The sequence below is a fragment of the Rhopalosiphum padi genome, chromosome 2 (genome assembly GCF_020882245.1).
Source record: "Rhopalosiphum padi isolate XX-2018 chromosome 2, ASM2088224v1, whole genome shotgun sequence".
In the NCBI taxonomy this organism is placed as follows: Eukaryota; Metazoa; Arthropoda; class Insecta; order Hemiptera; family Aphididae; genus Rhopalosiphum; species Rhopalosiphum padi.
This window is the reverse complement of record NC_083598.1, coordinates 47,546,102-47,618,190: the sequence shown is the minus strand read 5'-3', so window position 1 is coordinate 47,618,190 and position 72,089 is coordinate 47,546,102. Positions and strand designations below refer to the sequence as shown.

The following is a 72,089-nucleotide window of genomic DNA, read 5'->3' as shown; positions in this document are numbered from 1 at the left end:
ACGAGAGAGGAGAGAACGCGAGAAATAATAATAATAAAAAAAAAAAATCGCGCTGGTGATGAGAAAAGTGCATTTCCCGCTCGCTGTGACGGCTATATTATTATATCGTCGCCGCACAAAAGGAGCCGCGAGTTGAGTACCGATCGAAATCACTTATCTACTATATGTGTGTAGGACTGCGGTATATACGATACGACAATATAATAATAATAATATAATGTACATTCAAAAACGTCCAAATCGAGTTTTACGGAGCGCACAATGGCTCTTCGACACTTTACGCGTGTATATTATATTATATATACAGTATATATACGAGTACAGATCGTCTCTCTCTCTGTCTCTCTGTCTCTTTCTCTCTCATCGGCGTTGTCACGTCGTCACCCCGTCGAAATCTCGCCCTCGCCCCCCTAACCGCGGTGGTTCTCCGGTTCAGACCGAAAAGCGCGTCGCACACGTATACACACACACACACACACACACACACACCATCACAATATAGTATAATACACAGTCGTCGTTTCCCTTCGACGTTTGTTCGGTTGTACGCTCGCCGTACATAATAATCATAATAATAATATGAACTTTAATGCGATGCGGCGCACACTCCAGCGAGCACGACGACGATACGCACTACGGGCGCGTATTATATTAATGTACGTACATAATAGGTGTGCGCGGCGACAATGGCGTTGGAGATGGTTGCGGGACGGCGAGAGATAATGATATAATATGTATATATATATATTGTACGCTACAAAAGGTATATAATATGTAAGCGACGACTCGACCAGGCGGCCTACATGTAGATGTTCGTTCTAAGGATTTTTACCAAAACGTGTATATACGTATATAATATATATAGGTGTATAGGTATATATATATATATATGCGTATTTCGCCGCTACACCCCAATACGCTTATGTGACGGGACGCCGTAGATGCAGATACAATCCGTGACATAATCTGACGGGCGAGGAGGGGACAGTATTTATTTTATTTTTCAACCGACAAAAAATACAATGTCTAACACGATGGTCGTCCGATTTTCCGTTTGTACGACTTAAACGTCATCGCGCGTTTACTTCAAACCACTCTTTTGAACTCTATGCGATACATATCACTTATCACTGTAATCCGATCGACTTTGACGACTCGTATATTATTATAACGATAGGAGAATGACGAGCAGTAGACGTGTCCGTATAATAGACGAGTGTATAAAGAGCTAATTATCACAGAGATTCAATAATCGTTTTAAATAATAAACCAAATCGTTTTCAAGAATAAAAGTTGTAGTATTCTCGCATTGAAATAAAAACATGTCGATCAATACGTGCAATATGCGTTATCACAGTCTACACCAACGCCTATATACATTTATAATCGGTAAATTTTCTCTACTATTAAAACCGTAATAAAAATATATGACGTAAATAATTTAGAAGGTACTCATATATTGCGTGGGTAAAATCATAAAGAGAAAACAATACGTTCTTCCACTTCAAATTTAGAACGGCGCTGTTGGAGTATAATAGTCTTCTGCAATAAATTTTCAGATGCAACAGGTATAATACACATAACAGCTTTGCCACTTCAGTACGCTAATCCGGACTACATTACAATAGGATTAAAATTTAAAACAATTTTTATTTAATCAGTTCAACTAAATTTTTAGACTAGCGATGTCTGAATTAGCGAGGCCCTACTATAAAACAAAATAATTAACATCGCTATTCGTCGTTTAAATTCATAATTCGCATACAAATTTAAACTTCAAACAACTATCGAAAATAATTGTGTTTATAAATATATATTTTTAGTGTCAATAATAATTACTTGAAAGAAATCTTGTAATCAATTTTCAAATAAAAGATGTGAAAAAATTATTTTTTCTTGAAATTCAAACTTCAAAATATTTTGCATATTTTCGTGATTTTAACGAATTTCATAAAAGTTCTAAACTTAAATACTTATTAAAAAAAATTGAGCCTAGATAATTTAAATATATTTGTATAGATAAGAGATTACCTATTTGTATTATTTAAAAAAAAAAATTCAAACATTTTAATTGCTTAGAAATAACTTAAAAAGATTCAAAATGTTTTGAAAACGATATCATGTATACAAAAAATAATAATATAAACATTTGGTGAAAATGTTGACAGTTAGTTGTTTATTAATTAGGTAGGTAAAACAAAATATCAAACACCGGTTTTTTAATAAACTTAAGTTGAAAAACTTTTAAAGAACCTTAAATTAATTTTTCAAGTCATAGTTCTGAATAGTAAAAATGTTATGAATTTTGGATTGCAAGATAATTTCTTGATTTCTACGATTTTTGAATTGCTTGTGAATTTACGTTAGTAAAAAATTGATTCACTTGCACAGTTCATCTATTCAGTTAAATTATAAAATTTACATCAAACTGTATTAAAAGAATGTTTTAATTTTGAATTTCTAATATATATATGTATATAATATAATATACATACCATTTACCGAGAAAACTAAAAAATGTACTGTAAAATGAATATCTGGTTATGTATTTGCGATAGTCCTCGCACATCAGGTAGACATCCACAGCAGCCATTATTATATCACGTGCAATATTTAAAATTGTTCTCGTCGATAACAATAATAAATATCACAAGAGCAAGGGTGGTGGCAGTATAGTCGACCTGTATTGTGGGCGGCGGCTTTTACAGCGCGCGGTACGCCGGCGTTCCGGGCGTTTCGGGCGTGACCTTTGGCGTGACCCGCCACTAACGCACCACTCCTCTATCGCGACCTTTTGCCCGTCTCCGGCGCGATTGCTCCACGTCATTGGCTTTTCGCTTTGGCGTTTTTTTCCCTTCGATTTTTTCCACTTTTCCTGCAACCATCACTTCCGCGGGCGCACACTGGCTCCGCCGGAATCCGCCCAAATAACACCTCACCTGTGTAATAATATATGTAAACTGTATTAGCTGTGTTGTCGTCCAATTGTTTGATATTTTAATATATTGTATACAATATCTTCTGTTGTGGTTTATTTGTATAAATACAGAAAGCATCTTTTGGACTGTGGTTATTAAATAGGTTCGACGCGAAGCTATCTTTTAGAAAAGCTTTTGAGGCAGTGTGACGTCGAGTCGTCTAAAACTCTACTGAGTCTATAGTGTACAGTTGGCACGTGCAATATTAGTACGAAAAATATACAATTTATTTTATTATATATCTCATTCGTTGGTTAAGCATTTATATGTGAGAATAATTTATCTCTTTATATCATCATAATGTCGTTATAATAGGTATATAAGGTTTTTCTCTACCTAGGTAGTATACCTACTCTATTGTAGTGACGAGGTGACTTTTGTCAAACATTGGGTTTGTCTGTTAACGAAGAGCACTAAATTGTTTAAATATGGATATACCATATCATAACGATCAAAAAATGATTTGTTAAATCAGTCGTTTTAGATACTTGTTACGAACGACAACACGAAAATAAAAATAGTTTTTAGTAGTATTGCCTATGAGTAATTTTTTACTTTAAGTACTTAAGAAAAACTATAGGTTTTACCGTTTTACGTAAATATAGTTTCTTTAATCGCAAATACGATCTGAATATATTATAGAAAAAATTTACGCGAATGATGTTATAATTAAACATAATGCATAATATGACGTATATAATATATCTGTGTCAATATAGTGTATTTAATTACAACTTCGGCCAAATTGCTTCGTTGTAGTAATTAATAGTATAAGCTATTAGACTATAATAATTATAGTGGTGTTTAACACTATAAAATACAGATTATCTTTGCCTAAATAGTTATTAGTATACATAGAGAGTACAATAAACATATAATAAATTATTCCTAAAAGTGCGTTTTAGAGTGATAATAGAATATACTAAAGCCACCGTAGACTATTTTGTTTCGTATGTCCTATATTTAATCTATATTGGTGAGACAAGTTAAAAAATATTGGAAACTCATTAGCAACAACTCTACAAGTAGAATATATTCAACTCCACGCGACACGGTTTAGTATAGGAACTCATCGTGTGCATAAACATAATATATTTAGACAATATTATTAGTCGCGTTTCTGTGCAAATTATCTGTAAGAATATATACTTGTAATTTTACATAACATACCGGCCTGGTAATTTTTTTCAAACTATATACGACCACTTTAAAGCTCCAACCTCCGAGGCGTCTGCAGTAGTGCACGAATACAGCGCATCTCAGATAACATCACGTTCTTATATGATAAATATAAAATAATACAATGAAATATCGTATATATATATATATATTATATAATTGTTATATATGTATATAAGACGATACAACTATTATAATATATTTCACGTGCTTTTGTATGACAAAAGGGTACTTGATTTTTGTTTTTTTGATTTTTATCATTATTATGTTTTCTCTTTCATGCACTATACTATTATAATAGGTATATAATATGTATATGACATCGTTACGTATAAAGACATTTCTACGGTCAGATTTTACATTTCGGATGCATTTACGCCACGATAATTATCATTGTTACGACGAATCGACTGCGTACAACATTATATTATATTATTATAACCACCTGACGAACAATGAAAACTCCGCGTACCTACACGAATGCCCGTGATAAAGGTGTAATAATATCGTATAATAAATAATAATGTTATCGACTATATACATAATATTATAGTTGTAAGAAACGATATATTTATGGTATCTATACCGTACAACATAATAGAGTCGTATACGAAATTGATTTTTTATTATGAATAGATTTTTACAATAATATTATTACTATCGTTTGTACCTACTATACAATACGATGTGGTGACGTGCGTTATAATATTTAAAAAAAAACCGAACACACACGTCGTGTTTTATACATACAAATGGTATATAAACACGTAGGTATACCTAAAAATGAATGTCGTTAACAAGTGATCAAAGCCGCGTTATAAATATTAATCGATGAGTCGTTGAAAACGAACAGATTTCACGCTCGTCCGAAGAAGTAATAATTTCGATTCCGATGGGGTTAATATTTAAAACAGTGGTCACCTATAGTCGAGTAGGAATAATATACACTGCACGTTCGATTTCTGGTCCATGACAATAAAGTATAATCACATAACAATTATTGTGAATTTATAACGGAAGAACATCTAATTGGTTTAAATGTTCTGCGTTCATTATAATATATAGGTTAATAATTTAATCGTTTTTAATAAAAAAATGTTGAATAAAAATGTGGATAAAATAGTGTTCAAAAAATTGAATTTGGAATTCCACAGGTCAAAAGTCACCCATATCATCTGTTATTTTCTTGTATCCAAAAATTTTAATATTCCCGGATAAATCGATGTTTTACATAAAAATGTGAATGCAAAAGAAACGACAACCTAGCTACATAGAAACTACCAGAATTATTAGTGTTTCTGCAATAGTTCAGAAAATAGCTCAAAAAAATCAATATCTATCAAAAAAGTAGTAATTATTATATTTGGCCATAACCCATCAAGAATTCCGAAAATTCAAATTTATAGTAGATTACATTTGGCGCATTTGGGTAGTCAAACCAAATAAAATACTTAGATATTGTACAATTTTCCGAGGACCAAATATACCAATCATGCGACTCCATATTATTAAAAACACTATTCAAAAAGAGTCATGTAAGTACAAGCGACCAATAGACATCATCAGCATTCTGTCACTATATTACCATTATATAGATTTATATCTATTGATTAAATTAATTAAAATAAAATTTGGACGAAATTATAAATTTAAACTTTGAATAATGTTATTTATTATTTTGTTACTATGACATGACAGTTTTACGTATATTAATGTATTTTATAAATGATATTTTCAAATGCAGTGTTTTGTGCAAAAATAATTTCAACTAACTATATTACTAATAATAAAATAAAATACTTTATCTAATAGCAATTATATAATAATAAAATATAAACAAAATAATATACACACTATTACACTAAGTATAGTCATGTTTTGTATTCTATAATTTATCATTAAACTTTTCTCGACGACGAGATACGTTCTCTTTACCTATATGTTGTACAGAACAACGACGGTTACCCCTTTCCCCCTTTTTTTATTGATTGAATAATTAATTTCAAATAAAAAAGATTCTAGGTATATGGTATAATATACTGATAGATTATTTTGAGAATGTTTTTTATATTCTAATATCTCGACAAAAATTATTCGACTACATTTTTCAGTCTTAATAAAACAAGACGAACGAACAGTGGCAATGGATATAATAATTCTATGCAAACATGATTTTATAACGTGCATATAGGTATTAGTTACACTACACAGTCAACACTACGATATTGTAATTACAGTATCCTTCGTAGATAAATAAAATAAAATAATATTATATCAGTCACTGCGATTGCGTTCGAGACATTTTTCTCGTCGATGTGTACGTATAATGCATTACTGCGTCACTTCGTATATATAGGATTTAAAAAAAGATAGAGAACGTTAAATTATTATGTCTGCGGTATAATGTATCGCATTACTTATATACAACGATACTCGGTCCACAGCATATTATGATTATGTATAGCTGCCGCCGTTATTATGTTCAACAGTCCGGCTCGAATGACGGTCGTCGTCGTCGACGGGGAAAAATAAAAAATAATCGAACCTAAAGACGGCGAAGGGCGATCTGCGGATGTGACGAGGGGGTGGGGAGGCGCTTATACGCGCACTTATATACGACGCGCGCTATATATACATCGGAAAATAAACGGACCGACTTTTGCTGCGACCGCAGCACTCTCGGGGGACCGATAACGGGCGTAAAAAATAAAACACCGAGTGGAGAAAAAAAAAATACCGAAACGAAAAAAAACCGCTACCGCAGCGAGGACCAGTCTATATATATATATATATATATTACGTACAACAAACCGGGACAGAGTAAAAAAAAAAAAAAACGGTAAACCTCAGAGGAGTCTATAAACTCTGATATGTGTGTGTGTGTGCGTGGGATGTTATGACAGTTGACGAATGTTCGCTTCATCAGCGGTAATCGTTCGTGCGGATCTGCGCTGTCCCGGCGACGAGTCGCGACCGCGTACCCCTCGAGCGGCGTGATGTATCGGCGGCGGCAGGACGAAAATATCGTTTTATTATACCCACGCCACCACCCTCGTCAAGCGATCCTGCCGCCGTTATCATCTGCAGAGCGCGCCGCGATTCACTTCTCGACGCTGACGGGCCAAGGTCGGTTTTTCGCAGTAACCGTAACATAATATTATATCGAGTACTTGTACGTTCTTTCACGTCCGGTGTCGGGGGGGGGGGGGGTTTGTTCGCCTCTTTTCCGGCCAGCAAATCTTCCGACGGCTATCGATTCGCGGTTTATCCAACCCTATCCCCCACCTCTTCACCAAAAACACATACAACTACTAATAGACATAGGACGAGACTCGCTATACCCGCAAAAGTGACCGTTTTCGGCTATGCGTCGAACGCCTATTCGCACGAAAACCAAAACCAATATAAAATCGTCAAAAAAGTCCTATAGTATCATCTGCGTTTAACAGAATTTGTTTGATTGTCAGCAGTGTCCAAGAAATCATCGCTGCTTTAGTTTTTGAACATGGTCCGCAAGTCAACCATTACATTATTATAATTATTGTAAAAACCTATGATGTGATGTATACGTGTATTTACACAATAATAATATAAGTCTGCGTTATACATACATAAATATACATGTATGAGTATATGGATGTAAATACATAATATATCGGTACCACATATTGGATCGACGTAATAAAATTATTAAATTTATTATATATATACAGCGATATCACCATGGGATTCAACCTATAATATATATAATATATGCCAAAACAACTGCGATGAAGATAGTTGAACCATATAATATATTTATGACCGGGTATGAATTAATTAATTAAAAACCTTTTCCGAAAATAACACTCGACACGAATATCGCGATACATATTATGCGCATCTCGCGTGATTAAAAACAAACACGCGTCATGCATAATAATACATGCAGGTAGGATATCGTATAATATTATATAGCATTTTATTATTATAATTACGGTGATGAACAATATACCGGTAAACGTCCCTCATCTCTACACGCTCGAATCGGTTTTGCCCATCGATAGAAGAATATTAACTACTGTGTTGGTGATAAAATGATTTGTTCACTGTGAGAGTACAGTGCACAACAACGTATAGAATAAACACGACTACACGAGCAATAAAATATAATAGAATACAGCGTAGGCACGTAGCAGACGGGCATGTGGTCCCTCGTCGTCGTGACGGCTCTTTCTCCTCGGAGACCGCGCGCGAGACCTCTCCCTCTGGACTTCAAAACTAATTAATTTAACATTTGTTTGTCCGTCGGTGTACGCGACGCTCTTTATTATGATGACCGTGTGCTTTTACCGGACGAATTTAAATCGCAACGATACACGAAGACACATACGACTATTATACGGATATACACAATAATATTGCAGCAGTATTATACTATCGGTGGACCCGCCAAAGTTCATAATAATATATATGATGACGATGTATATTACCCGATCACGCACGCCAAGTGTCCAGAAAACAACGATTAATACGTATAATACTAGTGTGTATATTATACGCGTAATGACGTAACTGATGATAATATATAGTGAACACGTTTATAAGTTATAATACCCAGAGAAACATTAATTATATAATTGATAGGTTATTATGGACGAGATAGAGAAGAACAAAATAAGTTTCGGAATTTTCGCGTCATGATATATATATAAATAGTCACTTCAATAATATCAGATATTATAAACTGAATATACATAACAATATTATATATGATATAGAACTAGATGTTGAGTTGCAGACAATAATTTATTTCCTGTTTCATTATTTTTATTTTTTTTCTTCGATTATTGCATCCGAATTAGGTAACTCTAGTTCGTCGACTGCGATTAAATAAGTTACCTAAATGCAAGACTATTTGATTTACTTATTGATGACCAGCCATATTTTTCACATAGATTTTCCTGGTAGTTCACCGAGTCGATTCGGTAGGACAATCGTTCGTTCCACCGACTTGTTTCGGAACATAATATGTTCTATATTATAGAGACGTGTCAGTCAGACTTTTAAATTTAAGTCTAGCTGATGATCAATCGTTGAAACGTATTCTGTAGGACTTTGAAGCTTTCATGTTTTTTATCCCCCTGGCGCTATACGTTATAGTAATTTTTTGATAGAAAATATTTTTTTCCTCATTTTACACATATATGGTAATAATTAAATAAGTAAGACAGAAACTAAGCATGTGTTACACTTTTGTATATTATGACGTATATTTATTCACTATTTTATATTTAATATTTTTGCAATTTGAAGGTATAAGGTACTCATCAAAATTAGTATCAACATTATGAATTTATTAAAATATATTATTTTGCTATTATTCAAGTGAGAAAATTCATTTACAAGAGACAAATACAAATCGATCATATTTCAATGACTCGATAATGTAAAATAGTAAGGGGCAAAAGTACAATAATTAGGACTTAGCCATCGACTCAGGACTATAATACAACAATAGTCAAGCTTTAAATAATAATAAATATTTAGCTATTTATGAAAACTTTGTTGTTTAAGTAATGCAATAATAGTATCTGTTATATATAATAATAGTCTAATGTTAACCCAACGTGCAGCGGGACTCATACAATCGAAGTGCGGAAATTAATTTTGCTTTGTTACACGTGAAATAGATTCTAATTAAAGCGACGCACAAATCGAGAATTCACGATCGTACAACCGTCAACTCTTTATGGATCGGTCATCGGCTCAAAATAGCGACATTATAATATCAACGCGTCTAAAAGCGCAACCATTCGAAGTCCCGGTCACGTGCTCAAACACATTTCGAGAGCGCTCGCGCGCGCGTAATACCACAAATCGGATTGCGTCCGTCTCGCGTCCACTATGTGGTACACCTAATGTTAATCACACGAAAATATATGTGCTCTGTCCTTCCGTATTAATATATGAGTAATAGTACAATGTACCTATATGTGCTCGTGCACCGGAAGTCACGATAAAAGAACATTCGTCCCCGTCGGTCTGCCGAGAGGGCGATTGTCGTGCGACGGACGTACCGGAATTAATTCCGTCTGCAGGTGGCGTTTGTTACGGCGGCGACGGTGCAGACATTGTGCTCCGCTTTGTCACCCCCGCGCCGAGATTCTGCAACACGGTCTCTCGCCTCCACCGCGCCGCAATAATAACCCTTCATCTGCTACTTCCGGGCCGCAAGGCGACGAATCCGGTATCGGACCGGAACAAAACGGCGCGGTCTCGCGTAATACTTACAATAATAATATACTACAGGCGTGTTACATGCACTTCAACTCCTCCGCGCCGCGGCGTTATTCGGATTCATGTCCTTTTTTTTATCCACTTCCCGAAAGAGCATAACACACACACACACACACACACACATACACATATATGTGTATTAATATTATATAATTCTCGTTTGGCCAGTCGCTTCACAGCGCTTGTGGGTCGGTACGATCGATATAGTATTGTTTTGTATGCGTAACAACGATATGTTTTTATTGTTGTATAATATATTCTTCGCAATCGATTTCATCCGATTATAATATTATATAATATAATATAATACCACGACGAGACACGCACCGCGCGCGGTAGCCACCGTTTAGCATACGATCGACTCGTTTTCAATTCAAACATATATACGTATTATCATACTACTGCGATATTGTGTATAATAATATATTGTAATGCGCGAGGTGTTAAAGCGAGCGAACACGCGCGTTTAAGCCGCGTACACACTCGCCGCGCGTGTATAATGTAATATAATATTATGCGTGTGTATTGTCGGGGCGCGATGAGGGGTTTTCACGCGCCGAAGGGTTTATCCGGTCCGCAACAGCAGCTCCGAATCATACGATATTGTGTACAAAAATATAATATATATATACATAATAATATTATACATCACTTCGTCGCGGCAGACGGTCTTTTTTTCGGTCTACTCTCGCCCACGCCAACGCCGCGAGATTACGACAGCGGCGAGTACCTCTTCTCTCGCACTTGCGTCGCACCGTATAATAATACCGTAACACGACTACGCGTATACAATATACATATATACCTCATATCATTACACAATATAATATTATTACGGTATACAATATTTTGATAGTCTTATATGCAAAACGTATATTTACAGAGACTTTCGGATGTGTATAGTATATATATCTACTACGCGCATATTGCACCGCGTGTACATTATTATTATGTATAGGTACTGTAACCGTGATCGACATCGTGTACATCATAGTCGGGTACCTAACCTAACCTAACCTAACCTGTCATTTTTTTTTCTGCAAAGTCCATTCATCGATCATCGCTTTTGAGTTCAAACAACAATGATTTATTCATCTAAAATTACACATTTTCTTCGGAATTAAAAGTGAAATCAACATAATTCGAAGGTTAATAAAAATAAAAAGCCCTTCAATGTATTGCTAATGATTCGCAAAAACTGTTAATAATACTTACATATGATTGAATATTTTATTATATAATAATAATATAGTATTGTTTATATGCAATGTCATCGCTATATAATAAACACAATACGCGATAGAGATAAAAATAATACCCGAATCGTGTATAATGTATATATATATATATACGACCAATTAGGTATATCAAACTGATTTCACGATATTATTTACATAAACCGTACAGACAAATACACATCGCCGTTTGGTAAATACGATGTATAATATATACGCACGAGATGTTTGTCTTGCCAAATACCTATATGACGCAGGACAAAGAAGATTTACGGAGAAACGTCAAAATCAGATGATTTTTTTTATTGTGGGGGGGGGGGGGTAAATATGTTCAGCTATCCGGCCGTATAGCATTAAATAACGACGTGTTGAGTATAAAATGTCGTGTTTTTTCCTAGTCCGGCCGGTCGGATCGAACGGCCAAGGAAAATCGATGTACCGATATACAGCACGGCACACCCGAGTCCCGCGACAGCTTCCCGCCGCAGTCGCTTTTATATTGTCCGCATAGTCGACCGCGAGGTCAATCATTAATCTCAGTCCGAAATCCCTATTATTTTGGTTCTTCTTTGCGCCCCTCCGCGGCACCCCGTCCCTTCCGCACGACCGCACTGACCGTCGTACACCGCCGCCACCTCACTCCACACAACTACGGTCTCGAGCGATTCGGGCTGGACCATTTATCAATCTCACGAAAGAGTATCGGCGGCGCGGAGGCCGGTGGTAGCAGAGTCAACATCAATTTGTCTCCTTTTAAACCTATACGTATACATATATCAGGCCAAACGCTCCTATTTATACGATATATGTTGTGCCTAATGTGTGCGTACGTTTTTTTCCTACCGTACAATGCAAGGGTGGTTTTTGCATTTGTGCCGGACCATAAATTCGCAGAAATCGCCGGAAATACATGTGTACTTACCCTCGACGTCCGGCGGTTTTCTCGAAACACGCGAAATAAATTTCAATTCGAGACTTTTTAATTAGACGAGGGCACGGACTTGGCTGCTTAAAGCTACTATATACAATATAATATATGTATATAATATGTATGTATTATGTATAGAGTGTGCTTTTATCGATAAATCTCACGGAGTAAACGATAATAATAATCAGCGTCAATCGTTATTATATCCGTCTGATCGTTAAATTATTATTAGATCTCGAGGCAGGCCCGTAACAAGGAAGAACTGATCATCATGTATAATAAATATATCATTTCTATAGTAAACATAATAATATATGCGCATCGAAGTAGATTGACTCATGGACTTATAACAATACACGTGAAGACATTTGAAATGCTTATGTATTAATAATATTACATTTAGAACGATTCTCTTATCACGAGCCAGGTTATAATATATTATGCATAAAGTGCAAAACATTTAACTTTCTTTTTTTTAACGCATGCACATGAATTTTTTCAGGCGATTAATTTTTGTCTTATATCATTATAAAAATGATAAAAATGCTAATTTGGGTTACTATATAAATGGCAACAATTAATCAATGCGCAAATTTGTAATGGTTATTACATAAAATATAAAAATATATTTTTGCATTATAATACTATAAAACTATTCAAATTATATTAAATTAAACTGTAAATGATTGACAATAATTATTGTATGCAATAAAGTAACACTATATAGGTATATTGTTGGGGTATGGCGTGGCACAGTGAACGCACAAGTTTCCAGACGACGTCGGTGTTAAGCTAGAGGCTAGCTGTTATTTCCTATTATTTAAAAAAAATATCTAACTAAAATTATTTCTAAAGTTCTAACTAACGTAGAAAATCAAAAAAATCACTATGTTGAGCTCCGAACAAAAACATCTTGTTTTGTTGTTAAAGCATTCTTGGCTCTATATAGATGCAATGGCCCATCTTTAATAGAGAGAATCAGAAAGTTTAAGACAAAAGTACTGTACTACAATCCAATTCATGGCATTCTCTACTTCCAGTTCCAGAACACTTCAATCTCCTCCCACATAGTTTCGATTAAACTTGGCGTTAGACTTTTCTTCATTATTTCCTTGTGGTAGATTTTTTAATAATATGTACATGACATATCTCTTTTTTCTATGTTACTCATTCTTACTATACGTCAATTGTAAATTGATATAATACTTTCATTTTAAGACATAAAACTGTGATACTATTTAAATTGTATTATTTATTTGTATAATGATGAAAATATTTGTAATGTTTGTTTTTTTCAAAAAAAAAAAAATTGTTGACCACACTAAAATCTGTATCCTGTACCCACGAATATCAGTAATATATCAGTAAAATATTTGAGAGGGTTTTTGTTTTACATAAAATAGAGAAATTATTATTATTTATTTTATAATAATATCCTAATTTGTCGATTTAATAAACACATCATAAACATATTCTAGTTTTAATATTAGATTGATATTGGTATGTACTCATATATTGTATATTATTATAATATTTCGTATTTGTAATATTATATTTAATTTTACGTTCTTATAATAATGTCGAGTTTATATATAAGTATATATCAATGCAATAATTTTATTTAGATATAAACTTGAAAACGTATTGTACTGAATATAATATAAATATGAAATAATAAATTGTATGTATACATATAATTAAACAAAATACCAATATCTAATTGATATGTATAGTATGTCACTTTTTTCGTAATGGTATAGAAAATTTAAATGTTCTAAGTGTTTTCTTCTTGTATTTTTCTGTCTTCTTTGGTATTTATAATTTCTTCTTCCTAATTATTAAATAAATAAGTATTTCAATTTTCAAATAATGATATTTTATTACGTTACTTACAACCAATACAGGTGGCTGAGGCGGCTCATCGATGTTTTTATAATTACATTGAAACATAAAACTAAAAATGTTACAATCATCTCCACAAGTGTATAACATATTGTTGTCTTGACTTAAACACAACATATTTACTCTTCCTGTTTTATTATCGTGAACAGAGTATTCAATATAGTCTCCGAAATCTGATAAATTATTGTCTTTAATATTTGTAAGACGTATTCTACCATCAGCAAATCCCATCAAAATTGTTAATGAATCGGTTTCACTTAAAAAAAAAAAAAAACATGCATACATTTAATATGTTGTTGAAATCACAGTGAAAAAAATTGAAATTAAATGTAACTTTTGCTGCAAACGTTTGTAATTTGAATTTAAAAATGTATAAATTATAATATCGTATTTAAATAGAGGTAATTTTATAATGTGGATTACAAGGATAGATAGATACTAAATTATTGATACATTTAAACATAATATTACATAGGTATCTTATGTATACGTCTGTAGTGTTTAAGTATACCAAACTCAATATATATTTGTGTTATTTCTAAGTCCACATGGAGCGTACGATATATTACACATTTATTGTTTTTAGTACTGTAGACCTGTAGCTATATGGATGTAGCCAGTCGTATCGGTATACTTTATGCAGGTACTTACACGATTTTAATCGCTGTTAGCGGAGTGTCATTCGTATCCGGTATTAATATGTGTGCATCAGTTACTGGGCTAGATGTGTTAATATCGTATTCGTACAAATAGCCGGCGTCGTATCCATCGATCGACACCCATATACCGGTCCCCGACGGAGTGTACATTGCGAACAATACGGGGTTCGGTGTCGGAGGAATAAAGATTTCCGGCGGTTTTTCGTCTTCTTCGGAATCTTCAAAATATAACTCTTCGTCGATTTCAACACCGGGATTTTGTTCTCTGATAATTTTTATATTCTCTTTTTTTCTATTGATTTTATCATTTTTCTTGTTCTTCAAATCCAATTCATATTGCTGTTGACATATTTCTGACTTAATGCTCACTGTTTGTATTGTACGCGATTCAAGTTTCAGTAAAAATGATTCTCTGGTGTACGACGGACGACTTGTAGGAACTTTCACTTCCACGATATGCCCACTAGCGCAACTAATCAATGTAATATCTTTCTAAAATAAATTTTTAAAATTGAAAATGATTATATACAATACTAATTGACAAACATATTCAAAATATTTTTACTTCTGATGGTTTCCAATGTATAAAAGTGACTTTGCCGGGTAATGGAAAAAATCCAATTGGACTCAATTTTATAGGTCTAGTTTTTATTTTATAAACAAATATTGTTTTATCATCACCTCCACATATAAGAATTTTGGCGCTGTTGTTTAATGACAAATAACCAATAGGACTTTTATGAGGCTTCGAAGACTAAAAAAAAATTCATGCAAATTAAAATCAATTATCTACATATTATTAGAAACAATGATCTAAATACTTGTATTTCCTCTATTTCAAAAGGATTTAATATATTTTTTTCGATATTTTTTTTAAAGGGGACGGTGACTATTTTTACAACTCCAGTTTGAAATCCAACTATGAAGATATCCCTCGAACAAGCTATCTATAAAAAAAATATATTCGTTAAAAAATAAGATTTCGGAATAATAAATAACCGTGGTCACGATTCTAATGGTTTTAATACAAATTTCGCACACCTTCTGCGGTAACCAAATCGACGAAGTGATTGGTATCTTGAAATCGTGGGTAAATACCAATTTTTTGTTGGTTACGTCGTATATGTGGAGCCAACCATCCAACGACGTTGTAACAATAAAATAACCGATGGGCGATGATTGCAAAGAGGTAATCACTCCGCCGTGGAATTTAGCCAACCGTCTTACAGGTTTCGCTTTTCTTGACATTTCGATGTCAACGAGCCACATACCCCCATTGCCGTCCTACAGAAATAAATATAAATAAAAATTAAATATTTTTAAAACAATTATTATACTACGATGAATATTACGTATAATCACAATTAATTCACAATATAAATAACATGTAATATATAAGAAAAATATATGTAATATATTAATTTATTCATCGGTAATCGATCGATGATCACATATTTATACTTTCATTACCTACTATATTATCCCACTGTGAAATATTATGTTACAGCAACATTTAGGAAAAGTTTAGAATGAACATTCAACATGTCACATGCATTTATTGTTTAATTGTTATTAATTTTTAATTTATTATAACTATATTATTATTTTAGATTATTAAATTAACAATTTAACGTCAACGCAACGTAGCCTTCACGTTTTATACCGTTACATTTATGTTCCAGTAAAATGTTTTCTAACATCTAAATAATATCGAAATAACTTCTATCTTATGTTGTAAATAACATCTTAGTAACACGCATTTTACCATTAGTAGATATTAAATATTATAATATAACGTTATTTATCTTAAATTTACAACCGTAATTATACAGTTATGGTGGATATATAGAGGTTTAAACACGTCTTTTTATATTGTATATCATTATGATTTATGTTAATCAAAATCCATCTAAGTTATTCATCATTTAATTTAAGAAACTCACGGTCCAAGTGGATAAAGAACAAATATTGTATAATTGGTGTAGTAAATATCTTAGTCCGTGTAAGCTATGTTATCAATATATTTCTTATCAAGTTGATAATTAGCACATTATTAATTATGCATTTTAATAAACGTTTATGCAAATAAAATCCCTCTATTCCTTTCTAGCAATAAAACAATCCTGAATGGACCACTCATGATATATTAAATGTTAAATAGGTACGGGTAGGTACAATAATACGTATATAGTTGGGCTATAATATCAGGAGCCTAAGATATGCACGTAGATTTTTCTGTCGTATATTACCTGAATAAAATAGTCATAAGATTTAGGGTTGTCGTCGGTCTTGCACATACCCATAATTTTCGATGCATTGATAGAGTCTTGGACATTAATCTCATAAATTGGTTGTATTTCCAGCACGCGGTCATTTTCAGGTGGATCCGCCATGTCTATGGTACAGTAGTTCCAAAATTTGATCGTCCCATCCTTGCTGATGCTTGTCAACACCTCATCGTGTTTTGAGTATTTGTAGTGTAAAAACATGATGATAGGCGCCGAATGACACGGTTGTCGAAATCTCCTTGTCACTTCGATTTCGATGAATTTTTCTCCCCACACCAAAATATTGCCCCATTCGCAGCCCGATATCACCTAATAAACATATAGCAGAGAGACATATGCCAAAAACTATACATTGGAATATGACTCCAAGGCGGTCGACAGACTAAAACGGCACACATTATGGATTCATTGCGTAGTAAAATATTACACACTTATAGTGGACTAAAACTCAAAAACACGTCATTATATTTTTAGAACGTCCACAGACTAGTGTTTTCAAATAAGTAGTAAAATAATCTTAAATAAAATCAGTGTGGTATATAGAAAATTAGTTTATTTACTCGTAAGATATTAATACAAAACCTAAATTCGTTGGTAGTTTTATTATGTATAAATAATAGTGATGCATAAGAGGCCGTTCTGGTAAAAGTAAAATGTATACAACGTATAGTTATTTCTTGATTTGTATTGACATTATACTCGTACATTGACTTATTGTTGTACATACAATGCACTAATTCATATATCATTTAGATAAAACATATTATATATTTTATTTTTTAACCAGAAATAAAATGTTAAATTATCTATGGATATTTTATATATTATACATTTGGTGTTTTTTTAGTGTAATCAAATCATAATATTATCATATAAGATATTGTAATCAATCAAAATAACATTATTTCAATAATCGTGATAGCAGGTTTATGTATATAGATAGGTACGAGATATGATATATTAATCTTAATTCCTAATTGTAAATAACAATGATTCGTTTTATTTTAGTTATTATTAATTATAGGTATGGTTTTACTTTTTCATTGGCCATCGAGAAAATTCCAATGACGTTTGATATTTCCGTTTTTACAAAGCGTCCGAGCTGACCTAGAAGCTTTAATCCGGTAAATGTTTTGGCCATTTTCCAGAATTTTATATGTCCTGAACCGGCGGTTACTAAGTGGTTGGGTATAAAGTTTGAAAATCTACAAGTATATACATCCTGAGTGTGAGACTTGGTTCTCAAGACTATTTTTGATTTTTTCCAATCCCAGATTGTAAGAGTATTATCTGGTTCTCCTGCTTGTGAACACAAATAGTCACCATTTTGACTGAAAGCAAAAATGTAATTTGTTTTATGTTATTTATATCGAATTAAGTGGTTCGATAAATTATAAGATAAAAGTCCACATTTGTTATACCTATATGACAAGCAATTTATTTGTTGTTTAGCACTGCCCTCGAGAACACTAACTATTTCAAATGTTGGCCATTCGTACACAATTATCAGAGGATTATTACAATTTTCTCCTACCGCTATATGGCTCAAAACGGGATTTTTCTGTTTCAAGATATATAGTAATTATTATTTATGTAAAGTACAAAAATTATAAATATTAAATTAAACTTACAACTATGTATCCTATTCCTCCGTTACCAGCACTTTTTCTAAAACTCAATTGCCCATCATTTATATCAAACATGTTAATATAACTACCTGCAGCGTACAGAATTGTGTGGTTATCTGCTGCACATATGTTGAACATTTTAGAACAGCAATCGTAACCGAATGAATGACTTAATGTATACAATGTAAGGATTTAAATATTATACCAATACATTGGAAACTGGAATTTAATTATTCATATTAATATAATATCATCTACCACCCCTTAATTAATTAGGTATTATAAATCGTTTTCGATGATTTTTACTTAGGTATTTGTTATATTCTGGAATCAAAGTTAAACATTATTTGTTTTTGTGTAAAAAAACCTATTTGATTTTAGTAAAGGATACTGAAGTTTTAATATATTTTCATCCATCGTACATCTTTCACTTTTAATTGGTTTAGATATTAAATCACTACTTTTATAGAATGGAGTGTCATTGATTTGATTTTCATCAATTGATTCCTTAATGCTTTGTTCATACTTGATGCTTTCTATATGATGAGTCATTTTGGTAAATTCAAGATTTATTGCGCTTTATTATAATATTATGTGTTGTTAATAGATGTTACAGCCAAAAAACAAAATAGAAAAATAACAGTGTTGTTCTGTTGCTTAGCGAATAATTTATTATAGCATACATAATACATATAGTAAACATAACATTTTGAGTGCATTATATTATGATATTTTGTTTATTTTCATACTCGTGCTATTTTGTGATTTTTTTTTAGTTTCAACTCATACGAGCGTCTTGTGCCCTGATAATATGATGTGATACCTATAAATTTAAATTCATGATGATCAGATATAAAACAAAATAATAGCACGAAAAACGTAGCTTTATGTACTATTATATAGTATAATACGCGTCTATGTATAGCCATATAGAAACCGTGTGAAAATACTACGAACAATATTATTATTATCATTATCATATTGTAAATACGGCGCATTATATTATTACACGGCGATGGAGATGGGCATATTGTATAGTAATATAATATACGACAAATCGTAGCAGCTAAATATATTATATACATATAATAGGTATATGCGTACACATAGTACCATCTTACGTGTACCACATAATACGTCGTGTTTTACGATAAAAATATTACCTATATAACAATATGATACCTACCTACACACGCACACGCACACACACACACACACACTCGGTTGGACGCACATAACTTACGGAAATAACAGTAATATTATAATATATAATACGATATAATGTTCGTCGGACGGCGGCGTCGGCTTTTCGTCATCATTAATCTTACCGTTGTCAATGGACCGTTTTATATATTATTTCCACTGTACCGGGCGACGGCTATTTGTCACCCGGACGTAAGCACACACACACACTCACACACACCGATGGCTGGTCTATCGATCGGTACCTATATATTATTATGTACACGCGTCGTTAATCACGGCCAACAAAGTCACGGACGACGGTAATAATAATAATAATACGTAATATGGTTAGAACGATATACAGGCTTTCAGTCCCAGCACTATACGCCATAGTATACCGTAAAGAATACGCGTAATACTATTTAATCGTACGACATTCGGACCCGCGCCGTTGCAGTGTGCAAAGGTACGAAAATCGACGTTATATTATATTATTATAATATCATTAGGTATATTGTAACCGGTATATGGTATATGGACGAACGCGGGAAACAAGAAATCTCTCCCCTCACCCGATCGTTATTAATTATCATTTAATAACGCCCGTGTGATCGTCGCATATTGAACGCATGCGTGTAACCGACCACGCCGCAGCCGCCGTCTTAGGACTGCTGCAGAGTCCGAAAAATGTGCAACCGTTAAATGTGTGCTCCGCGGAGAAGGGTGTGGACGACGGCGTGTGATACAGCCTCACGCGAAACGTCGTAACACGCAATGCGCGTTGACTGCGTATATATATATATATACAGCTATCGATGTAATCTCATATCGCAATATTATTATTATTTACATACAGGACATGATGGACGTAATATATTATTTTCCACCACGCAATTCCACTAAACGGTTCCTCCCACACGCCTGATTCGTGTGTTAGCCGCACACTTCGCGCTGATATTGCAACATTTTTTTAACGAATAAAGTTTTAGAATGACAAGTTTTAAAAAATATGGTCGGTTTTAAGAAAATATGGTTTTAGAATAAACACATATCCTAATTCTATGTCGATTAATCATAACTTAAAGTATATGAACAACAATAATACGCGATTACCTACAACAGTTTTACATTATATGTATATAAATAAAATTATTACGATAATTGTTGGTACACAAAAATTAAAATAAAATATAATCAATTAGATTTAAAATCCTAAAGAAATAATTCACTCTTTGTCCGTTTCAGACACATTACTACTATTGTTTAGTGACAGTAAAACATGTTATAGTAATGATTTTGATTTCTAACGGAAGTTAGGGTTATGTATTTGCGTCCACTCTCCTCAAACTTTTACGGGGCACCTATTAGATGACCGCTATTCAATTACAAAGAAGGTATAATCGACACCTAAATATCTAATACAATTATACAGCACAGATACTTCACTAGTTTGTTTTGCAATTATTTTTAAAAATACTAAGACATTTATATTTTGATATCCTAAAGCACTATCTAAATTAATTTTGCTATCAGAAACTATTCACACTTAAGAGCATATAATATTATTGTGAAACCAATTAATTCATCGCCCATCTTGGAATCTAAAATGACCAACATTTTATGAACTTGATATGTTTTTCACATTTTTACACATAATATCACAACTGTATTTTAACGATATAATTTAAGTCATAAATATCGATACTTGAACGAAGTTATAACCTATTTATTATTTTTCCCCTGTCCCGCCGAATATACATATACACGGTATCAACCATAATCATACCATCGACCAAACTTTTTTGCCACAAATGTCCATAATCATTAATAATCCCATATTTTTAAGCGAATCCGAAATTTTCTCAGTATTTAGCAAATTGTTTCGGTGTATATATACTATAAATACATATATACTAAATAGCTATATTTGTAAACTGAGTATTATAATATTGTTTCGCGAAAGTGATAATTTATCATTTTTAAATTGAATACCGCCGTTTGGTGTCAACCTTTTTCTTCATGATTTATGGTCAAAAGCTTTTAAACAAATATTGTAGTGAAATATATTATCGAGGAATATTAAAAACCTGGTAAATCATCGTTAATTTTTTACGATTAAAGTTTAGAGTTAAGTGCTGCGCACTTACGAATACTATATACATATAGTGGTGGAATTATATTATATGCCGATGGAGGGCGACGGTTAAGTTCACGTTTATTTAAACGAAAATGTACTTAATTATTATTAAAATATAGTCATATAATCTGCAATATTGTATATGTGTACTGTATAGAATAGTTAAATATAACTAGTAATACACTACAAAAAAGCTTTTGAAATGTAAAAGCGCATCACGACAATTATTTTAACCAGTTGAAAGCTAGAATTTAGTAATAATAATAAAATATGATTCGTCTCGATTTAAACTACATAATATACAACCAAAGTAAAAATAAAAACCTCAATTTAGGTAAAGGTACAATTTATACTAATTATAAGGTTAGCTTAAATTTAACTAAAAAATTTATTTCAATATGTTTTCATTTATTATTATTTATTACACATAGGTAAATAACATACCTAAATAATTTTTTTTCGCTACAATTATTGTACATTAATATATATTTTTATATTATAATTACGATTATTTTACATAGTATATAACTATAAAAAAAAAACTGTTTATATATAATAAAATGTCCTTAAATATTATAATATAATAATGGCCTATTATTTGTATACGATAAAATGAATGGGTAAACGAAAAATGACTTAAGATTACAATCGCTATTATATTTAGGTAAATGTATAATAATATAATATAATTTAATAATAAATTAAAGTAATATAAAATAAAAGTAATACAGCAATTGATCACGAAAACGAACACAATTTGTCCATTATTGTTACGACATTTCAATTTTATACATCACGTATATAATATTATTATTTTATAACTATAATAGTTATTAATTACGATGTATCGTTACATGTTTTGATTAAATTCAGAAATTTAAAATTATTATTGTAATTGTTATATTTTAGTTGATTTAAATGTCCAGTCTATAGAAGAATTGAGCTATAATAATGTTACGGGAATTGTATTGTTATAATATTTATATATTATACTTAATATATTTTATAGTTAATTTTGATTTTTATCTCATACTCATACTCATACTTATCTATACTGATATCGTTTTTGACTTAAATTCAAACTAAAGGATTAATCTTTGGATCGGGATCTATATTTATTATTTACTCGTAAGGTAATATATATATATACCTAGTGAATAGGTACAAAGCAAACATTTTACATTATTTATTAATATTGTGTAATGTGTATAAGTTACAAGTAATACGAAACTGTCACGAGTTATGCATTTTATTTATTTTTACTTGTTTAATTCGGTCGGTTAGTATAAATTTTTTTCTGTTTAAAATAAGATAATTAAAAAAATCACGAAATTCAGTTTCCGGACACGATCAGTTTGACGTGCAAAATCGGAAGTTTCTGGCGTTCGATTTGGCCGTCAATCGCGGTTCGTTGACCGTCTATAGCCAAGTGATATTTGCCAGGTTTCCTGGGAATACGTCGGAAGTGCAACCCCCAAATTCCTTTAGAGTTACGTTTTATCCGGAACTTGTTAGTCGAGTCACCGGTCGGCACCACGAAGTAATTGTAATTTTCCTGGAAATGAAAACGTTCGGTGTAAATATTTCAAGGAATAAACTGAAACAGAGTTTATCAAAGTGCTTTGCGGTAAAGTTATCAGATGCTCGCATGGGATCTATTAATTCACTATGTCGCGGTCGGTGTCGCAGATATCATTCAGATATACCAAAATATTGTCATTCACGTGGTGCATCCATTGGCATATTTGCAGGTACCGCAAGCCCTGACATCGTCCACAATGACACATACAGAACGCATCTTACGACTTGGAAAATTTTTCCGACCACGTTCGTTATTATTATTATATATCATATTGCTCGACATGATTATAAGAGCCGTCATTATAAGGCTGAGGTAGCCGGCTATTTTTTTTAAGGGGAAAAATGTAGGTAATTTTTACTTACACCGGAAATTGTTTTAGAATAGGTTGTTGTTTCTAACCGTATGGAAAATCTGATCGAACAATTTCAACGATAAAAAACAGCTTTACAAGGAAAACAATCACGTCTCATAGAAATTGTCATATTTTAATAATTGTTTTTATTATTTGAAAGTAGAAAACTCTATTTTGTACTAACTGTAATCGTCGCAAACAATTTTCAGAGGTTATTTTTATCAACATTTTTACGACTAGCGTATGATATAATAATTTAATTACGCTAAGAAAATTAAGTCTTTTGACACTCACTTTGACAGCCGGAAGCAGTTTCAAAATCCGTGTGTTCCGTTTAGCGTCAGACATTCTCATTCTGATGGTCTTGTGCGCTCCGTCGTCCCGGTGGTGCCTATATCTGTGTATCTTCTGTAAAACAGTCGAAAAATCGTTATTGTTGATATTTATAATTAATCAACGATGACTATATCGTGATTAGGAAGTGAAATTTGTTTTATAATTTTAACGAAAATCATTTTGTGAAAATTTACCATTACGCGATCATTGTTTTTGTCCGACGTCATGACTTCTGTTGATACGTTTGTCGTCCTCCTATGACGAAGTCTTCCATCTCCATTTATCTGCGTATGCATCATAATACACATTTATAAGTGCATTAAAAATACACATAGATATTCATTTATAATAATATATACATATAGGTGCAAAGTAATTAGTAATTATAACCAGTCGCATTTATTTTTTAAATTTAATAATTTAGAAACAAAAATAATGATTTCGTAGGTATTAATTATAAATCTATTTAACTCTATTATTGAAATTTTTTTACAAGATAACCCACAATATGTTAATAAATTCAAATTCTGAAACCAAAATATTTTTCTAAAAATCGTTGTTTAAAAATAATAATCAATGAATAAAGAATATTCGACAATACACTAATTTAACAATCTTTAAAAAGCATTTTTGAAAAATTAAAAATAAGAAAAAACTCAAAAAATTGCTAACTAAAAATACTTATAGAACAGTCACCAATACAAAAACATATTATATGTTAAATCACGAAGATTAGCTGATGTATTTAGTCGTTCAGAATGATTAAATGATCTCTTTGCAGTGTGTAGGTATATATATATACGAGTATAAAATATGTAATTGAAACGTTTTATATAATAATAAGTTGATAATATTATTAGCTTACCTTGCACGAGAAGCAGCCTTCGGTCGATATTATTTTTCCACCCGAACTTTTTGGATATAACTCCGGTTCAATGGGAAACGTCGGAATGTCTCCCAGATCTGGTGGTCCAATGTGCGAGCCACTGGTCAGTGGACTTATGGTCGACAAACAATGACCCTGCAATAGTTGCGTCACTTCAGTTTTCAATAGAAGAGTGCAAAAGTTTTGATCGGCCCAAACAGGTAAGAAAAAAAACATCTCGCAACCATATATTATATCTACTTACGTTTTTATCAAATTACCATTTCCACCTCACATATTTCTTATTTTATAATTTAAATATTTTTACTTTAATTTTTATAATTTTATTCCTCTTACTAACTAGATAACAACATTATTTGCAAGGTATATATTTTTCATTGAATTCAAATAATTTAAAATACTTAAATAACTTAATAATTATTTATAATTTAACAAATAGTTAAATAACATTTTTTGCTATTATAGCCTATAGGAATCGAATTTTATAAAAATTGTAATATTAACCATTTTTTCAAATTATCTTTAATTTATCTACTTAAATATAAAATATTTACGAGTTGAGACCCAAAATTTGACAGCACTATCGAAAAGACCAACTAGAAAAAACATTTATTGTCTGGTGAACTTTTAGACAAAGAACATTTCAATAAGTTGTGCATGGAAAAATTAGAAAAATCAAATAATAAACCATCTAATGATGAAGTGGTCGAAGTTTCTTCAAACGACTATACATTTTTTGACGTAAATGATAACATTGCCTATAATTTGGGTGGTAATTTGAGTATTCCCGTTTAATAACAATTTATCATACCCGTGGGTAACCAGGTTACGGATAATTTTATATGTAAAATATTAGCCATGGTATTCATCGGCAATCATAATTTTTTTTTGTTTTTATTAATAAAGGTTTATTATGTAGTTTGTCCACATTTTGAACAACGTAACAGAAAACCATAAAAATCTGTGGAGTATACTATTGAGTATTGAGTACTATTGAGTACATGCACACATACCTGACCAATCCGCTGGTAGCCCGATGGACATCCACAAGAGAAACCACTCTGTCCGTGTGGAGTACAGCCGAATGCGCAAGGACTACCATAGCATCCTACGCCACTGCCGCCACCACCACCAATACCGCCGTGCTATGAACAAAACATATTGATATATTAATCGATAATCATATTGTACGTGCAACTTTTTATACGATAAAAGTTTAGATTAAGTTTTAGTTTACTTACTGAGTTTACGGCTATTCGATCGCGTATAAAAACAAATAAATAATATTATATTATATTATTAAACGATACGTGTAAGAGCTGACTTATAGACATGACAATTAGAAGATTCGAGAATACATAAGTCTAATATTCGGGTGTAATCATTAAAATTTACAGTCACCTGGTATTAAAATTCGGTTTTACTATAAAGTTAAAGGGCACAATTTTTAAGCCCGAGACAGTGTACTATACAATTTATAATGGTAACCTATAAATGCCAGACTAGGAGGATTAACCTAAAAAAAACCCACACTATGATATAGGTACAATATGTCAATATAGTTACCAATAATAATTTTGTCAAAACCGTCAAAAAATGTGCGGCACGAGAATATTTGTACAAGATTTTGATTAAAAAACAGAGTAATCGCGTATCGTTATCGAGTAAAACATGTAAATCGTGAAATCGTTAACACTTTACTTCGAATTCAAATATGTAATACAAACATAAATCATACCTGTGACAACGACGGTCGACCGTTACATCCTTGTAATGTACCGTACTGAGGGTCGTAAATCTGCCCGTTGGCGCACACACATTGGTAGCCGCCGGGCGTGTTGATGCAGTTAAGGTTAGAGTCACACGGCGAGTCAAGACACTCGTTGATGTCCACGCACTCTCCGCGATAACCCGACTTCCGGAAACCCTTTGGACATCCACAGCTGTTACCGTTCGCGCCGGAAGTACCGTTTTGAGCACTCTAAATTCGAACAAAAATTTGATATCAAATAATATAATACAATAGGTACGATCAAAAAATTCCAATTGATATATAATATGTATACACATATAATCAACAATTCGATGTGAACTGACCGTATTTCACATTCATTTACCGCATTTATACAACTGTCGACGGCCAATCAATTTTAAGAATATTAATAAGCACACAACTACCGTATTGGTCATTTGACGAAATTGTTGATGTGACTTACTATACATACTAATAATAGTGTTAGTTGGCGCCAGCTGAACAGAAGCATTTAATAAATGTGTTTAACTTTGCGTGCACGACTCGAATACTTGCCGAATAGTTTAATAGATTACCAATTGCAAAAACTGTGATTCGAAATAATCTTCAAATGGACAACATGCTTAAACAGTTATTTGCAATAGGTACATAAATTATTAAGAAACATCAAATACTTATTTATGTATAATCTCCGTACTATTGTGAACTACACCTGTTGGGCTCGAGCGACGGGAATATAAATTCCGAAATTCGTTTCTTTTACATCTCCAAGCGGTCCTATATTAACCTAACCGATTATTGTAACATTTGTAACCCCGATAGATAATATTATTTGGACGGTTTACGCGCCTATTAAGGTATAGATTTTTCATATAAAGGTGTACGAATAGATACAATATAATAAATAATATAATAATATAATAAATACGATGATAACTAGATGATAGGTAAATAATTACGATTGTTATAATATTTATAATAATTTTATAAAATAAAAACAAAACGGAAAAAAATTGGTGGTTACCTGTTGATCATGACACCCGTTGTTGTTGTTATTGTTGATGTTGTTGTTGTTGTTGTAGTTATTGTTGTTGTTACCGGGAACGTTTAGGTTGCAGTCGAGTCCAAAGCACTCGTTCTGTTGATTTTTTGATTGTAATTGCTTTGGATCCACACAACGAGTACCGGTGCTGTCGAGTTTGTATTGCTTCGGACACAGACACCTGTAACTTCCTAACGTGTTGACACAATTTCCCGGCGCTGGACACAGGTTGGTTTCTTGCCGGCACTCGTCGATGTCTATACGTGAACAAATTAATCGTAAAATAATAATAATATAGTAGATAATAAACTATCAGATATTATATTATAGTATATAGATAGTTATATAAGTACAGGTAAGTACAATTATTGTTGACGTAGATATTTAATAGAATAAAATAATTATGTTATATAATATAAATATTTTGGTTAATTTGTAAACTTTCTTTTTAACTTTAGGAATAACCACTTACTGTATTAAACGTAATCCGATGTAACTATATTTTAGTCTTTAGCTAACTAACATATTATATCTAATATAATTTATAATTATAGTAAAATTAGTAATCATTACAATATATCCACAACTGACACATGTTGTTGCCTATTACTACTAAATACTAAAAACACATTTTAACTTTAGAAACATGAACATTTCACATTTTTAATTAATTATAATTTATTTTATTATTACAAAAACCAATAAAATATTAAAAGTTCATATTATTCGAAGAAAACTGTATATACGAGCGCTATCTAGTGGATTATAACATCTACAAACAACTATCACAATATTCAACGAAACCATTTCGTTAGATTTCAGCACATAATACTGTTTTTTACCGTACAATATTTTGTAATATTTTATTGAAAATAATATAGTTAAATAGGAGGCTCATTTATTTTATTTCATACTATATTAATTATTTTTTAGATTACGAATTAATTAAAGATAAAGTATCATAATTTATATTTTAAATATTATTACAAATATCGTTATTTTACGAATTTAATTGATTACTTATCGCGGTAATTTTTTGGTTGTTTGATAAAGCTCAAAAAAAAAAAAATTTAAAATTGGTAGTAAAATTGATGGTAATTGGTCGAATAAGTAAACTAATAAATGTTGTTCGTTTTTAACTGTATATATATACATTAGTATTAAAAGCATTATTTTATATACTTCTTTATATAAAAAAATTAAAATCATTTTAACAAAAATGTATATCACGGTAATAAAAATAATTGTCCCAAACGAACATAATACGGTTAGTCATAGACTAACTTAAGATTCCGACACAGTCGACAAATTATTTTTAAAGTTAAAACACGACTACGTTACATATGTCATACATAGACACTTATTACCTAGTGATGGATTAGTTGACTCGAAAAGACTCTATTTTTAACGAAAGTACGTTCCAAACGTGGGCAAGTAAAACATAACAATATATTACATGGTGGTATGAGTACCTGCACAGTGATCTCCGGTCTGTCGGTAGCCCGGTTGGCACCCGCACTTGTACGACCCATGAGTGTTGATACACAACTGTTGACAAATGTGTTGGCCAGTAGTGCACTCGTCCAAGTCTCGACAAGTGGTGTTGTCGGGATTCAACACGAATCCGGCGGGACAGCCGCACGCGTAGCCGCCTTCCAGATTCTGACACGACATTTCGCACGGGGACGGATTCAACAGGCATTCGTTTACATCTGCGACACATACATATTTTATAAACGTTGTTACAATTTACACGTAGGCCAAAACCTAAGTCCAAACAGGACATGCGCACGAAAAATAATCGCTAACCAAACCGTTGTTAGTCTCGCTAAGACGACGACGGGTTTTTGCTTACCGTTGCAATGCGTTCCGGTGTGATCGACTTTGAACGCCTTGTTACAACTGCACCTGTACGATCCCAGCGTGTTTATACACCTACCGTTGGCGCACAAGTCTGGTAAAGTCTCACATTCGTTTATGTCTGTAACATATATATGAATTGGATTTATAGAGCGCATAATAATATCATAGAAGTATACAGCGATGGCTGCCATATATTGTATAATTAATTATTATATGCATTAAATCATCTAGTCGAGTTCATTAAATTATTTAAGACGTGTTAAATTAATACAGAAAAAATTAAAAATGCGAGTAAATCGGAATACATTGCCTTATATTTTTGTCGTCTTCGCTAGCCTGACTTTGTGTATAATAATATTATAATCAGCAAGATACAATATTTTAATAGTTTAATTTCGATGTTCTCCTTTGCTTGTGCTTTATTGAGCCGAAATTCATAGGTATATGAGAAACGTAATTTCAAAGTATTTATTTAAATTAATTTTCAGTGAAAAAAGAAACGTATATTGTTAAAAATGAAAAGTGAAACATTTTAACGTAATATATTGTCAATCCGTCGATGATCAGCTAATATTATGTACCATAACCACCGTGTCACCACTCACCTTGACCATCGATCGTGTAACCTGATTCCAAGCACAGTTGTCTGAACGAATCCGAAGACGGAGACGGACACGGTTGACACTGAGGTCCCCAGGCGGCGGCCATCGAACAGCAGCAGTCGGCTTTCGTCACGGATCTGTAAGCCACGGCGCCCGTGATGTTTCCGCTACCACCACCGCCGTGATTGATACACCTGCCGTTCAGCAAATGTCTGTAGCAAAATCCGACTCTAGAATCTTATACACGGAATCGAAATGTTATTAATCGATCCAACACATTTTAACCGTGTCACGGGTAAAGGACAATGTTATTATTATTACTATGCAGGTTGATTCACCAATTATTATTATTTTATCTTTAACCATACCCATTTTAATTTTTTAATAATATATTATATTTATATAAACATGAAATATATAAATGATGTATGTCAAACAGTTCATATTTAGTACATTACTGAATCATTAGGAATGAATAATACTATATAGTAGGTAATATACTAAATACTCATTAGAGTCGTAAAGTCTATAAGTATTACTAGTAAAACTTAATCGTTCAGAAAATCTTTTGAAATTGGCAAAAAAAAAAATTTTAATATTTGATAAACAATTTTGTAGAAAATTGGGCACATACAACACTTTTCAATTAAAAATAAAGTATTTAACAAGGTGTCTAAAATGGTACAATAATGGATTCGATAACTCAGAATTTGAATAAAAATTAAAAGGTAAAACCGTGGCAAACATATGCTATTGCAGGCCGCAGGTGAATCGTCCCGTATAATATAATGTAGGTAAGTACACTATAAATTGCATTCAGGTATATAATATTGTTCTGTCGTTGCGGCAATCACTCACCTATGCACTGCTTTCCGTCGTAACTGGTCTTGAACCCATCGAAGCAATCGCATTTGTACGAGCCCGGCAGGTTGACGCAATATCCGTTTTGACACGCGTTCGCGTTTTCGGCACACTCGTTGATGTCTCTACACTCGTCCGTGCCGACTTGGACGTAACCCTCGGGACAGATACAAGCAAAAGACCCGATCAGGTTCTTGCACGCGAATTTACAATTGTTTGCTGGCGTCAAGCACTCGTCGACGTCTAAAACAATATATCGTTAGTTATTTTTAAATTTAATGTTATATAGTGTTGTTTTTGGATTTTTGATAAAATAGGATGTTTCGTTATAAATCGTGATTTGCAAACCGTTGAATAGTAGTTTACAAAATAAATCGAAAAGACGGCATACCTACGCGTTATTATAAGTAGATACGACACGTAATACAGAGTACCTATATAAATTATTTTTATTATATATACCTTGACAGTGTCTACCGTCTGGTGCAAGGGCGTATCCGTACGGACATATGCACCTAAACGATCCGGGAACGTTGTGACAACGGAAGGCGCACTGATTGGACATTTCCAGACACTCGTTGACGTCTTCGCAGACCTTTTGGGAAGAAAAAAATCATATATCTTCGTATATTTGCGAATTTGCGCGCGAAAGGTCGTAAAAAACCGTTTGGTTTACCTGCGTCGGTCCCGGCGCAAATCCGTCGGCGCAGATACATTCAAAGCCACCTTGCAAGTTCGTGCACGTCCCGTTCCCGCAAATGTTTACGTTGATCTTGCACTCGTTCTCGTCTACGCATTTTTTCCCAGTTGAATCCAAAACGTAGCCGGCCGGGCACTCGCACCGGTAAGATCCGTCCGTGTTTATGCATTCACCGCCGTCGCACGGGTTCGTCATGAAATCGCATTCGTTCAGGTCTTCGCCCTTGTCTCCGCGGCCGACACCCTCCGGGCACAGTTTCGCGAACGAATCTACGCGACAGATGATAAAATTAAAAAACACGTACGCGTGAAAAAAAAAATGTTAATAATATATTATGATATCATATTAAAGTAAGATAACTATTTGTCTTTACCGCTTCCTGGTTTCGGGCAAGCCGTGCACAACTTCCCCCAACCGCCTCCCATCGAACAACAACATTCCTTCTCCGTGATTCTCTGCTTTCTTGGAGCCAAACAGTTACCTGCGGGACGATATACAGTATAATATAATGTTACGTATTATTTTTAAATGATAAATGCAGTCAGACTGAAAACTATTGGAACTGCGAAATGGGATATTTCGAAAAAAAATATGTAAACGATATTATTAGAGTCATTATTTCAACATTTATAGTTTTTTTTTACCAAAGCAAAATACTTAAAACGTGTGGGGCACATTTCAGATGATGCAGTTTGAACAACATCTCGATGAATGAAATCAATAAAATATTATACTAACCGGACATAAATTTATCATAACAGTGGTCTTGTCTGGTGTCTATACATTTCATGCCGTTGGAGCTAAGAACGAAACCCTCGGGACAGTCACATATAACGCCGCCGTCTGTGTTCATACAAGTACCTCCGTCGCATATACCTGGCATTTCTTGACATTCGTTTATGTCTTGAATAGAAAAAAAATAACGCAATAAATATAACATATAGATAGTTGTTGTTACTTGTCGGAATAAAAAAATAAAAACGTAAATAGGTATATATTATAGTACTAACCGAGACACGAGTTTTTAGCAGCCGATAAGCGGTATCCGGGTGGACAGGTGCATAAAAACGATCCCATCAGATTTTGACATCTCCCCGGCTGGGGACAAGTGTCCGGTATCTGAAATAATTTCGATTTCACTATAGATCGATTATTTCAACATAGATTTAAGTTCACTAAGAAATAGATCCCATACAAATAATATGTATATTAACGTCATAAATTATAATTGGAGACGGTCAAAATTCTTATGTGAACTCTATCAACTTCATTAGCAGCTACAATCGATTTAATTTAAAAATCAGAACTCCAAAATAAATTATAATATTATCATTACACTATCACTTCTTTTTACTATTCTTTTTTTTCAAATTATGTAAATAATATAATATAATAAATGTTAAGTAGGTTTACCCGGCACGCTGCTGTGATAATTTAATATGTAATATAGTGTTGTATGTATAATTAGTATGTAAATTATACACTATATCTACCAGTGTAGTAAAAAAGTAGTATACTAATACAGTAATACACTATAATAACAACAATATTATACACGTGGAAAATCTCGATTCTGATATTAAATTCTACTATAGACTTAATAGTATCAGTGGTGTGCTGAAGAATCGAATAAAATAGTATCACCCATTTCTATTGATTATAATTCAGTTAATTTACTATTGATGGACATTTTATCATATCGAGTACACTTCACACATCAGTGTGTAACTATAATGACAGATTAACACACGTTGTATAAATATTAGGAGCTATTATGACTCACAACACTTAAGTAGATTAATTCTTGGAAAATAATTACCTCGGTACATTCATCAATATCCCTGCAATGTTGACCGTCGGTGGAAAGTACATACCCGGAAGTGCATTCACAGCTGAACCCGCCTATAGTATTCCTACATCGACCGTTTCTGCACAGGAACGGCATCATTCTACACTCGTCCACATCTGTATGAAAATAAAAAATATTTACACAGTGAAAACAGAATAATATATTCATTATAATTTATTTTTCTTTTGTTCAAAAATCGTTGACATTTTTTATATTTTTTATCGTCATGTATATTATCAGGTTAAAATTATATTTTTTATACACTGATTTTTACGTCGAAACGTTTGGATCTTAATCGCGTAATATCAAATATCTAAAAATATGATTTATGACATTTCCATTGCGATTTACTGCAGTCCCATTAGTCCCAATTAATATATTTTATGCCTATGTCGAACATCAAACGTACACATATGATAATATATTATAATTCAACTACTTCAATCAAGTCAAGTACATTAATCATTGTCACAGTATCATTATCATCGCGTTTAGATGTTTACCTATGCAATCGTTATTATGACTGAGTTTGAATCCGTCGAAGCAGCTGCACTTGAACGATCCCACGGTGTTGAGACAAGTGCCGTTGTTGCACACGTTCTGGTGGCGGCTACACTCGTCTACGTCAACGCACGTGTCGCGAGCTGCCGTCAGCGCATACCCGTTGTGACAGATACACTGAAAACTACCGTCCAGGTTCGTGCATTCGCCATCTCGACATATTCCATCTCGCTCGTAGCACTCGTCGACGTCTGTTTAAGCATCGAGTTGTCATTATATTATATTTATTTTTCGATTTTTTCGAGCTGTCCGGACACACCACCGGCGGCGGACGCAACGACTTACCCACACACTCTCTAGCGGTGGACCCGAGCTTATACCCTTCGGGACACTGACATTCGAACGAACCGGGCGTGTTGACGCACTGCGAGATGCCCCGGCACGGAGCTGGTATACGCAGACATTCGTTGTCGTCTGAAAAAAAAAATTGTCCATATCAGCGACACAGAAAACCACCACGAGCTCTCGTGACGCATTCGCACCGATGCATTGATGGGAGTTGGCGTCGTAAACGTATCCGCCGTCGCACGAACAGTGGAAGCTTCCGGGCGTGTTGACGCATGTTCCGTGGTTGCACATGTTCGGCATCAGTGTGCACTCGTCGATTTCTTCGGTTCGGTTGGTCATCGGGTTCATGATCAAGCCCGGTCTTGACCCACATAAGAGTAAGTATTCCTCTTGAAAAAGCAGAAAAAAAAACAATAATGTTACGAAATTCCAAAGACGATCGTCGACTTTCGACTTTAGTCGACATGATAATATATACAACATGCTGTTAATACAACAAAATAATCTAGTTGAATTATACCTACGACCTACGTGTAACAATAGTATGACTAGGAAGGTATATAAAGTAATTGTTGCTATTTAAAATAGAGGTTTTATTTAATCGTTTACTGTTCACACTTAACCTAAGTGAAAATCATCATCAACTCTTACTTTGTTAGCATACACAAAAATATTGATTATTTAATTTAACAACAAATTTTAAATGTAATTTAAAAATTTAAAATACCAACATTTGTTTAACTGCTTACGAGTATAATAGTTTAATAAAATTAGATGTACCATTAAAGTTTTTTTATTTAATTAATGGACTAAGTTAAGACCAATAGTCTCATTACTTTTAACTTGAACTATACAAAAACTACGATTGTGTAATGTTCACATAAATGTAGTCATATAGAATCAATTGAAGTGTTCAATATTTACATTTTTTTGGTTAATATTTTTAAATTACAATTTTAAACTCTAGATAAAAATACTATATAATTATTTAATGTGTATGTTTATCAACAAATATATAATTAGCTAGTCGATTTATATCGATTGAGTTTATAACACAAACGCCTTACTAAACGATGAAGTATAAAGTTGAAAAAAGTTCTTAGAGTAGTAATAACATGTAAGTTTCAAAGTTAAAACAGGTGGGTGAAATGTGCAAGGATAAAACCGCGACGAGACACCCGTGTAAAACTTACTGGTACTGGACGCCGGACAAGGTTGACACGGCAATCCCCAGGCTTGGCCCATCGAACAACAACAGATCATTCGAGTCTGGCTATTGGACATGGGCACGGAACACTGACCGTTCGTGTAGTTCAAAAAACAGTTGTCTTTTCGCATGTCCACACACTCCTCTGTAAAAACAATAATAATCGATTAATAATCACAACCGAATAAAATAATAATCAAAAGGCCGTGCGTTTATTTCTGTTACGGTGCGGGACGTGTCTGAAAGATATTCGTATATATTAAATAGGCACATGATATAATATGTGAAGAAGTTAAATGAGATTTCCGCACAGAATCGTCAACTCGTCCAGATTAACCTCATACAGCTAAATAGTAAATACGAGTAATCTTAATAGACGTAACTAGTCCTTTAAGTTAGGAGGGGGGGGGGCAAAAGTCCTTAAAATGTTTTATAGCAAATTTTTTTTAATTTGATTATTATTTATTGTTTCTATTGGTATTTACAGCTGATTTGAATTATTATTCGTTTATATGAAACATTATATTTTGTTATATTGTAGTCAAAAATAAAGTTAATAGTTACTAATAAAGTAATAAATATAACTAATTAATATGTTTATATGCACATACGTCTACCCAAAAATTGTGGGGGGGTCTGAAGACCACCCAAGCCCCCCCCCCTAGTTACGCCTATGATAATTGGAATAATACGTAATAGAATAAATAATGATTAAGGAAATTCAACATATGTAGTCTATATAATTGTATCCCCCGAGTCATAAGATCGGATGATATTTTAATAGTATTATGGCAACGGTTGCGCGTTACGCTATACGTACTTCCGTTAGGCAGCAGCATGTATCCGTCCGGGCAAACGCAACGATATGTGCCGACTTCGTTCACGCAATAACCCACGCCGCAAACGTCCGGGTTCTCGTCACACTCGTTCACGTCTAAAAAGGCACGGACAAAGGCGAAAAAACGGTATTACTATACGAGTGCACACGGTGTCCGATCAGCGTGTGCTTCTTACGTTACCATAACAGAATGTGCTGGTGTTGTCCAGACGGTAACCCTCGTTGCACGAACACATGTAACTGCCGAACGTGTTGGTGCAGTGGCCGTTTGTGCACAGGTTGTCGTGTTCCTCGCACTCGTTGACGTCTTCGAGTATCACCTTTACCGTCGGATTGCAGTGTTATAACGATTAACGAATAAGGTATATTTGATATTATGATTTACCGTGGTCGGGTTGGGCCTGTACCCCGTTCCTCCGGGACAGAGAGTCTTGTATTCTTCTGTTTCGACTTGTGGACACGATTCACATCTGGAGCCCCAGGCCTTACCTACAGAACAGCAGCACGTGGCTTTCGACACGGCCGATCCCATCTCGTGATGGCAAATCCTCTGACCACCACGATCTTCCACATCCATATAGCACCGTCCTTCCCTCTTATCTACGGTTTTGGCACAAAAATATTTTGGTTAGTATATCCTATTCAATGTAATCAAACATTTATTCTAAAACATCGACCTTAGAACGGCATCGGAATAGTCCCTAATAGCCAATAGGTATTTACACATTGATATTTTAATACTATATAGGTACTTGTAATACTAAAATTATCAGTAAATACGTTTTAGAGTTTTACGATATTTAAGGCGGACAACAATATTACAAACCGACACACGCGTTTCCGGCTGGAACTAGTTGATAATTTGGCGGGCATTTGCATGTGTAATTGCCTTCGTTATTGATACATTCGCCGTACAGACATGCCTGGGGACTTTCACACTCATTTATATCCGTGCAATTTCCTATACGACATGATTTTTTATAAAATTTAATGTACTCAATAAAATTTAAATTGAAAAAAAAAATTGAAATGAAACGTTACCTCCCGTATTGTCCAATTGATATCCTCCACTACACTCACATCTGAACGTTCCAAATATGTTTTCACAAGTACCATACACACACAGGTTATTAAACATATGACATTCATTTATATCTGTTGAAAAAAGTTTATTTATTTTCTATAATAATTAGGAAATAAGGCAATGTATGTAAGAATCTAAGACATAACAGTACAGGTTTTTTTTTTCGTGGTTGCTGTAATATTGAAAATGTATTAATCATTATTTTTGCAATAAATTATATTGTGTACATTTTAAATTAAATTCAAATATTTTTGTCAGAATATTATTAAAGTACTCAAAATATTTTTGGAATAACTACTTATTTCAGTGATATTTTGTGTTTTTAATACTTTGATAATTTATTTATATTTAATACCCTCATCAATGAATAAATTAATAAACTAACATATACATTTATATCTTTATGGTTTTCTTTAAAATAACAATAATATTTAATATATAGAAAATGTATAGAAATTTTAAAGAAAATCACATGACTATAATATAATAAACATAATTATTAACTAATATACTAGAAAGAAATACGATAATTGTTAATTGGCAAGTCCAAACAACTTCTTTCGGTACTGGGTACTGTTTATAATAAATAAACCAATATATTTTACCAGATTTAGCAATTTAAAATGCTTAAAAAAATAACAAAATATATATCCATTTAAAAAATAGTGTTGTCCCGAAGCATTCGAATAAAATAAATTCCAAGTACTAGTTATTTGAAAGCAAACATTAAAAAAAAAATATTTTAGTACAAAAGTAGGTTATCAAGCTCTTATTACCATTACAAGATCTTTCATTTTTATCATCTGGATTAATAAATCCCATTTCACATTCGCATCTGAACGATCCTGGATAATTTAAACAATGACCGTTTTCACATAGAGTTGAATCTTCAGTACATTCATCAATGTCTATACACGAGTAGCCATCCCCACGGAATCCATCATCACACACACACTAAAATTAATAATTAGTAATTTATTTTTGAGTACGAACTGATACAATTTTTAACCTTTTTTTTTATAAATTAATATTTTAGATTCTGTAGAGCAATGCTGTGGACTTCTTATCTGGAGTTATAATTAAAATATTTTTTAATATTTAATATTAAATATTTTACCTTAAACGAGCCTTCTTCGTTTATACATTGTGCATTTTGGTCACAACCCCCGTTGTTAGTTAAACACTCGTTGATATCCATACAGTTGTATCCATTGCCGGTAAAACCATCTTGACACCGGCAGCTATAGGAACCCTACAAGATATTATATACATTAATAATAGCGTATGAGGATTATATAAGTATTAATAATTTTTTTACTCATAAATTTTTTTTTTATCTATTAACACAATATCAAAAATAATTAAAAATACGATTTTTATCTTTTATGTCATACATTTATAAATTACTAATTTCAACAAAATAATTATTTATTTATTTATTTATTTTACAAACCCAATACCATGATGATTAAATACTGTATTATTGTTATTATTATTACCGGATGGTTAATACATGCTGCATTTAAATCACATCTATGGGTACCCATCTCGCATTCGTCTTCATCGGTACAGGCAGGTCCGGAGTCCAATTTAGCTGAATATCCTTCTTCGCAACGACAAGTAAATGACCCAATAGTGTTACTACAAGCTCCATTTCCACACACGTCCTTACCGTTACATTCATTAATATCTATTCAAAAATAATATCACATATTTTTTATTGTACATAATATATTTTATTATTTTTTTTTAAGGAAATGAAGTCAAATAGATCTAAAGTGTTTACCTATACACGAAGAACCATCAGCTCCTTTGAGTAAACCATCTGAACAAGAGCACAGAAAACTGCCTATCGTGTTGTTGCATTGGCCACCGTTACAAATTCTAGGATTTTCTTCGCATTCGTTTACATCTACACACGTTCGTTTGTCAGCTAACAAATTAAATCCGGCCCTATGCAATAAACAGGTTGTATCAAAAAAATAAACATGATTATTATAATACATACTTGCACGTGCACATATAACTGCCCGGGACATTGATACATATGGACGAACATCCACCATTATTTATCTCACACTCGTCAATATCTAATAAAAAATAATATAAAAAAAATTGTGTGGAGTAAAACAAATGAAAGAGAATTAAAATGTATAGTTGTTAATGTTTTCAACAATATTGTATTTAATCTAAGTATTTAATAAATAAATTTGAACATGCTACTAGTATAACATTTAGTAGAGATTTAAAAAATAGTTCTTAATACGTAGTAAATTAATGAGTTTAAAATTCATAATTTTAGTTACCTTCACAATAAAACTTTTGGTCTGTTTGCCTGTAGCCATCGTCACATACGCACTGGTACGTTCCCATCATGTTCTCGCAAACGCCATTAGAACAGATTCCACTAGTTCTTGAACATTCATCGATATCTACATTAATACACAACCCAAAATCAATAGTGTTCTTCGGTAGGTGTCTATTAAATTAACGTGTATATTTCTAACGCACCTTTACAGCTTTGTTTGTCGGCTGATAGTTCATGTCCAGCAGGGCATTCACACCTATAACTGCCTGGCGTGTTTTGACACGTACCGCCACGACATAGTCCAGGCGTTCTTTCACATTCATCGATATCTAACATTTTAATAATTACAAACATTTTATTTTAAGAGCAGTTTCATATATTGCCAGTATTATTTATAGACGCTAATATCAAACAATTACCCATGCAAACTTGCATCAGTTGAGATGTTTCATAACCGTCCTTACACTTGCACACAAAACTTCCGGGTATGTTTTGACACTCTCCGTCGCCACAAACGCCGTGCATGATATTGCATTCATCGATATCTAAACAGTCACGATTTTAATCAAATTAAACGTGAATTGGCAAAAAAAGACAAAATAAATTTTCGTACCAACACAACGGATTCCAGATTCGTCCAAAGTGTATCCTTGACTACATTTACACGTAAAACCTCCCATGGTGTTCTTGCACCGGCCGTTACTGCATATACCAGGAAACTCAATACATTCGTTGATATCTTTGCGATCGATAAAACCGGGTCCCTATAGAGGTTGAAATGTATACGTAATTGGACAGCAGTAAATAACAGAATATTATTACTTACTTTCGGACATAACTCGGTGAAAGCAGGAGTACCGCGTCGAGGACAAGTTTCACTCCTACCGAGAGATCCTTCTATACCTCCGCCCCAAGCTTTTCCTATAGTAGAACAACAGCAAATGCATTTCGGATAAATTCCGTCTAACGGATTAACACCAGAACCGTGCTTAAAATCTGTGTAGCACTTTTCTTCACGTACGTCCAAACAGACAGTTCCTGTACAAAAATAAATTTTTTTCAAAAATGATTCAATATTTTATTTGTTTGGACTTCCTTACCAGTAGTATCTAATGTCAAACCAGGGGGACACACACAAGTAAACGATCCTTCTGTGTTGACGCAAGTACCTCCACCTCTACAAATTCCCGGGCTCAGTTCGCATTCATTTATATCTCGGCATATTTTACCTACAGACTAAAAAACGTCATATTATATAAAAAATATGTCAATAATAAAAATTAAAAATAACGATTAAAATACATTACCACATATCCTTTATTACATTCGCCGCCACAGTCTTCTGGCTTACAAGGTTCACACGGACTACCCCAAGCCAGCCCAATCGAACAACAACAGTCAGATTTCAAGGTGAGTTGCATGAGGTTGTTCTCACACCTACCGCCAGTTAAACGGGTCCAACACGAACCACGACGATTGTCTACATAGGTATAAAATGATAATTAAAAATTAATACCGTTTCTGTGGTTTTATATTATACGTTATACTCGTAATAATATTATTTCATCATAATTTTTTAATTACCTAAACAAACTCGTCCGGTACTATCTAAAATGGTACCAGGTGGACATTCGCATTCAAAAGAACCAACCGTGTTAATGCATTGACCCGCTACGCATGCGTTAAGACCGAGTTCGTCGCACTCGTCTACATCCTGACATGATTGACTTTCAGAGTTCAATACGGTTCCCACGGGACACGTACACTAAAAAAAAATATTATGCGTATTATGAAAGAGGTTATGTCAGGTAAATTAATGCCAAATTAAATAAGTGTTTATATGTTTAGGTACTTGAAAACTTCCTGGCGTGTTACGGCACTGACCACCATTGCATATTGTGTCGTCCATTTCGCACTCGTTGATATCTTTACAAGTCTTACCCGTGTCGTCCACCTCGTAACCGGAATTGCATATACACCGATAGTTTCCTATGGTGTTTTCACAAGCACCGTTGGAACACACGGCTGGGTTTTGAGCGCATTCGTTTATGTCTGAAACAAAATTGTTACATGTCTTTAAATCTCCGCAACGTGGACAAACAATATGGAAAATACAAACCATCGCCGTTGTACGTCATCCCGAAACCTTGAGGACAGAGTCCTTTAAACTCCGAGCTATCGGGCGAAGGGCATTTCGAACACTGTGAACCCCATCCGGGCGTTTGACCTAGCACGCCGTACGAACAGCAACAGCTGGATTTCGTCATGGGCGCGGTTAGGGGTTGCAGACATGAACCCTGCTGATAGTTGGCATAACAGAGATCGCGGAGTGTGTCTAAACAAAAAATATAATAATAAATAATTATGAACTGCAATGATGGTGTTTAAACGGTTAGGGTATATAGAGATTGCTCGTTGTCGTCGACAACCACATACCCAGACATGTACGTCCATCGAGTCCCAAATAAAACCCGTCTTGACACTCGCAACGGTAACTGCCAGCCATATTTATGCACTTGCCGTTTTGACAAGGACCTCCGTTGTTTGAACACTCGTCGATGTCTAAAAAAAAAAAAAACAAAAACGAATACATTCATCCGACATACGTCACATCTTCCAGAATATATATATATATATATATATATAATAGCCCTCAAATATCCATGCATAAATATACCTATGCAGTTCTGTCGGTCGGGTGACAATCTGTAGCCAGAGTCACAGAGGCATTTGTATGATCCTTCGGTGTTCGCGCATTTTCCGTTGCTACAGAGACCGGGTCTTATTTCACACTCGTTTATGTCTGTGCAAAACGTTCCGTCTGGCGAAACCGTGTATCCCGGCTGGCACTCGCATATGTAGGAACCGGGCGTGTTTCGGCACTTACCGTTCAGGCAAATTTTTGGATTTTCGTAACATTCGTCAACGTCTGGAAACGACATTAAACATATTTTAGTTAGTTTTTCGATTATTTTATCACCAAATAACTGCGATGTATAAGTGTAATTGTATACTATATACATGTATGATGTATATAAATATAATAGCAATAGTATAATGACGTTCAAACATAATAAGATAAACACTGCAAAGTGATATATAATTTTCACGTTTAAATAGCTGTTATATTATTATGTTACCTAAGTATATACACATTACAAAGTGTCCTGGTCCTCGAAAATCATCAATATTATAAGAAGATAAATGTGTTCGAGGAGTAGACAATTTTAAAACGCAATAAACGTTTCTATAAAATAAACTATTACAATAAATTATTACCTATGCACGAGTGGCCAGTTTGTGACATGACGTATCCCGACTTGCAGCGGCATTGGAAAGACCCTTGTACGTTCAAACACTTCCCATTCGCACACATGCCGTTCTTTTCGCATTCGTTGTGATCTACAAACGGGTGGGAAAAAAACACCGAGTCGTGTAAATAAGATAAAATGTCTTGGGTATATTATACACTGTAATATCCATACCTATGCAATGTTTGCCGTCCGAAGCCAAATCGTAGCCCGGCGGACAAGAGCATATAAAACTTCCCGGCGTGTTTATACACTGCCCGTTGTTGCAAATCCCCTGTTGCGCGCATTCGTTGATGTCTGCGTAAAAATGAAACAGAAAACAAACGGAAAGTCCGTTGAAAATTTAACACGATCTCTGACAACATGCGTGTCCGTGCAGGCACAAGCGTATTATTTACACATAAGATGACTAGCCTTCACACACTTGTGACTCCTCGTGTCTGCTCTTCGTGAAACCGGTGAAACACTCGCACGCGTACCCGTCCACCGTGTCGATGCACTTTCCGCCGGACCCGCAAATCTCTGGCCTCAGACCGCACTCGTCCACCAAGTTCAGCACCGTCTGATTAGCTTTGCCGCCGAGACAGAGTTTTACGTACTCGGCTGAAAGTCATTAGTTTTTAACGTTAGCCAGGTTGTTACGACATACATGTTTTGTAGATCTTATAATATATTATATTATATATTATGACATGCATGTATCGGCTATAGCTTTAATATCTATTTTGTATCTTATCGATATAAAAATTAAAGGTATTTTCTTCCAAGAGCATACGAGTCAACGTCACGCTGCTAAAAAAATTATAGCTATTTATACGGCGAGTTTTCGCCACTATATGGCTAGTAATGTCGGCGCAATAATATTGTATGACAAAATAAAGGAATATATCGACCAAACGAGTGGCATTCAAATAACACATCTGTGTGCTAATGTGCTCGTACATAAACTAAATTTCATTGATATTACCTACTAAAATCAGTCTACATAATTTGTTATTTAATAATCATCGTATAATGTCTTATGATCACTTATACTGCAAGTAATAGCACACAATCGTTATCCGGCTCTGATTGGTGATCCAACGAAATCATCAAATGACGCTCTGTGAAACAGGAAAACCATGAAACATGGTAGAAGTACACATTTATGTATTACACGACAATACATACAGAGTGATTGCTTAATTGGGTACATTTTTTTCAATTTAAAAAAAAGTAAACTATATGTTATAAAATAATTAAAAATAAACACTTTTTTCTACAAAAACTTAATTTAAAATGTAGTGTAGTCGCTGTTAATCTCTCTCTCCCTTTATATATATATATATATATATATATATATATATATATGTGTGTGTGTGTATTAATATTTAGTAATAAAAACTTTATGCATAGGTATATATTATAGCAAGCATTATTATTTTATTAGCTATATACATCCATGTAGGTTTTTTTTATTGTTTGAACTATGAAAATCAATTTTTAATCACAAAACGACATATACAGCGTGAATAATATGGTAGTATGATCGAAACTGCATTTACTACAATAAGGTTTAGAATTCATAATTAAATAATAATAATAATAATAATATATTTTATAAGCTCGACCTCGTATTAATAATTCGGTACAAACTTATAAAAAAGTTTATTTGTAATAGTTGTGAATCCGATACCTATACTTTATTATTATTATATAATAAACAATAATACCTATTATTAATTGAGAATAAAATACTATCAACAATTTTAAAAATTAAGAATGTGTAATTACTTATGAAAAGGGCTGTGCACTTAACTTGTTTATATGTACGCATTCCTGCAGAAGTAATGTCTTAAATTATAAAATTATAATTACATAAATAAGAAATACTGCAACGACTTAATATCGATCTCTTTAATTATTATTATTATTATTTAAAAAAAAAAAAAAATTTGCATTTTTAAATTGTAATGAATATAAGAACTTACTTCCACAACCTTATAAATAGTAAAGTTGCTCTAATGAAAAGTTTTGAAAAAATTTCTGATTGATGCAATATAATAATAAAATACGCGTTATACGGGTAAGACGTCAAACTTTATAAGTATATATCTATAGTTTATTGGGTATTATTAATAAGTTGTAACAATATGTAAGTATTATTTTGACGTAGACGTCACGTTAACCGACATTATATTATATAATTTACCCATTCCCTGGAGCGGACAATGTTCACAAGTACTTCCCCAGCCCTTTCCCATGTCTTTACCGCAGCAACAGTCTTTCTTAGAGAGTTTCATCGGCAACGGATCTGAACAGTCTTGACTCGACGTGAGTCTCGTATAACACTGGCCCTGTTGAGTGTCTACAAGGAAATGAAAAACAAAAAATGTACAAACAACTCTTAATTTAACCATTTTTTTCACGTGGTTTTTTTGTAATGAAAATTTAACTAAACCGTAAATATGATCGAAGGAAAAAACACCATGAGCTTACTTATACATCCTTTCCGGTCAGTGGTGGGCACAAATCCTTGTTTACAGATACAATAATAAGAACTGTCAGTATTCACACAATAACCGTCTTGACAAATGTTCGGATCGCCTCTTTTGCATTCGTTTTCGTCGTCGCAAACATTCGTTACTTGATTATGCACTCGACCCTCCGGACACACGCACTTGAAAGACCCCACGCTATTTACACACGCTCCACCTTTACAAATTCCTGGAATTGCCTCACACTCGTCAATGTCTGAAAGTAAATTAAAAATAAAAATCTTTTTATGACGTGTATTATTCAAAACATGTTCCTTCTAAATAGTACTATTAAATTTCAACAGGAAACCCGTCAATTATAATACATATATTGATATATTTACACACTAATTACATGATAAAATAATAATTGTTAATAAAATATGGTAAAATATAATAATTGATAAGTACTCTTATATAGTGTACTGTGTACCCAAAAAATTTGAGATTATAAATTTCTCGATTTGACAATTTTTAATTTACTGAAATATTAATTAATTTTTAAATCAAAATAGGTATTAAATAATTATCAAACATATTCAATTTAATTCGATTGTAATCATTTTTAATGAATAGTGCTAAAACAATCTAAACTTAAAAATTTACAATCGTTAATTTATAACTTCATATAAGACAATTTCATATAGCTTGGCTGTTATATATAATAATAACTCCAGTTAAATATAACCTAAAATTACGTTTTATTATTTTTGTGACAACATTTTTACCTGAACATCAATCACGCAAGTTTCTATATTACAGTTTTGTCGCTCGTCCAAAAAAATTACATATTATAATATATTTGATTAGCGTCCAAATATTATTTACGGAGAGCGTATTATATACTTATAATCTATCGCAACGAGCACCAAACCGATTTTATCAACCACTTACCTATGCATTGGTTGGAGTGCAAGTTTTTGAGAAAACCTATATCGCAATCGTAGCTCAGCGAACACTGTTCGCACGGGTGTCCCCAAGCCAGGCCTATTGTTGCACAACACAACTGTTTGGTGCAGACAACACCCTCGAGTTGTCCTTGGCACATATCATTGATCACCCTGGTGTAACACGGACCGATTCGGTAATCTAAAAGCAATAACGACGATAAAATACAATATAATATATCGATTTTGCGTGTACAACTATACACGTTTTATATAAAAATCTATAATGTGTACGAAGTACGTCTTCATTACACGCACTATCGGAATTATGTTATCGGTGTAACTTTTTTGTAATTTATGAAAATTAAATTACTTTCAATCGGAGTCTTTATTTACAAATTGTAGTCTCTGTAAAATACAAATAGTTATATTTTATGTATCTATTTGGCATACTGTCGACCCGAATAACAAAACACTGTCTTATCGGTGAGGCTTTTTTTATTTTTATTCTATACATATTATCGGGCGACGAAACTCGTTTGCGCTCGTCATTCATTCTCAACCTAATAAGCGAAAGCTCGTTTGCGTCCAAGAAAAATATTATCTATTAAACAGTTTTTCCAAATTATAGAACTCGTTAGTGCATATATTATTTTATTCGTTATTTTAACATTGCGCTATATTGCGTACAGTAGTTGACAGTAGGTACCTATATTATCTAGACATATACGTATATATTATAATATATTGTCAGTTACGAGATCATCATTTGATGCGTAGCATAATGTTATGACATTCCCATTTCGATTTTAATTTCTAATATAGATTTATTAGTGTTCACAGTTTTTGAAAGCACATAGATTTAATATTGATATGAGTACCTATTGGACAAACAGTTTTTATGCCACATAAAAATATAGTAATATTCACGATAGTATTATAAATTCAAACTGAGTCAAGATTAAATTTATGCTGAATTAAAAAAAAATTTATTATATCCAATATGACTTAAGAACGTATTGATATGTAGTCTATAAGTTATAGATAACATTACATTTCATATTGCCAAATTGCCAAGTTAGTGTTGATATTATCGTATGTGTGTGTGTGTGTGTGTGTGTAATAGTATATTGTATTAATTTTTTTTTATTGATGCCCGTTAACAAATACAATATATAACTAATGCGAATTAAGATAAATCTACCCATTTTTTATCTTACCTATATTAACATAGATATTCGATATGTCTAAGTGAAAAAGACAACGCGTCAAACGAATTGCTCGTGTATAATGTTCAAGATTATGATATATTGTAAGTATAAGAATTTAAAATTATTATAAATAATTATTTTTAAATCTTTTAATTTTACTTGGGTAATATTTTATTTTATGCATCTATACAATTCTGTAATGGAAACGCCATGATGCTGCGATATCTGTACTTACGAAAAACAACTATTTTATATTTGTACACAAACTATGTAGACATAATATAGAATGTAATCTGAAAAAATCTTTAAGAACATTTGCTCCCCTGAATACTATACGATGACGGATAAGGTACAAACATAAAAAAAAACTTTCAAAATAGATGTATTAGGTATTATTAGGTATTATTTGTCAAATTATGTATTATATGTATTATATCTGTAGAATGTATGGCCGAGACTATATTACTATAAAATAAATATATCATAATTAATATTATATAGAAAATGCTCTTATTCTACGCGTATTTTTTTTAATCTTACATTTAAACTAGCATGTATCTAAATAAGATATAAATTCAATTTAAAGGATATCAGCCCACTATTCCTATGCGTAACATAGTAGATTTTGGTTCGGCAAAACTAATCTTATATTTTCGATTCTAAACGAATGTAAATTGATTTTACAATGATGTATGTTTTTTTTTTTTTGTGTCTAGAGACCCGTTTGAACAACTTCGGTTAACTTTTCTGGTAGCAAAGTGAATCTAGTTGGTACTTTAAGGGATACATGTAAAAAATCTCCCATTATTTTTTTTATAATCGGGATAAACAAACAAAAAAATAAGAAAAAACGGAAATTCTTACACAATTCCAATATTATCATTGAAATAATGATTTTGTAATCATGGTTACTTTAAAACGTATATAATTAATTATATAGAATGAAATTTAAAAAATATGTAAATTAATTTTAAGATTTTACCTACCTATTTATACCATGAACTTATTCACACTGTTTTACGGTAAAGTTGGTATTGACTTAAACTTTAAACGTTAATATAACAATAATAATAATAATAATAATAATATTGTATAAATGATCGATACACACTTTCCTACCTTTTTAACTTCAATATTCGAGTTAATTGAAGTATTATGAAAGTCAAGATTAAGAATATTATTATTTTTATCATGCAAATTTGTCATACGGGTGAGAGAAAAAAACGAAAAGTGTGCTTGAAAATTGACATCCTTATCCTAAAATTAATCCTCGTTATTGACTATAATATATTATAATATTATCCTCTTAATAATAATAATAATAATAATATTCTTGAATGATTGATATATCATAATAGTTAATCGTATTTTTATAATATTATATTATCGCGGGGGTTAGATTTGGTCAGTATGTATAAATTCCAATCTGTTTCTTTTAAAACGTCGTTTCCTTTGAAACGATTTCGCGTTCAATTGTTCCACCTACTAATTACACACGGTACATCTATCATAATATTATAACACAGGCTCATACATTTGTATACTATTCACATGCGTAAAACGCTAGTTTGGAAAAAGTCCAGGGAAACGTGTCCTAAGCGCAAAAGTAAACTACCGGTTAAAATAGTCACACATCGTGTGGCAACTCGTGGTTATTATTCAGAGGTCATTAGGCAGTCAGGCACGTACTGCGCGTATATATTTCGTCGCAGGTCTTATGGACAAATATTTACCTACCGGCTTCGCATTTGCGTCCGGCGTATCCGTACACGCACGCACACCGGTCCGGGCCGATACATCGGCCGCCGTTTAAGCATCCGTCTCGGCAGATGGCTAAAAACAGAAAGCAAAAAAAAAACGTGAAACGATTAGACATAAGTACCTACACCACATCTCATCGCGGACATTGAGTTTCGACGTCGTTTTGAGCATGTGATGGTATTATACAATTATATTAGATCGGTGCACTTACGGTCGCCGCAGTTTTCGCCGGCGTAACCCTGTCGACAAGCGCAAACCGATCCCTGACAGGTGCCGCCGTTCAAACACGGATACTTGCAAGCGTTCCGCGACGCCACTGCAAAAGAATTGACGGCCGTCGTAGTGGCGACTCTGCTGCTCAAGATACTGCTGACGTTTCCACCGCCGACGTCTCTGCTAGCACTATCGCCGCCGTTGTTTGCGCCTCCGTTGCCGTAAGGCCTGACACTATTTGCAACGCCACTGCCGTTTATCCCGCTGCCGCCGTTACTTCCGCTGCTACTTCCGACGGAACTACCGCCACCATTACTACCGCTGCCGATGATCCCGTTGTTCCCTCCGGCCGACGGCAGTTTCCCGTATCGGTCTGGCGCAGACGTCTGAGGCGATCGTAATTGCTCGTCGTCCCTGTTGTAAGAATCTCTGAGGTCGTCGGGCAAACACGCCGACCTCACGGAACCCTCGTCACAGAGACACATGTTAGGTTTGATACACCGACCGCCATTGCAAGGCCTATTGCACACAGCTGAAAACGAAACGCGAAATTAACAAAAGCGAACCACTCATATGCGTATTTGATTATGTATTATTATACTGATTCGCCGACAATGTTCACGCTCCTCATTTCCCTTTTTATTTTATAAAGCTTTCACCATGAAAGTTTGATTTCGGAATTTTTGATTAAGCCGTTGTACTTAACTAAAATTTCAAGTATTAAGTCTTACCAAAACTCATAAAGTGTTTTGTAGGGATGAAAATTTCTGGTTTTTCAAATGAGATCGTTTTTTTCTATAAATTGTTTTTTTTTAAACATTGATGTAAATTGTATAGATCGAAATTCGATCAATTAGTTATTCCAAGTTAAACTTTGAGTGGTGTTAAAAATAATAAACCATAATAATTGTCTTACAATATAATATATGGGGGCTACAAAAATTTGAAAAATATTTTAATATTTTCCCATTTAAAATTCAAGTACAATTTATATTATAGACTATACCCATTTTATATTTAAAATATTATATTACTAAGAATAATATTAACTAACGTGCAGCTTAAACAGTTTAGAATATTGTATTGTCTCGTTTTTTTTGTTTTTTTTGTCATCTTTATTTTAAATAAAATGGTTGGGCCGTAGCCTGACCTTAACATATATAGAGTTCGGCGCCACTGTGACTCGTATAATACAGAAGATTGCATTTGCATTTAGCAATATTTGAGATGAAACACAACGGAAACTATGTCTTATGCGTCGATAACGTTCGTTAAAAAATACGACACACATGTGTAAATGCTTTGTAAAAACAAAATAGTATATACATATTTAATACGCATATACTGCTATTTTAATATTATAGATGTAGGTATTAACATGAAAATATGAATGGTCAGTTATTATACTATTCTTCTGTTAACGAAGCATAATATTATAAAATATGACCTCAGCCGTTTCGTGTTTATTAAAAAAGCACTTAACAGTAATTAATAAAACAGTGTACACGTATTAACACATAATAAACTGTAATATATACTCACGGACAATACAAAGCCCAGTCGCGTGTTTCAATGACCAGCCAGGACAACAGTAATTTCTAAACCGCGACCGACATACATTTGGCCTGGAAAACAATTGGAAAATCCATTATCATATTATAATGATCTGTAGGATAGGTTATGATTGTGCACATCGTATTTGTATTTAAGACGATACGAATATTAAATAGTCAGATTAATAGTTATTATTCGACAGTTGCAAAGGTACATTATATTATTATATAATATTAACTTATTTTCAATAATATACATATACTTGGACTAAATATTTGTTTATCTTACACATTTTTCGGTCTAATATTTTAACATTAATCATAAATACTAATATCTACGCTTTGAAATTTAATAAACATCCTAATGTTAAGTACTATTATGCTATACTGACATTAGAACGATTATTAATAAGAGTAATAACTAGATCCGTGAAGTTAGCGGGGGGGCATTAAAAGCATTAATTCTCATTATTATATCAAATTTTGGTGTTTTCATAATACCTATACAAAAACAAAAATGTGTGCATCCTCTAAATCAGAGTTACCGCTATCGCTGTTTTTCAACTTAACGATTACGTGAAAAGCACTAATAAGTCACTTTGTACCTAATATTACTAGTAAATTGTTAATACAATACGAGAAAACCTAATTATAATATTGCGGTTATTGAAGCATAGGAGTTTATAGGACTAATTCACTAGTACCTAACTATATTATGAATAAAATTATGAGTAGCTTATATATGAATTAAATTGTCCTACGGGCGACCTCGTTCAAATCGATGATGTTGGGGAGGCAATATAAATTATATTGTTATTAGATGAAATTTGTTCGATAATATTTCAATACCGTATCTAATATGGGAATTTGAAAGTAATTTAAGTTTTGTATTTCTAATAAACCTTTGTAAATTTGAGACTTTATTTTTTTGAATGTTTAATATTATTTTAGGGTGGAGCTATTTAAGTTACCTTAATTTGTGTGATTCAAATATGAATAATCATAGACACTTAAAAATATTTTTAACATATATTTATTAAAATATATGTTTGTTGGAAATTAAAAAAAGTTAGACAAATTGTTCGTAAAGCTGCATGCATTTTTATGAGCAATAGAAGTTTAAATGTTGATGGAATAGGGTTTTTAAATAACACATAACAAAAACTTAAATTATCATTTTATATATACAGAATCTATGTATAGTAAAATTTTCAAAATATAATAAGTAGGTTATTATAGTATATTATTTCGAAAAATTTTAAATTTTTAAAGAAAATTAATATTTTGAAGTTTGTTAAATTGTTATACACTGTTAAAAAGTTTGAACAGTTAAAGAACATCCTCAAAAGTTGAACTTATGATAAAAAAATATTAGGTTACGTATTATAAGGGTGGACACATTTTAAATATAAACGGTTTAAGTTGGAATGTTTATTTTGAAAATGTATATTCATAAATGATTTAAGTTATTTGGATATAATTCAAAAAACATTATTTATAAGGTTTTTAAATTGTATGTAACTACGTATAATATTATTTAATAATAATATGGTAACTGTGTGATACACAATACATTTTTTAAAACATAAAGATAAAATGTTAAGCCTTTATACCCTGAGCCTATACGGTAAGTTGGTTTATACTGTATTGATTTAAAGTAATATAAAACTATAGTTATATTTTAGTCTATAAAAATAAACAGTTATAGCAATATCATATGAAATAATATTATAATACTTTATATACGTATAATACCTATCATAATGTCCGATTTGTATTTAGGAAACATTAGTTCAACCTACAAAATTTACTTATAAAAAAAATAAATATATTAATAATAGCATAATTTCAATATACATATAACTAAATGTAAAACGAATATTGTTAATCTGTTGGCAGTACAAGTCTATTTTAAATAATTAAATTTATAAATCAGATATATTAGCTATTTGTGTAATATTAATAAGTCATAGGGGTAAATAATTGTGTTAAATAGATTAATATACAATGTATTAAAATATATATTATATTAATTTGATAAAAAAATTAATTCAAATTCAAAATATCTTTAGAAATATAAAACAGCCACTCGTCTCCGCCCGGGATGGTATTTTTAACTTTTATAGTATATAATGATTTATCTTTGAATTCAAATTTAACACATGCGCTTTACAGTAATTTACTCAATCACTAAGCACACTCGACACCTATCGGCTATCATACAGCAGAACGACTTATACCATATTTTTTTTTTTTTTTTAAAGATTTCGGGATTATATAGGTTTTACTGGCTTGAGCTCAATGAATAATGAAACAAACAAAAATATATTTATAACTCCAAATTATTTGAATATTATTTTAAATAACTGACCGTATATAAATATTGAAAATATTGTAAATACTAAATAACTTAATCTACTAAATACAATGCTCGACATAATAATAATAATAATAATAATAATATACCTATAGCTTTGTCTGGTTATTTTTTAGTCCAGTTTTTATTTATTATTTATAAACTATTTTATACATTACATTCTCTTCCATAATGTTTAATAAATTATCATATCCATAGATTATATTTTTATGTAAAAACTTATACCTATTTTTATTTAATAACTCAATATCTTCAACACATGGAATACGTTTATAATAGGAGACAGATAAATCATTTAAATTGTGTTTATTACGTAATTTACTTAAATATTATTTATGATTTAATAATAACAAAAAAAAATCTGTTTCAGAGTATTTTGGACTTATACAACTTTGGAATGAAATCCCAAAACTTTCTTTCACAATACTATTTTATTTTACGTTATAATTTCAGTTGGGTCACACCATCAATTATCTACTATTATCTGATAATATATATATATAGTCATACTACATTTATTTAAACGTGGTTTGTTTCTTTCTACTATAGAAATAATACAATACAAACTGTTTCGTAAATTTGTAGTGATTATATATTAACTAAAATGTTGTTTAAAAAATAAACGAAATGTTTGCGTTTAAAATTTACGATTTTTTTAATAATATTTCTACAACATTATCTTATTGCTAAAAATCTATTACATATTTGTTTTTTAATTACTTTGTATAATTACAGGTATTCAGGTATATGATTTTATATTGGAATATTCCCGTACGAATAAATGTATTTGTATACCTATAATATTTAAAGAAACGTCATCTCATACGATATACGAAGGATGTTTGCAATAATATATTTGACAATTATTATTAAAATCAATTATAGTATCATCCTCTACGCACGCGTCTTTACAATATTTTATTCTGCTGCAGGTCAAGATTTAACCGTTAAATTATCACTTTATCTGTTACTGTTCTGGCTATTAAAGCGCAAATCAGTAATCACCCCAAATATAACGGTAAATATTGTAATTTATTAGACCGGGAACTATTATTTCGTATATATAGTATTATGATATAGGTAAATATCTGTAGATTAGAGTTTAAGATCCAGGCATTATTTTTCTAGTTATCTCACATTTAATGATGAACGTAATATTATATCAATACACTATTTCTAATATAAACTTGAGAGTATTTAGCTTTCCTTTTCCTATAAATTTTAGAATATGGATCAATAATATAGAGTGCCATTATCATCTTATAACAAAATTGGAACGACATAAAATTATAAAACCCGATTTTTGCTTTAAAGAGTTTAAAATTAAAAAAATGTTCGTAATTTTTTTTATAATCAGGAAAAACAAACAAAAAAAAATGAGGGAAATGAGAATTTTTATATAAACCCAATATTATTATTAAAATAATTATTTTGTTACCATATAGTTACCAACATTTAGACAGTCTTCACTCAGAATAATTTTTCATCGTATATATTTTGTATAAATCAGTTATTATTGAATTCAAATTTAAAAAAATCTATTATAATGATTAACACAATAACGAGTTCTACTTAACACCTAATGTATAGCAAAGTGATACCCATTTGTCTATATTTTTATAATTATAAACGTTTTTAGTACTTATATAAGGATATTCTTAATTTGATTTTATTGATTTTATACTGCATTGATATTTTTTTTATATCTTTTTTAAAGTTATTTTTAAGAATTTAAAAAGAATGTGTATTTAATTGATTTTAATATATATATATATATATTAATATATATATTTTTAATATTTTTTATTTTTTTGATAGTATTATAGCATACTAATTATATTATTGAAATTGGACTTTAAGTCCTTGTATGAATTCAATAAATGTATAAAAAGAGATATATAGCGATAATAGCGTGATACATACGACAGGTCTATCGGACTGCGTGGGACGTGAGTACATCGCGACGAATTATATAAACGTTATATAATGTATATTATATTGCATTGTATCATAATAAGAAACGTTAAAATATACATCGGCACGTCGTACGACACACGAACGTGTAGGTAGAGGGTAGGTATACATACACCACACGCTGGCTGGATAGACGAACTTGTATTTTTATATGTTTATATGTTCTTTAATAGTACTGAATAAATACTAAACCAATATAATAATAATAATATTATAAAAAACCGTCATTATAATATTCTATAAAGTATAAGTCTGTATATCGTTGGATGAAACCCAAACCTAATTGGACGAACTCACACATGCGTTAAACTAAACTATAGAACTGCACTGTGATATTATCATATAAGTGGTGTACAAATAATATACCCTATAGTGGTAAATTTGAGGGTAATTTGATACAACTATAAAAATAATATCAAAGAAAAATATCGATACATTTTAAGATTCACTTTTTTATAGTTATATTGCTTATCATACACGCAAATAATAGAATTTATAAAAATGACAACCTATAAAAATTATAATTAATGTTATTTTAAATAAATAGTTTATAAAATGGGTTTTGTTTTAGTTTTAAATATTTTCGGAAATAATTTAAATTGGTTTTAGAAATTGTGGGGAAATAGACAACGAACTTGGATTCACAATATAATGTTGACAATAGCTAATTGGTAACCGATACATCGCGTGCAAAATGATTTCTGAAAATGACTCAGTTGATTCCTATTATTGGCGTATAATGGCTATCTCATCAATTATCTTTTTATTGAAGTTATTAATTATCGCAAGACGCAGTTGAAGATGAAAAATAAATTAACAAATATGTCACCACAAGTAAAAAAACGTGTACGAGCTTTAAAAAATCTAATGGTAGCACAAGATGAAATTAAATTAAGATTCTTGGCCGATACTCATCTTCTTCAATTAAAATACCAAAAAGAATACGAACCATATTTTAATAAAGAGACAGATATAATCCAGGGTAAGTACGAGCCTGTGAAAGAAGACTATAGTTCTTCTGAGGAAGCAGATGTACAGCTTCCCAGATACAACGAAAAGAGGGAAATAGGACTTGAATCTTGTGAACAAGAACCAAAAGGAATACCGAATTTTTGGCGTATATTCATGAATTTTATGCACTGGAATATTTGTGCATATTTCATACGGCCACATGATCAGGATATCCTCAGCCATCTGTCAGATATCAGATATAATCGGTCGAAAGAATACATCGGATTTACTGTAGAATTCTATTTCACACCTAACGAATGGTTTAATAATCATTTATTGACATTGAAATTTGAAGAGAGGCTTTTTGACGAGCGTTTAGAAAATATGAATAAGATATGTAGGCTTCTAGGACATAGTACCAATTACGTAACTACAGGCTGTGAAATTCATTGGAATACTGGGAAAAAAGTGACACTGACAACCGAAAGACATAATATTACCAAAGAATCGTTTTACGAATCAACTTTTGAAAATAAATCATTCTTCGATGCATTTAATGATGATATACCAATCAATTTCGAAAGATTTTTTATTCAAAAATTTTCAATTAGTAGTATTATAAACATATATAAATACTATGGTTGGATACAACATTCGATACAGTCATCATACGAAGAAACCATTCGCCAAGAATAGATGTTTTCTACTATTATAGAGAATCAGTCCAATTCTGAAGATGACCAGTCTGATTGAGAAGATATTACAATTTATATCCACTCACATAAATGAAAGTATAATAATATATTATATGAACAGGTAACATAAAATCGCTATTTAGTTTATATAAAAATATTATTATCGTTATTATATTTGTATGTGTTTAAGACCCATTCGATTGTTCACCAAAAGGGCGACAATCGGAAACGAATATCATGTGACGTGATCGCTTGTCATTTGTAGTCTCAAGTTTATAGTAACAATTATTTTTCCAGAAATTTGTTTTCGTAAACTGTAGTAAAGTATGGTGAAATTTTATATTATACTTATTATGCTAATAGGACGTACAGCATGTTAAATAGAGATTTAAGTATTTAATGTGATTTTGTTTAGTTAGTACCTACCTATTAGTTAATATTCATAAGAACATTTTTAATTTTTTTTAAATTAGTAAAAATTAATTATTAACGTAGGTATGTCAAAATATAATTAATTATGCTTAAATGATAAAAATGTTTACACACTTGACACTTCAACAGACAACAGCAGAAGTTCGACTTAATAATTTTATTTATTTTATTTTTGTTTAGATATCAGTTACCATTAAGAGGAAAAATCTGTTAAGTTAGATCATACTAAAATCTAAAAATGTATACACCCTTTCGTAATTGATCACTAAATATCCACTGTTCATTTTAATATATCCTAGTGGTAGGTATCTGCGAAGTTTATATATTGCTTTGTTTCTTTTTAGAACTTATTACTGTCATTTAAATTTAAGATTCAATAACTTTACAACAAAATGCAAATTTAATAGGAACATAATACATACACATAATTTATATATTATAAATACAATGTGCGCAGTAAATATATAGTATAACTATCATATTATATTAATACGTTTCTCCGGAGAAAGAAAAAAATAATTTATATAAGTTTATATTTTTATCATAAATATAGTAATAAATTGTACAGTTTTTTTTGTATCGTCCTTCCACACACCGGATTGATATTTATACACATATTATCTCATAAAAAACTTATACACGACTGTTTGGATAGTAATGCGATAAGTAGTAACAAAAACGGATAGGTACATATACAACAAATCAATACGAATCAAAAACTTCTTGCAACGAGAATCGCAAAAACCAACGTTTTGAACTATTTCGTTTCGAGTTTATAGGCATTAACCGCGAAAAAATGTGAATCTATATAATGACGGCGCAATAAATAGCAGTGTAAATAGCTTTTCCTGAAACCGCGCTCAAAAAAATAATATCGACGATACCAAACATCGTTATATTCGTCGTGCTGTATAATATACGCCGTACACGCATTTTTAAGTCGTATCTATGAAACGTTATTGGTAACGCGTTCGCAGCATCGCACCGTGTGTGATTAGGTTTAAACGGACGTGTACAAAAAAAAATAATAATAATAATAATAAAAAATAAATAACGCTGCTTTAGTATGATATTATTATGACTTTTTTTTCGAAAAATCTATTATCGTAAAACACACATGTTCCGCCGGACCGCGATGATAATATTACAATAATATTACGTGAAACGGGCACGTGGGACGCGACGAAGATTATTGGGATACGGACATGTGTGTTAAAATTTGTGCGTCGGATTTCGTTAAGTGGCTTCTTTTAAGTGTCATTAAAATATATAATATTATGTATTACGAATTTGTAATTTTTTTATTTTTAACGTCACTGCATGCAGTATATTCCGTTCGGACGACCGCCGATCCGCTTATACGATGAGCACCTAAGTACGTATGATATATTATACACAGGTGGCCTGCGGGTAAAATAAAATACATTGCGATCATAATGTTTGTTATAATGAACTCGTCAATAGTATAATATTATATAGTACCTATACCTAATAGGTGCGACGACGATGTTCGTGACGGCGCGCTTTATGCGGAGGTAACACTGCACATTGCACTCGCACCATATTATATATAATATTATAATATACAATCGTTTATTGTAATTCATTATTATAATACCCCCGAATAAAATGTTAAAAAGTGTTTGGGTCGACCGGAGACACGCGGAAAAGCGCGTTTGTCTATTGCGGAAAATAATATTCGTCGTAATATTCGTATAATATTATACATATTATTATTATTGCAGTTTTATAAGTGCGCGTAGGACACACGCGATCGTGATTTGCCCGTGTGAAAGTAATACGGACGAACCCTACGAATTCATCGGAGATCATAATGGAAAATTAATTATCCATGTATTATGTACAACACAAATCTAACGCCCCCGCGCCTCGAGGTATACTTTGGGGCGCTATATAGGTATAGATCGTTTGCATAGAGTTTATAATATTTTGTGCGTTTATATTATTATAATATACGTATATTACAGCGACTGATACGCATCGGATAATAGGGTGTATCGCGTTTCTCGTGCAGTGTCTTAAACAATTAACCGTCCGATTGCTCTTTTTATTTCTGAACTCGAGTACACCGAACATAATATTATATAATAATTTATAGGATAATAAGTGCAACATATAATATTTGTAACTTCGCGTGTGTATACATCATTATAAACATCGTAAACGGAAGATGGGAAATTAAATCTATAAATTAAGTTTTTGTTTGAAAAATAACGACATTTTTATCGACCGCTTTGACTATTATAAAATTGTATGGTGCGCATTAACAATTCATTTACATAAGTTTAAACCACACTAAAGAAATATAAACACCCACACATTTTATAGAATTATACACTTATACATAATATAGTCGTATAGCTATTAAAACACACTTAAATAAAATGGTTATTTTTAATAAATCAAGACAATATAAAAATCATCATAAGTACATATTATAATATATTTTAATTTGTATTTAAATATTATAATATGTCAATACAACAAATTCAAAACCTAAAACGTTTTGAATATTTTATAATTAAATTTAGTAATTTATTTAAATTCCAACTAATTTCTAACCTAACCTATTAATAAATCAATGAATTGAAAATTGTGTAAAAAAAAATAACGATAGTTATACGATTTATAATTTGTAGGTATACTATGTATTCTCACATATATATAATAGCATAATTCCGTACGCCGTACTCACCTATAACGCCTTTTAATAAGAGTATATTGTAACATTAAAGCTGCACGTGGCAATAAAAAAAACCGTTTGGAATTTTTATTATAAAATGTACATATTGATACATAAAAATACGATTGTTCGATCTGCGTCCGTTTTAATAACAGTGTAGGTATATTAATATGTTGTTTATATTGGCGTGAACTATACAAATATAAATAAATAATTTCACCCGACAGACACGAGGAGTGATTAAAAAATAAAAACACAGTTTTATATCGACCCGTAACGAGAATAATGACATAAACGCACGTGTACTATATACATACGTGGAATATAATATAATAGTAATTGTATTTATAAACGCCTTATTTTCTCCTCTCCGGCTGAACGTGGACCCCTCGGGGGGGTGACGGTTGATACATATATAGCTATTAAACGTCATAAAGCTTTACGCGCTTGTTAAGTGAACCGGAATATTTCGGATGATTTATATGAAATGAGTTCAAGTGGATTTCATGGTAAGTTTATAATATTTGTTATTATATTGTATGACACATGTAAGGAAACTGCTTTTGAACACTCCCGAGCTTATATATATATGTGTGTGTGTGTGCGTGTACGTATTATATTTATACGGCGGAGGCAGGAACGCAGGACTAATGTTTTCAGCGCGCGTTAGAAAATATATATTATACACACGATTGATTTTTGGACTAGTTGATAAACGTTGCGGTTATATACGCATTACACCTATTTATTTCTATACCGGTAAAAAATATAAGCGTATTAAATGTAAAGCCGGTGGTGCACAGCCTATATTAATTATCTGTAGCCCGTTGAATCGTTAATAATATATACATTGCCGTATCAGGAAAACAACTGTAGAAAGCAAATATTATTATATATTATCTAGATACGACATATTTGGCTTCGGAGAAAACTAAATATTTTTAGTCTGTTTAGGCGGTCTATTACAAACTATCGCGTGCGGATGTACGAACAAGACGCTCACCGCAGTGTCAGCATTAAATCGATTTCTTTCAAAAGTTCTCAAATAATCAGACACAACTACACTACTAACTCGGATGAGAAATATTTTTCATTTTATTAACCAGACAAATACTCGACACTTATTGTTTGATCCCTGACACCACAATTTACAGAAATAATTGTATGATACTTTTCCCGTCTGCCGTATCACTTAAATTTTCGCATTTCGCACTCATTCCCACTTCGTTATTGCCATGCGTCATGTTCAGTCATTAACGCTGTGTTCAGATATTAAAATAACAATTTAGTATATGATATATCGTATACTGTTTAATTATTATTAGAATCGTAAAGATGTTATATGATTAAAATACGCGTATAATAATAATGTTATATAATTCCACAGTAGCGTTGTAAGCGATTTAATCTTTTAATCAAACGTAAATTATTAAGAAAAAAAAAATTATTATTGTAAAAACGATCGAACAATTCAAAATCGTTAAGAATATCAAAAAAAATTATCATTTAATATGATTTCGTAATAGGTTTACATTGTATTATTGTAATGTAGTTATATATTTTCTCTTTGACTTTTGTTGCCGACAAATACTTGTTATAAAGACGCGACACAACATTAAACTTATGCCGACCAAAATACGAATAGTAGAATGTGTCAAAATAAATTGTCATAATTTATGTACAAAAGCGAAACTCAATACTTTTAATAATATTTGAGTATATTATACAATATGTTGTGTAACTATTGTGAAAATGCACATGGACATCTCAAAACTTACGAGTAAAAATTACAATAGTTCTTTACAAATTGAAAAAAATATGTTCGCCTAATCCCATGGCAATACAAATAATGATACAGTACGTGAAATGAATTATTAATTAAATAATCCATGATGGCGTCCATCTAAAAACACTTTTGAAATCTTCTGGAAAAAAACTTAATTACACAAGGCGTCAAGGCGTGTCAACAAATGTAGCTTACAATTATTGATGCACCGAGTACGCGGAGAACTAAACAATTTAAAAATCGCACAGTATTTATCATCCGATGAAAATACCAACAAAAATGTTTACAATTACAAACAATATTTAATAGATTTTACTAATGGTATATTATTATACATTTAAATAAATAATTTCCCATAAAAAATAACTTTTACATAATGATAATATATACTTATGTATATTATTATGGGCTATAGCAGCGGCTCCCAACCTTTTTAGTTGTGAGGACCACTATGGTCTTGTAAAAAAATCTCAGAGGCCCACTAATGATTAATAGCATACCTATATACGTGTATACATAATATATATATATAATATTATTTTAAATAAATACGTTATTAATATTAATATTATATGGTCCACGGCCCACTTGTGGCCTCTACCCATGGATTGGGAACTGCTGATCTATAGTTATACGAATTCAATATTGTAATGAGGTAAATAATGTTTAGTATGAATATTTCATAATATTTTATAAGTATGTTAATAAACATAATAATTAAAATTTTTTTACGATAAATGCTTATTATGTTTTTATTATTTATTACATTGGGTAGGTATTTTACATAAAAATATATTTTTATTCAATTTTTTTAACAAGAAAACTATATTCACAATATAATATACTATATAAAATAAATAATATTACATATTTTAAAATAAATAAAATTATATAATATACTCATTTAGGTCATTACTAGGAAAAAAAAATTAATGCATACATTAAAACTATTTTTGCATTTATATGTGCAATAAAAATTATTAAATTTGACTCAAAAACTCAAAAATTACAAATTATGACATCATCAGCCCTTCAAAAGTTCAAAGTATGTTTGTATGTTTTTAAACGCATTATTTTGCAGTTACTTTACTAACTATGGTATACAAACTACGGTCGACCGTAATATTGCGTTATAATAATTTATACGCATATATTTTTGTTTTATTTCACTAAAACAATTATTTAAAATTAAAAAAGTTGTAAATTATCAGTAGGTAACTAAAATATATTGTTGTTTTTTTTAAAAAGAAAAATGTATACGCTATCATAGTAGGTGTATGTATTTCACCTTTATAGCATAATATTTTGTTTGATGGAAAAAATGAACTTCTCTTAAACTCGCTTTAGGTAAAAATAAAAGTAAACAGGGCTATATTGCCTTAAAAGAAAAAGCACGTAATACTCGTGCTATAATGAAAAGGCTTAGAATCAGTAATTTGGTGGATCCCATAATACCGAAATTCGACGGCAGATCACTAACTCCCTCGCTCTCCGTTATATACATATATATACAATATTCGAGTCGACCCTTTCATTTATAGTGTGGGGTGGACTTTAATCAAATTATTACCTACGTTTTCTACACAGTGAGCTTATATATTATATATATCGAGTACGCGAGACCGTTGTTATCGTGTGTACTCTATTTTTTACCCGCGGAATTGGTGCAAAAAAAAAATGTTGAAAAGACAAAATTGCTGCTCTCATACTCGCTAAAAATTGTATACAATATTATTATACGCGTCTCGGGTGTATTATGTTATTATATCATATGATATTATTATATAGTATATATAGTGCGTGCAGTACCTACCATACTCGCGGTGGCATCGAACAAAAGAGTACGCCCGCCGGTAAAAGCGTATAAAGACGCGCACAAAAGACGCGGGACACCGCGGGTAAGGGCGGCGACCTTTGAAAGGTCGGAAGTCGTGAAAAACAAGAGGAAAATATACTTACCCTCCGACCGGAGTCTGTCGAGCTGAATCGGTTCCGGGGTCGGCGCTGTTGATGGCCGGTGGTTGTGCGGCCGCGAACGCAGCCACGGCCAGTACGCAGCACGCGCCCGCCACGAGTCGGGCGATCGCGGTGCGCGCAGTCATTCCGACGCGGCTCTTGCGGGTCCGGTCGGCGGCGCGCGGATACGGTTCGCTCCCGAGCTGTGCACTGGTCTGCAGCAAACACACACAGACCCGTCGCCGCTGAATATTATTTAAAAAAAAAAATGATGTCGCGAATGTGACGTCGAAATCGTTATCGACAATATTGTGTTTTTATAGCCGAGCACGCCGTATAATGTTATTTCGGTTATTATATATCTATATACGCAGTCACGTGGCGACACGATCAACGACGGACCCGACGGCCGCCCGTCAGCTGAGTTCTCATAATATTATCGTCTTCGGTTTTGCGTGTCGAGTTTGGTTTCCGCACAGCGCGTCGTATTCGAAAACGGCGACGGACGACAATAATATTATACCTATTTGCCGCGTTCTGCAACGGGTCTCGCGGTCGTCGCCGGCCCTGAACACGCGCGGGACTAAATTATTATTATCGTGACGCGTTTGCGGGCAATAAACCGCCGTTTAAAGTATAAAATATTTACCGCGGGCGACGGAGGGCTTAAAGGAATATAATATTATATCGATCGATCGGCACCGATCGAAACGGTTTTCGACGATCTCTCCTCCGCCGGGACGTACGACAGACACACACACACACACAGAAAAAAAAAAAAACCGCGACGAACGAGAGCAATAGCTATAAAACAGCGTTTTGATCGATCCGCACGAATCGCGCGCGCGTTACAATCGAACCGACTGAACTCGGCTGCAGATCGGTATGGTGCTGCAGCGTGCGCGCTGCCCGACACTGATATGGCTGCATTGATACACGGCGGGCCGACACGTCTATGCGATACGCCACACGCACACGTCGACACACACGCACACGTCAACACACACCCATACCAACACGTTTATATCCCACCCGGTACGATCGTGTGCGGGAAACGCGACCACCACCGGTTATAACGCCGCGCGTTCTATATACGCGCACGCGGTCCTGCGATGTGGTGTTGCCGTGTATATACAGGGCGATGTCGCGACCCGACGCCACGAATAATCGGTTTTATCTATTTCCCGATATAACTATACAGCAACACCGCACTATATACATACATATTATTATAATAAAACGTTGCAAGCCGCGAGACGATGCCATTGACGAAACTATTGACTGGCGGTAAAACTACACGATGTTATTATATTTTTTTATCGTCGTCGATGCCCGCGGTTAAATCTTTACGTTTCGCAATATTATACTGTAGTTATTGCGCGCAATACGGTACATCGAATAAATAATGTGATAATACGACGTGTATAGCGTTTACAGACAATCGGAGTACCGACGAAACGCCTTTAGGTCGGATTCCAGGAAATACCTGTAAATAACAAAAAAAAAAAACACTTTTAATTTCCAATTCCATCATGCATTATATGCAGTAGTTTAAACGTATGCACCAAAGTTACACGATAGACTATAAATTATGCAATAAATATATAATATATAAATATGGGAAATCATTTGAAAAAAAAAAACAAAAATTATTATTGTACTAATACTTATACGATTTAACTATTGCGAATTCATTATTATTTTGAATTAACAGCAATATAGTTATCGGTGTCGAGCGTTTAAAAAAATCACCCTGTATACTCTCATACATACAATAATATGTATACATACGAAAAATATATTATATTTATAGTACAACACGTCACCTCAGCCTCCACCGTGAACCGTCTGACATGTCTCGTCGCACGTGCGCAGGGCTTGAGTACCTAATATTAATAATGATAAAAACATTAAAATTTAATAATTAAAGCAGCAGTAGCAGACTAACTTTAATAAATAGTAATTAATAATTAGTACTGCTATAGTATAGGTCGTATAATATGTAGGTATACCTGCAGGATACGACGCGCGGAAAGGCAACTATATGGCGCGTTTCTTTTTTGTCCCCCGCAACATCATCACAAGTATACACGCTTTACTGGGTTTAAGCTACGTAAATCCCGTATTCTCAACAACTTCCGGCAAATTGAGAAATACAAATAATATTACAAATTATACTGACGAAATAAGTTCTTATACAGTTCGCAGAGGATATATATCATTAATCATTAATTCGAATTCGGAGTAATGGCTAATAAATCTGAAAAATATACTACAGATGACATAATTCACATAAGTATTATAATTTACAATATGTATATTTTACTAGCAGACGACGCAATGACCATAGAAAATTGATGAATTTGGAATTAATACAAACATAATATTATCATTGATTTTAATGATATACAATATTCAGATGTAAGATATGTACGTACCACATAGAAATTCACCAAGCATGACCATTGCAACATTAGCCACAATATTATTTTATCCTTTAATAATACATTTATTCAAATTCTGATTTCTTTAAATTGTTAAGTATATTTACTACAAAAATTATATTTTCAAGTACATGTTTTAAATACTTATATTTATACAAACAAGAAAATGCATGGTAATACCTATTATATTAAGGTAGTTAACATTTAAAAACAAGTTTGTATTATCTCAATGTCATAACTCATAATTAATAATTTAAGGATTTAAAAATGTATAATATTTATACTATATTCACACTTTATTATGGAATTTATAAATATACTACTATAATAATATTAGATTAATTAAAAATTCCCAAAATCATAATTTAAATAAATGTATATTTAAAGAAAAAAAATGTGGATGAACATGCTTATAGTAAATCAACCTTTATAATATATAATATAATCATTGATATTATGTAGGTATTATATATATTATTTTTAATAAATGCAAAAACTATAGTCCATAAGTATATTGGTATGTAAAAATATTTTAATAGGACATTAAATGATATAAATTAAAACACGAGTAAAATAAAAATTATTGAAGAGACTAGTTTATTAAAATATCTATTCACTCGAAGTTCCAATTTGATGTCTTTCTCTATAGACATGCACCCAAATTGGGTGCATTCAAAATTGTCTGCACATATGCGTTTAAAATTATACTTCATAATACTAATGATAAGAAGATGAGAATAGCATAATAATAATACTTTATAATACATTTTAATTTAAATACAAATATGTATCTTGGGTTCGTTGCTTGGCAAAACAATAAAAGTAAAAACTGTAGATAATAAATTAATGTGATACTGTGTGAATCACATTAAAATAGTTAGTTCTGCGTACAAATATATAATAATAATATTATATTATATGTATTTTTATAAAATTTTGCTAATAAATATCGTTACACTCAAGTAATTTAAGAGAAGAACACAAACAAAACTTTTAATATAACGGTGAGAAAGTAGAAAATAATTACAAATATTAATATATAATTAATCGAATAATAAACTATTTAAAAAAACTATTACAAATTGTGTAATCTAAATGTTAATTTTGCTTAAATTAATTTGAAAAAGTTAATCGTTATTCGTTACATAAAACCACAGTAATCTTTATTATAATTTAATGTTTAATCTCTTTTTCTTCTTAATATTATGTATCAACAATTCTGGCATGCTGATTTAACTGAATCTAATACATTCATTCTTTAAATTATATTATTACCTACCATAGAATAAATAAATAATATTATCGTAAAGTTTAAAATGAACACAAAATCTTGCGTTACACTCGTGAATAACACTTATAATTGATTATTTGAGCATCAATTGAATGAAGGTAAATATTATTGATTAAATTTAATTAACCTTACAGTTAAAGACCCATCATTTGTATTATACCAGTAAACATGTCAAAGCCAATACAATTTTAAATTAAGCATTAACGACAACATGCATATTATTCAATTTGGTAATAAAACAATACGATATTCCTTTGGAATAATTTGTGAGAATTCGAAAAATTATACACCTCTTAAAAAAAAAAAATCTTACAGTTATTTTTTGCTGATTACACAAACTAATAACTACTATTAAGTATGAAGTAGTCAAAAAAACTTCCAGCCATATAATATTATGTTTACCTATATGTTCATATTATGTTGTTTTGATAAACCCTATCGCAGTCCGCAGTGTTGATAAAACCATACATATTTTGTAAACAGAAACTTTTCAATAGGTATAAAGTTTTCAGAACACATAATAACACCTACATTGATTTTATGTTTATCGTAAAATTATTGACGTTCAAGTAAAATATTATACGTATATTTTGAATTTTTATGTTCTAAAAATAATATTAACGATTTCGAATTCAGATTTCAGATTCTATATTATATGTGACATTTTTTTTTAATTCTTGGACAACAAATTTTAACGTCAAGTTTTGGAGTTCATTTTGTAACATAAAATATAATAAATCAAAAATTGAATGATGAATAACTATATTTTCATAAATGTATTCGTTATGCGCCACGCATCACTTAAACAGCGTTTAATATTTAACAGATTACAAAAATAGGACACAATGAACAAGTCATTTTAACAGTTTTCTAAGAATGTCTTTTATGATTGTATTAAAATAAAATCCTTTATTTAAAACACTAAAAATACATTTTAAAATATGATTTTCATAATTTTAATGCTTGACTTTATTCCAAAATAAAAAAAAAAATATATACAAAAACGATTCGTTTGAATGCAATTACGTTTAAATTTATTTATCACGATTTTCTTTGCATAAGATTCATTAGTATGATGAATATTATTATTATTTTTTGGTTAAAAATTAAAATATTCAATACGATTGCAAAATTGAAACCTATTTTAAAAGGTGATAGGTACACCTTTATATAAAACAGATTTAATATACCATTACGATGAATTATTATTCATTATACATAAATGATAAAAATCTCTATGATTTTAGTTTTAATTTGGTAAGTATGTTATTATAAAATACACTTAAAAATTCTAATGCAGATCTAAAATTGTTAATTAATTTACAATTTTTAACGAAATAATAATAATGTATATAGATATTATTATTATAGATAATATTTATACATAAATATTTTAAACACCTGTAAATAAATAAAAAAGTAAAAATAAAAATGTCCGAGTAGGTACCCAATTTTAAGGATGCATAAATAAAATTAGAAATGTATTATTACTATTAAAATAAGTCTTAAATAATCAAAATTTTAATATATATTCTGAAATTCTGAACCAGCAAAAAAATTGAAGTTTTTTCGAAGACATTACTTGAATACAAATAATCTATTTAAAGATATATAATATGAATATCATATTTTTGCGGATGCAATGTTCCTTAACATCTATACGAAGAATGGTGACGATTAGGACATTAAAATGTAATAATTTTAGTCCTTTTGTACAATCAGTTTCTCTTAAGTATTAAAGAATATTTTGTTGACTTCTTTTTTTTTTTGCCAACTTCATAATAATACCTATCGATTGTAATATCCGTGCACAACAGGATGCAGTATTGTCAAAACTGTTTTTATTTCTGATTGCTTGTATATTATGTTCAGCACATACTTTCATATTGTTTCCGCGATTACGATATCATACTTCGAATGTATGCCCATGGAACTATTATAGTTTATCAAAACACCGATGGCCCACTAGCCTTTGATCTCTTATGAATCGGAAGTATGCCAGGGCAAAACATGTTACCACGGGCATAATACCACATATTATTATTATGTACATTCATAACGCTATCAACTAAAATATTTATTAATTACCATATTTTATACTAATCAAATATTTATACATAAAATTGGATCAGATTTTATTATATTTATAAATCGGATAAATATATATTTTATTACTATAAGATTCGTTAGTGCGCTGCATTTTATATTCACATTCAAATTAGTATTAACTATTAAAGGCGCATCGACATTTTTAATATTTAAATTTAATTAACCATTAATGTTTTAAAACGTGGCTGAAATTAAAATACAACACAGTATATTATTTTGGTCTATATAATTAAAACTAAGTTCTGTGTAAGGAATATAGGTTCAAAATTGAATATATTGTATACATGATATTATTTTGAATATTTCTTTCAAATGTTTTAAATGTATATTACGATTAAAATACTGCGAAATTGGTAATAATTTTATTCATTAACTTCAATATTATAATTATGAATATTTGTTCAACTTTAAAATCTACTCCCGAATATCATGATCTGTATTATCATTCCATAAAAACACATCTACTTATATTGTACTGTACAGCCTAACGTAAACAAACATTTTTAATCTTGTTTTTTTTTTTTTTTTTAATAACTAAAGAAAAATTATTATAATATAATACATAAATATTAAATACATAATACCTAAAACTAACAAGAACAAAAATTAATTTAAACGATGTAGGTTTGAGTAAAATATTATCATTTTAATTCATTCTTAAAAAAAATACATTTTTTTATGTCGGAGCTACACTTTATTAAATATAGCGGCTGACTTTAAACTTAAATTGTTATAATGTTAATATATAGTAGAGATATAATATAACGTAAGCAATTAAACGATAGTTCTGAGAAAATGGTTCAGATGACATATTATTATATATTATTAATAAAATACGTATCCATCATATATTGTAGTAAATATAATTTAATTTATATTTAATTTAAATATAATCCATTAATAATAATAAAAAAAAAATATTGATATCTAATTATTATTTAATTGTATTATCCTTATTATGATTATAATTATTATTGGTTTGTTGTAATTTTGTGTAAAATATGTAATAATATGCTACTAAAATACTATAAGTATATTAAAATTATTATTAAATTTACATTGATATTTATAATCTGTAATTTTCAGCAATTTTTTTCTTTCTACGATATTTTTTTTTCTTATTATAATAAGAACAAAATATGATTTATCATTTAAAATTAATATTTAAGTACCTATGTATTATTTTAAAATTTTAAAATTTTTATAATTTCTCTCTGTTTATACAATATTATGCCAAACTTTCGTTATTTTAAGATTATAACGACGTTAACAGTAATATTAAATTTACTATAAAGTTTTTGAAATTTTATGTTAAACAAAATGATGTAACAGAATTTTAAGTTGACAAAATTAACGTCTTCTACAATAACTGAGAAACAACAACTTAAGTATTTTATATTACACCGTT

At 31.6% G+C, this 72,089-nt stretch overlaps 3 protein-coding genes across 4 annotated transcripts; 1 reads left to right on the top strand and 2 right to left on the bottom strand.

Moving 5' to 3' along the window:
• Positions 1-14,337: 14,337 nt before the first annotated feature.
• On the bottom strand, positions 14,338-19,628 carry LOC132918979 (cilia- and flagella-associated protein 44-like). The gene is made up of 11 exons (XM_060980332.1): positions 19,444-19,628; positions 19,080-19,245; positions 18,870-19,009; positions 18,485-18,779; positions 17,410-17,757; positions 16,202-16,444; positions 15,982-16,107; positions 15,726-15,914; positions 15,153-15,652; positions 14,493-14,757; positions 14,338-14,430 (listed from the first exon to the last, which is right to left on the bottom strand). The coding sequence occupies exons 1-11, from the start codon at positions 19,626-19,628 to the stop codon at positions 14,374-14,376; spliced, it is 2,514 nt and encodes an 837-aa protein (XP_060836315.1). The 3' UTR covers positions 14,338-14,373.
• A 3,157-nt stretch (positions 19,629-22,785) lies between these two features.
• Positions 22,786-65,980, bottom strand: LOC132919571 (fibrillin-1-like). 2 transcript variants are annotated; one of them, XM_060981275.1, is made up of 53 exons: positions 64,841-65,969; positions 51,952-52,034; positions 50,408-50,941; positions 50,173-50,268; positions 47,232-47,426; positions 46,300-46,554; positions 46,013-46,168; positions 44,236-44,424; positions 43,996-44,118; positions 43,790-43,912; positions 43,188-43,439; positions 42,947-43,072; positions 42,630-42,845; positions 42,363-42,562; positions 42,095-42,275; positions 41,818-41,990; positions 41,611-41,746; positions 41,337-41,548; positions 41,124-41,274; positions 40,930-41,055; positions 40,714-40,839; positions 40,509-40,634; positions 40,211-40,292; positions 39,989-40,155; positions 39,702-39,892; positions 39,320-39,454; positions 38,979-39,156; positions 38,160-38,273; positions 37,945-38,079; positions 37,504-37,718; positions 37,300-37,438; positions 37,101-37,214; positions 36,267-36,425; positions 35,268-35,462; positions 35,071-35,199; positions 34,728-34,976; positions 34,195-34,340; positions 33,386-33,494; positions 33,114-33,278; positions 32,749-32,856; positions 32,352-32,644; positions 32,138-32,270; positions 31,673-31,918; positions 30,818-31,051; positions 30,205-30,330; positions 29,822-30,061; positions 28,332-28,606; positions 27,293-27,535; positions 26,568-26,699; positions 25,534-25,689; positions 24,863-24,952; positions 24,627-24,740; positions 22,786-23,953 (listed from the first exon to the last, which is right to left on the bottom strand). In XM_060981275.1, the coding sequence occupies exons 1-53, from the start codon at positions 64,981-64,983 to the stop codon at positions 23,732-23,734; spliced, it is 9,156 nt and encodes a 3,051-aa protein (XP_060837258.1). In that variant the 5' UTR covers positions 64,984-65,969; the 3' UTR covers positions 22,786-23,731. The 2 variants fall into 2 exon arrangements, with proteins under 2 accessions (XP_060837258.1, XP_060837259.1); XM_060981276.1 differs by lacking the exons at positions 22,786-23,953; positions 24,627-24,740; positions 24,863-24,952; ... (4 more) ...; positions 29,822-30,061; positions 30,205-30,330 and having other exon boundaries at positions 30,885-31,026; positions 64,841-65,980.
• On the top strand, positions 57,136-58,610 carry LOC132921746 (nucleosome assembly protein 1-like 1-B). Its single transcript, XM_060984925.1, has 2 exons — positions 57,136-57,732; positions 58,572-58,610. The coding sequence occupies exons 1-2, from the start codon at positions 57,136-57,138 to the stop codon at positions 58,608-58,610; spliced, it is 636 nt and encodes a 211-aa protein (XP_060840908.1).
• Positions 65,981-72,089: the final 6,109 nt, after the last annotated feature.

Bases quoted from the DNA above. Each gene is read 5' to 3' on its own strand.
- LOC132921746 (XM_060984925.1), top strand. From the start codon at position 57,136: ATGTCACCACAAGTAAAAAAACGTGTACGAGCTTTAAAAAATCTAATG. The intron at 57,733-58,571 runs GTGACACTGACA...ATTTTTGTTTAG, and splicing joins ATTGGAATACTGGGAAAAAA to ATATCAGTTACCATTAAGAG.
- LOC132918979 (XM_060980332.1), bottom strand. From the start codon at position 19,628: ATGACTCATCATATAGAAAGCATCAAGTATGAACAAAGCATTAAGGAA. The intron at 18,780-18,869 runs GTATAACAAATG...TTTTGCTTTCAG, and splicing joins ATAAATTGCTTGTCATATAG to TCAAAATGGTGACTATTTGT. The intron at 14,758-15,152 runs GTAAGTACCTGC...TTTTTTTTTAAG, and splicing joins CTAACAGCGATTAAAATCGT to TGAAACCGATTCATTAACAA.
- LOC132919571 (XM_060981275.1), bottom strand. From the start codon at position 64,983: ATGACTGCGCGCACCGCGATCGCCCGACTCGTGGCGGGCGCGTGCTGC. The intron at 41,747-41,817 runs GTAATGTATTTT...GACGTTTTTTAG, and splicing joins AATGTAATAAAGGATATGTG to TCTGTAGGTAAAATATGCCG. The intron at 27,536-28,331 runs GTAACCACCAAT...GTTCGAATTTAG, and splicing joins ACGGGTGTCATGATCAACAG to AGTGCTCAAAACGGTACTTC.